Source organism: Lissotriton vulgaris, chromosome 11 (genome assembly GCF_964263255.1).
Source record: "Lissotriton vulgaris chromosome 11, aLisVul1.2, whole genome shotgun sequence".
In the NCBI taxonomy this organism is placed as follows: Eukaryota; Metazoa; Chordata; class Amphibia; order Caudata; family Salamandridae; genus Lissotriton; species Lissotriton vulgaris.
The window spans coordinates 796,480,595-796,552,683 of NC_141699.1; positions in this window are offsets into that span (position 1 = coordinate 796,480,595).

Below are 72,089 nucleotides of genomic sequence, written 5' to 3' on the forward strand. Positions count from 1 at the left end.
CTCCCATACAATTTTTTTAAATTCAAATTTTTATTGGGAAAACGACAAAAAAGCATATTCAAAGGATAAAGACAAAAGAATACCAACATAGATTACATCTTGTCATTCCCCTCATTTTTAACAGATTTTTCTCCACCACCCCCCACCCTTCCCACCCCCCCAGGAGCTGTAGGATTTATCATTACAAAGATGCACAAAAACAGACCCAATAAATAACCAATAATAAAACACAGAAGAAGCACATTACAAATCCAAAAGGAGAGCAATTTCCGTTTTATCTCGGAAATTAACAATCTTCACCCATCCTTAACTCTCTGAATTCAACCAATTTGTAAGAGGCTCCCAAATCCGTTCCCCCTCCCTCCGAGCCCTCAGGCCTCTCCTTTTAAAAATCAGCATTTCCCATTTGCCTGTATTTATAAATTTACTAAACCACTCACAAAATCTCGGAGGAGCAGGATCCAACCATACCGTCGCTATGCACAGTCTAAGTATAGCCATCGCAATAAATAATAACTTTCTTTCTTGTACATTCTTATCCATATCCCCAATTCCCAACATTACCACCTGTGGAGAAAGTTTAATCATGTAACCTAACATCTGTCCAAGCCGTTGCTCGACCGCATTCAACAATGAGGACAGACTAGGGCATAAAGCAAACATATGAACACTATCTACAGCAAATTCCCCGCATCTAGGGCAATTAACTCCACGCACCCCACCCCATTGTTCCCATTGTTGTATACGGTGTGGCGTAACATACAAATTAAACCACCTGTGAGAAAATTATTAAAAATTGGAAGATTACATATATACACCCCTGTTATTGGTAATACTTTGCTACCAGAGGTTTTTAGGGATGGCTATTTTAGAGAATGGTATGCAAGGAGTTTTGGCAATAGGGGACATTGTTACGGAAACAGGGGTCATGCCCTTTGAATGTATAAGACAGAAATTCAGTATAGGCAACCAACATTTCTTTAAATTCTTGCAGATACGCGATTTTCTAAGCCGTAAAAGGGTTAGTTGGGCCCATATCCCATTGGTGGATATGATTCAGAGCGGTGAATCCACTATCTCCATGCTGTATAAAACGGTGAATGAAACCAGAAGCGATGATTTGGATAAACATTTGGGTCGCTGGTTGACCGATGTACAGGCAGGTCAAAAAATATGTGAAGAGGCATTAGGCTTCAGTAAAACAGCAGCCATATCAGCAAACCTCCAGGTTCAATGCTTCAAGACGTGGTTTAATTTGTATGTTACGCCACATCGACCGCTACTTCACTTGAAGGTGGGTGAGGATGTACAACATGTACATTGTCTGGTGTGGTTGCTGTTGTTGTGAATGGCTATGCGCAGATGTAACAGACAGGCACACGTACAGTCACCTGTGTGTGGTTAATGTGACATTGACGTTCCATATGGGGACGTATGCTGGCTTCTATTTGTTCACAACTGCAGCCCATTGTCTTGTATGCCAGTAGTGTCTTGTGTATGTTTTGTGTAGTGTTCTGTCTGTGATGCCACAATGACACCAGTGACTGTGGTTCTGTTGTGTCTCCCTAGCTGCTTCTGAATAATCCTGCCCTACATACAGTACATCATTTGGACACATCATGGACATTGTCAGCACTGAAAATGTTGTACTAAAAAAGATACTGCACAAAATCTGGTGCGTCATGTATTTTATTAGTAAAGAACAAGTTACTTACCTTCGGTAACGCTTTTTCTGGTAGATACAATATCTGCCTGTGGATTCCTCACCTTGTGAATATCCCCCTTGCGCCAGCAACGTTCGGAAAATTCTTCGTAGCACTCCGGCGTGGACGACGTCATAGGAGCACGGCATCGCGCGCGACTCCGTCTGACGTCACCGACTCATATAAGGCCCACGTCGGCGTGATGACGTCAGTTCCGCCCTTTTTTCCGTGCCTTCGAGGCACCCGGACGGACCAACGAGTACATATATATATATATATACACAATGTACACAGTACATGCAAATCAAAAGCAATGAAAGTGCAAAACTATACAAATTCAGATATACAAAACCATAATTACATTTGCACATAAACCCAGGTATAGCAGAGTGGACAACGGGGAGGCGGGTGGGTCAGTGAGGAATCCACAGGCAGATATTGTATCTACCAGAAAAAGCGTTACCGAAGGTAAGTAACTTGTTCTTCTGATAGATACATCTGCCGTGTGGATTCCTCACCTTGTGAATAGAGTCCCACAGCAGTCCCCACTCCCGGAGGAGGGTGACCACTCTGCTATACCAGGAAATCCTGGAGTACAGAGTGCGCGAAGTGGCCGTCCCTCCTCACCTCAGCATCCAAGCAGTAGTGCTTCGCAAAAGTGTGGAGGGAGGCCCAAGTCGCGGCCCTGCAAATGTCTTCAACAGGAACACCTCTAGACAAAGCAGATGTTGCAGACTTTGCTCTAGTTGAATGAGCTCTAATACCCTCAGGAGGGTCCTTACCCGCCAAAGAGTAGAAAATCTTGATGCACAGGATAATCCATCTGGAAAGTGTGCGCTTGTGCACCGCTCTGCCCTTCTTGCAGCCAGCAAAACCCACGAAGAGCTGATCGTCTATACAATAGTCTTTAGTCCTATCAAGATAGAAACTAACCACTCTCTTCGGGTCCAGGCGATGAAGCCTCTCCTCCTCCTTGGAAGGGTGTGGGGGAGGATAAAAGGTAGGAAGGGTAATGGATTGACCTAGGTGGAAGGGAGTAACCACCTTAGGCAGAAAAGCAGCCCTGGTCCTGAGAACCATTCTTTCAGCATGGATGGACAAAAACGGGGGCTTGGAACTAAGAGCCTGAAGCTCACTTACCCTCCTTGCCGAGGTAATTGCAACCAAGAAGACCGTCTTAAAAGAAAGAAGCCTCATTGGACACTTGTGTAAGGGTTCAAACCGCGAACCCATCAGATAGGTTAACACAAGATTCAAGTCCCAATGAGGCACAATGAAGGGAGAAGGAGGGAACCTATTAGTGAGTCCCTTCAAAAACCTCAATACCACAGGAGATTTAAAAAGAGAGGGCTGATCCGGCAAACAGAGAAATGCCGATAAGGCCGAAAGGTAACCTTTAACAGTGGCAACAGCAAAACCTTGCTGTGCCAGAGAAAGAGCAAACAACAAGATATCAGACAAATGAGCCTTTAACGGGTCAACATCCCTCTCCCTACACCAAGATACAAACTTAGACCACCTATACGAATAGATGGACTTGGTGGAGTCGCGCCTGGCAGAAAGAATGACATCCACCACATCGTGAGGGAGAGATAAAGAATTCAGATTGCCCCGTTCAATCTCCAGGCATGAAGGTGTAATGTCTGGAGGTGGGGGTGTAGAACCTGCCCCTCCATCTGAGAGAGGAGGTCTGCCCTGAGAGGGAGACGGAGCGGCGGGTGAGAGGAGAGGTGGAGAAGATCTGTGTACCACACCCTTCTTGGCCAATCCGGGTCGACCAATATGACTTGGGCCCGGTCTTGGCGTATCTTCCTCAGAACCCGAGGAATCAAGGGTATGGGAGGAAACGCGTAAAGGAGCTGACCTCCCCAGCTCAACTGAAACGCGTCCCCCAATGCTCCTTGCATCGGATACTGGAGACTGCAGAATGACGGGCAGTGAGCATTCTCGCAAGTGGCGAACAGATCTACCCGAGGAGTCCCCCACATCTGAAAGATGTTGCGAATAACCTCCGGGTGAAGCCTCCACTCGTGGTCAGCAGAGAACTGCCGACTGAGAATGTCCGCACGTACGTTCAGGACTCCTTCCAGATGATTTGCCATCAGACAAATCTGGTGGTCCTGAACCCAGGACCAGAGACGCAGAGCCTCTTTGCAAAGACACTGCGACCCCACTCCTCCCTGCTTGTTGATGTACCACATCGCGGTCGTGTTGTCCGTCAGGACCTGGACCGACCGACCGCGAAGGGAAGGGAGGAAGGCCTTGAGCGCCAGACGTATGGCCCGCAATTCTAGAAGGTTGATGTGAAGCAACCTTTTCTCCGGAGACCAAAGACCCTTGACCTCCAGATCCCCCAGATGAGCACCCCACCCTAGAGTGGATGCATCCGTTATCACCGAGGCCACCGATGGAGGTAGTTGAAAAGGCTTTCCTTGTGACAGATTGCCTTCCACGCCCCACCAAGACAGATCCGCTGCAGTTTCTCTGGAGATCTTCACTGACTCCCCGAGATCTCCGTTGTGCTGATACCACTGCCTGCGGAGGCACCACTGGAGTGCCCTCATGTGCCAGCGTGCATGGTTGACCAGGAGAATGCAAGAAGCCATCAGACCGAGCAGGCGAAGGACCTTCAGGACCGGAACAACCGCTCCATTGTGAAATAAAGGAATCATTTCCTGAATGTCGCGAATCCTTTGAGGCGGAGGGAATGCACGACATACAGTAGTGTCCAGTACCGCACCTATGAACAGGTTGCGCTGGGAGGGCATAAGGTGAGATTTGGGCACGTTTATCGAAAAACCCAACCTGAACAACAGCTGCGATGTCTCTTGCAGGTGATGAAGCACCTTCTCGGGCGACTCCGCTTTGATCAGCCAGTCGTCCAGATACGGGAATACAGGAATCCCCGACCTCCTGAGATGTGCCGCCACCACTGCCATCACCTTGGTGAAAACTCGAGGCGCAGTAGTAAGTCCAAACGGAAGGACCGCAAACTGGTAGTGTTGCGAACCCACCGTAAAACGGAGATACTTCCTGTGCGACTTCAGGATCAGGATGTGAAAATACGCATCCTGCAAGTCGATCAACACCATCCAGTCTTCTTCCAACAGCGCTTGAAGAACCTGCGCAAGAGTGAGCATTTTGAATTTCTCCTGCTTGAGATAGAGATTCAAAATCCTGAGGTCCAGGATTGGACGTAACCTGCCATCTTTCTTGGGAATCAGGAAATACCGGGAGTAGCACCCCTGACCCCTCTCCTGCTCTGGGACCACCTCTATCGCACCTTTCTTGAACAAAGCCAGGACTTCTTCCTGCAGACGAACTAGGTGGTCCTCCGAACAAAAACCCTGGCAAGGAGGGTAATTGGGAGGGAACTCCTGGAAAGGGAGAGCATACCCATTTTCTACGAGATTGAGAACCCAAAGATCTGATGTAACCGATTCCCAAACCCGTAGAAAATGAGTAAGCTGACCCCCCACCGGAGCCACATGATCCAGAATGGTGGATCTAGGGCTGCTTTGCTGCAGAGGGAGGGGGTTGATTATTAGAGGAAATGGAGGAGAAGGAGGCCTGGCGTCCACGACCACGGCCCCTTTGCTTTCCTCTGTAGGTTTTATACAGAGGATTCTGTCGCTGCTGCTGCTGCTGCTGACCTTGGCTGTAGGAGCGAAAATTGGATCTGCCAAATCCCCTAAACTTCCTAGCTGCAGAGCCCCATGTCTGAAGGCCCAAAGACCTCGCCGTAGCCCGGCTGTCCTTGAACCTCTCCAGAGCTACGTCAGCCTTCTTACCAAAGAGGCCTGTCCCATCAAATGGCAAGTCCAACAAGGTTGACTGAACATCAGATGAAAAATCGGAGGACTTAAGCCATGCAGCCCTCCTTGTTGCAACAGTAGAGCCCATTATCCTGGCAACAGAGTCCACCGTGTCCATACCACTCTGTATAACCATACGAGCTGCAGCCTGAGTATCAGAGATCACCTCGTTAAAGTTTTTCCTATCGTCCTCTGGAAGCTTAGATGAAAGATGTTTCACGGAGTCCATCAACGCATGAACATACCTTCCCAATAGGCAAGTAGCATTGGTGGATTTCAAGGCCATGCTACCCGAGGAGAAAATCTTCTTAGCAGACTGGTCCAATTTCTTAGAGTCCTTGTCTGCAGGCACTTGAGGGAAAGAGCCCGCAGCCCTGCTGGAAAAGGCGGCCTGCACCACCAGACTTTCCGGTGCAGGATGCGAGGAAAGAAATTCAGGGTCCTCAGGGGCCACCCTGTAACGCCTTGCCACCGACCTGGAAACCGCATGCGCAGTCAGAGGTCTCTTCCATACCTCCTTTATTGGCTCAGTCAATGCATCCGTAAAAGGGAGTGTAGGCTCCACAATTGAAGAAGGCGAATGCAAAACTTCTGTAAGAATGTTGGGCTTGTACTCAACTGTGGGCAAGGTCAAGCCTAGCAGATCTGCAGCCTTCCTGATAACAACATGATAGGGTGCTATGTCCTTAGATGGAGTATCCGAAACGGATGGCAAACCCCACTCAGGCGAAAGCTCCAGGCCACTTGCACTTTGGAGGTCCTCAAAACAATCCCCCTGATCTTGCAACTCTCCTTCCTCAACATCGGAGTCCATATACTCCTTCTCCTCCAAGAGGCGTTGTGCCCTGCGCCTCGACCATTCCATGCGGACCGACGTCGACGGATCCGGCAACGACTCCGCCGGCGCCGGAACCGACGTCGAGCGAGGAACTTGAGGACGGGAAGCACCACGATCCGAATCACCACGAGGCCGACCCGGAGTCGGCGAAGCCGCATGCGAAGTCGACGACCTCGGCGGCGCCGAACCGAGCCAAGAACAAGGCGTCGGCATAAACGGCATAAAAGGGGCCGGGGCATAAGCCTGGGGCACACCTAAATTAAAAGACAAGGGACCCATGGGACCAATAGGCGCACCAGTGGGGTACATTGCCCTCGAGTAAACTCCAAACATGGCGTTTAAAAACTGCGAGGGATCCTGACCTGGACCTGGAAAGGGAGGGTACGAACCCAACGGCCGCTCCAAAGGAGGCTGATCCGGCAAAGGCGCACCCTGGCCCTCTTGTTCTTCAGGTTCCACAACCGGAGTCGGTGTTCGAGGAACCTCTTCTTCATGCACCGATGAATGGTGCGACTCCAGATCCTGTTCCGGCTCCTGAACTGGAGAACCAACGTGAGATCGAGCCGGAGAAGGAGACACGAAGTCCTTGTGATGTTTACGTGACTTCTTCCTTGAATCCGAAGACTCCTTGCCAGAGTGATGTCTGGAGTGATGTTTACTCCTCTTATGCTTCTTCCTCGAGGAGCTCAAAGCATGGCCCGAGGCCGACTTGGATCCGGACCTCGACCTCCCTCTCGACCTCTCTCTGGACTTTGATCTCTCTCTCGACCTTGACCTCGCCTTGGCCCTCGAAGCCGACCTCGACTTCGACCGCGACAGCTGTCTCGACTTCGAGCGCCTGGATACCGACCTCGAAGACCTTCCGGCTTCTCTTTCCTTCACCTTTGCAAGCAGAAGCTTCGCCTCCCGCTCTCGCAAGGCTTTGGGGTTCATCTTGTCACAGGAACGACAGTTCTTAACATCGTGACCCGAACCAAGGCACCACAGACAGTCGGAATGCGGATCGGTGATCGACATCATCCGGGAACAGGAACCACATTGTTTGAAACCCGTCTTCCTCGACGACATCTTCGGCGAAGAAGTGAAATCCAACAGAGAAACTGTAACAGCTAAACAGAGATAAGATACAAAAGTATCGCAGAAGATCCCAGAAACCGTTAGCGTCGACGACGCGGAAAAAAGGGAACTGACGTCATCACGCCGACGTGGGCCTTATATGGAGTCGGTGACGTCAGACGGAGTCGCGCGCGATGCCGTGCTCCTATGACGTCGTCCACGCCGGCGTGCTACGAAGAATTTTTTGAACGTTGCTGGCGCAAGGGGGATATTCACAAGGTGAGGAATCCACACGGCAGATGTATCTATCAGAAGTGGACATGTGATTTGTGCGTGAATATTTACATGAAGGTGGGGAATGAGCAGTGAGTTGACAGTCATGGTCGATGAGATGCAAGAGTAGACACCATATGGATGTGGTGACCCAGTCCAACAGACAAGTGCCATTGCCAAGGAAATATGGGGAAAGACAGTCCAAACAGTCAATGTAGTGGGGAAGAGGGTTACCATCAGGGCTGGCTCCGTGACTGGCGTGTGGTAGGTGCTTTGCCTCTGGAGACTCCCAGGCTCTTCTTTGGATACCCCCTTGATCTTTTTGGCGGTGGGGGGTCTCTGACTGGCCAGCGGCGTCAGGGGACTCGTCCCTCTCTGTTGTCGCAGGGGAGGATGGTGCACTGTCATCCTGCGGCACAACAGGAGAAGGCTGTGGTATTGTTTGGGACACAGGCCTGTCCCTCTGCAACGCCACTTGCAGGCCCATGAGGTCCACCATCTGTCCAAGGCAGTTGTCGATGGACCTTATCAGCAGGATGAGCTCCCTTAATAGTTCATCGGACCGGCCACTTTGTCCCTGGACCTCTTGGTATGCCTCCACAACTCTGGTGAAGTGATCCAGGGATGGTGTCTACTCCTCCCGAGGTCTGGTGGTGACCCTGGCCCTCCCATCTGCCCTGCTGACACTGTCCTCACCACTCTGGTTCCACGCACACTCTTCCTGCCCTCCACAGTTGCTGGTGTGGCCTGGTCATCCCCTGAAACAGGGGGGGGGGTGCTGCGGGTGGTACAGGTGGTACTGGTGGTACTGGTGCTGGTAGTGGTGGTAGTGGTGGTGGTGGTGGTGGTGGAGGCAGAGGCCGTGACTGCAGGAGGCTGGTGAGCTGTTGTTGGTGCAGCAGACGTGGTGGTGGGGAGGAAGGGGTCCTGGGACCTCTGGGTCTGTGGCACACCAGATGGGCCGTGCCGGAGCTCATCGTCCAAACTGTCCTGTGAGTCAATATCTGAGGGTATATGTACCGGGGTGGAGACTGGCTCTGCTGGTCGATGTTCTGGTCCTCAGCAGTGAGTTCTTCATCACCTGTGTATTAGATGGGGAATGGTAAGTGTTGTGCACTGTGCAAGTATTGTATCATCTTTGTTTCATTGACTGTCTGTACACTACACAATTATGAAGTCTCCATTAGTATTATTGATGGCAACACTGTGTGTAATTTCATAGTGCAGAGGAACATCATTTACTCATACATGTCAGGTGTCGATGCATTGTAGAAAATTGTTGCTTTGTGTAGGGATGCATGACTCACACAGACACATCAGGAAGAGTTAAGATGGTTACCTACCTGTAAGTGTGTTTGTTGAACAGTGCAATGGCTGACACATGCTCCTGGGTGGGGGAGGCCTCCATGCTAGTGGAGTGTGGGACAGGGGGCATGCTGGGAGTAGTGTTACAGGCCTCCCACCACCCAAACAGTGCTCCAATACAAGATGGATACCTACCTGTAAGTCTGTTTGTTGAACAGTGCAATGGCGGACACATGCTCCTGGGTGGGGGAGGCCTCCATGCTGCTGGAGTGTGGGACAGGGGGCATGCTGGGAGCAGTTATACAGGCCTCCCACCCCCTAACAGTGCTCCAATACAAGATGGATACCTACCTGTAAGTCTGTTTGTTGAACAGTGCAATGGCTGACACATGCTCCTGGGTGGGGGACGCCTCCATGCTGCTGGAGTGTGGGACAGTGGGCATGCTGGGAGTAGTGATACAGGCCTCCCACCCCCAAACAGTGCTCCAGTACAAGATGGCTACCTACCTGTAAGTCGGTTTGTTGAACAGTGCAATGGCTGACACATGCTCCTGGCTGGGGGAGGCCTCCATGCTGCTTGAGTGTGGGACAGGGGGCATGCTGGGAGTAGTGATACATGCCTCCCACCCCCAAACAGTGCTCCAATACAAGATGGCTACCTACCTGTAAGTCTGTTTGTTGAACAGTGAAATGGCTGACACATGCTCCTGGGTGGGGGAGGCCTCCATGCTAGTGGAGTGTGGGACAGGGGGCATGCTGGGAGTAGTGTTACAGGCCTCCCACCCCCAAACAGTGCTCCAATCCAAGATGGATTCCTACCTGTAAGTCTGTTTGTTGAACAGTGAAATGGCTGACACATGCTCCTGGGTGGGGGACGCCTCCATGCTGCTGGAGTGTGGGACAGTGGGCATGCTGGGAGTAGTGATACAGGCCTCCCACCCTCAAACAGTGCTCCAATACAAGCTGGCTACCTACCTGTAAGTCTGTTTGTTGAACAGTGCAATGGCTGACACATGCTCCTGGCTGGGGGAGGCCTCCATGCTGCTTGAGTGTGGGACGGGGGGCATGCTGGGAGTAGTGATACATGCCTCCCACCCCAAACAGTGCTCCAATACAAGATGGCTACCTACCTGTAAGTCTGTTTGTTGAGCAGTGCAATGGCTGACACATGCTCCTGGGTGGGGGAGGCCTCCATGCTGCTGGAGTGTGGGACAGGGGGCATGCTGGGAGTAGTGATACAGGCCTCCCACCCCCAAACAGTGCTCCAATACAAGATGGGTACCTACCTGTAAGTCTGTTTGTTGAACAGTGCAATGGCTGACACATGCTTCTGAGTGGTGTTGAGGGGGTTATACATCTTGGTAGGCTGTGGTAGAGGGGGTATGGTGTGAGTTGTTGTACAGACCTCCCTCCCCCATACAGGCCTCCTATGCAAGATGGCTACCTACCTGTTGGGTGTGGGTGGACAGTGTAATGGGGTTTGGGTTGTGCAAGGGAGTAGTTCTCAGTGTGTTGGTTGCCATTTGTTTGTACTTACCAGCCTCTGTTCCCCTGGCTACTCATGTAAGACTCTCAGGATGCAGTATGGCATGCACCTTCTCCTCCCATGGTGTGAATGTTTTCGGTGGGATGGGTGGGCCACTGCCAGTCACGTTCGCCAGGTGCCAGTTCTTGCTCCTCTTTTCTTTGACCACCCTCTTGAGATCATGCCACCGCTTCTTGATCTCTTTCTTGGATATTGGGGTGGTCCCTACAGCATTGACCCTTTGGACTATCCTTTCCAACATTTGTGTCCTCGTGGCTAATGGTGTCTGTTGGACCAGGCTACCAAACAGTTGTGGCTCTACTCTCACAACCTCATTGGCCAGGACTGTCAACTCACTCTCTGTGAATTTGGGCATTTTCTGTTATGTCATGGTGTGTGGTGGTTGAAGTGTTTGTGGGTGCAGGTGTGTGGGTGGGGGTTTTGGTGTTGGTGTGTGAGGTGTGCTGGGGGATTGTTGGTGCTGGTGTGATGGTGGTAGTGATAGTGGAGGCAGATGTGTGTGTGTGCTGTGTTTTTTTGCTTCTCCTGTCAAATGTGGTGTATGGCCTTCTCTTCTGGAGTGTTGCAAAGGATTGTGGTCAGTGAAGGTGGTGGTTTTATACTCAGCTGTGTGGGTGTGTCCAAGTAGAATTTGGCTGTCAGGTGTGTTGTGGGACTGGTCCTGTGCTTTTATATTTTAATTTGCAATATTTATTTTTATTTTTATGTGTTTTTTTGGGGGGGAGGAATTGCTACTTTGATTGTGCAATGTTTGGCATCACTGCGGTGTTTTGGAATCGTCCGCCATGTTTTTCATGTTCAGTCCGCTGCGGTGGCTATGCTGCCGCTCTTCCGCTATCTCTCCCATTCACTCCTGTGTGCGACCGCGGCAGTTGGGAACAGCGGTTCTGACCACGGGACACTCAGGGATATCCTAATTTCCCGTGCGGTGTCTCCGCTTTCCTTGCGGGTGGTCGGTATTTTAGACCTCACCGCCCGCGCCGGGCCGTTTTGGTAGGGCCGCTACTGCCGCGATCAGTCTTTTGTGGTGGTTCCTTTTAATTTGGCTGCCGGTTTATCAGCGGGCCTGGCGGGTGGTTGTTTTCCACCTCCATGGCAGTCGGGGTGATTTTTCGCCCACTATCCTAATGAGGCCCTAAGTGTTGTTTCCAAGTTAATTATTTGCATTTATAACATTTTCACTGTATATTTATTATTTACCCGTTTCTTTGTTGTTTGGAGGACTGTGCTGTGTGTTTGGTTGCTTTACTTCTCTTTATTTTGTTGATGGTTCTGTTGGGAAAAGAAAATTTGATTTATTGTATATGTTTAGTTTTGTATTAGTGGATTTTTTCCCATAAGGAAGTTTTCTTGCTAGTTTTTCTTTTAAAAGTTCTCTCTGTTATTTTAGTTGATATACTTACTTTTGTTTTATAGTTGATATAGTTGTAAACGTTTGGCTTTTTTGCGGTAATTTTGATATATCAGCAAGACATGGTAAGATGGAAAGAAAGTTATTGTTGTTTAAATGTTTATTTTTAGTTTTGAGTGCTACGTTAAGTAGCTATTATAAGGTGGTGGTACTTACTTTTCTTTTGTATAGTCTTTTTTTGAATGTAGCAGGTTTGTCTTCTGGTGAAAATCTGGCAAAGTTTCCCCTTCTTCACGTTTTGTGGCGCAAAGTGTTATCTAGTTGTTTATTTGCTTTCTTTTTATAGTGTTTCTATAATGTGTTGGTTGTTTTCAATGGTTGGACTTATTATTTGGTCTTTTTTATTGGTTGCTTGAGAGGTTTTGAATTTTTTTGGCAGTAATGTAGTTTATATGGAAGATGCCAATTATCTTTTTTTTTTGTTTGTGGAGCCTTTTTTATCTCTTTTTTATAATTCTTTTATAGTGTGCGATGTAAAATGTTTTATATGTTAATATGATGTGAATGTATTGCATTTTAGAAATGTAACTTTATTTAAATGTTTTGATGTTTATTTACTCAGTGATTATAGTGTTTACTTTTATATAATTATGTTGAGTTATATTAACATTTACCATGTTTTTCCGTATACATTTTTTTTCGATATTTTTGTGGTCTATATATATATTTTCAATATTTTAGCTTATGTCTTTATATGTGTTGAAAGTCGATATTTAATGTTTTGGATATTTTTTTATTTCAATAATGTTGTTATCGATATTTTTTACTTGCGATATTGTGAAGTCGACATTTGTGTAGTTACTTGTTTAAGTATTAGTAGTCGATATTTTTTTATTTGATATTTTTACTTCTATATTTTGGTGAGTCGATATTCGGTCTGTCGATATTGTTTCAGTGATCCATTATGCCCCTTAGTTTGGATTTTGAAAGATAGAGCAGTGATATCTGTTCTCACTTTCAAAATTCAAACCAGATTGCTTTTCCACATGCAAGTTAGCATCTCCTCATTTGGAAAAGCAATGCCGGCTCCCGAAAGACTCCTGAGGTTCTGTAAATTACGAATTTGTTCGTGCTCAGCCTCCATTTTGAGATTGCCGCCATTTTGAGTTGCCCTCACTCAGGCAGCTTGGCAAACGCGATTTTTTTTTTCCGTTTCTGCTTTACGTGTCAGGTGGCTTCCTCGCCTATGTTTACTAACAAGTGTCAGGGTCTGGCCGACTTGGGGATGGAAGATCTTAACGTTCCTTGGAGCAATTCTAGCTGTCATATTCTCTTGTTGTTTGTGCGGTCAGTGTGGTCCTGCATTTTGTGGCCTGTTGGCTACCTTGTGCGTTCCACGATCTGCCACTCAGAAGACAGAGAATATTAGAATGATGGTGCAGCAACAACTTGAAGATCTCATGAATATCAGTGTTGACTCTGACTCAGATTAGCATGAGTTGGTTTGTTTTTGCCTGAGTAATGGCAAAAGGAGGGTCTGAGGTTCTGTAAATTACGAATTCGTTCGTGCTCAGCCTCCATTTTGAGATCGCCGCAATTTTGTGTTGCCCTCACTCAGGCAGCTCGGCGAACGCGATTTTTTTTGTCGTTTCTGCTTTACGTGTCAGGTGGCTTCCTCGCCTATGTTTACTAACGAGTGTCAGGGTCTGGCCGAGTACACTAATTCCTGTCTGAGCTGATTAATCCCCGTCCGGACTACATGTCATTTCACACCATTGTTTCCCTTAAGTTATCTTATCTGCTGTCCTTCGCTACACATCTCATGCATTCTCCTGTTTCTCGACTGTCCTTCTGCGACACACAGCTGTGTTTTCTCTGCTAGTAAACCGAATTGTGTGGATTCACTTGTGGTTTACTTAAAGGGTCGAATGACAAACAGAACCGGGAACTTGAGTTGCTTTGCCTTTAAAACATTGTCTGTAACATTTGCTTATAGCTCATGCTCGTGTGTGATTGCATTTTTGCATTGTGTTATATGACATATAAACCTGTGCGCCACAGAGTTAAGTGGCAGTCTCTTTTGAACCTCGTTGTACTGACGACTTCTAAGACCACTGTACTAGCTGCAGCTAATAAATACCATCTTCTACGCCAGACGAAGAGTCCGTGTCTCTGTTTTGACAAGGCAGGTGAATCCCGGGGATTTAGGCGTACCCTGCGCCACCGGGCCTTAAGGCTGTGGTTCTCCATCTGGCGGCCAACATAGGGCGACTTCAGCTGCAGCAGTTGAGCCCGAGGGTCGTGAGGAGCCCGCAAGAAAACTCCGGAGGAAGCGCACCACGTAATCGACCCCTGTATGTCGGAAGAGGACCAAAGGTCTTTGACGGCGCGGCTACTCCTCTCCGACGGCTGCTGACGACTGCTGCCCTGACTGTCGCCCTGCCTTGGACCCTTCTGAAGTTTTGGTAGAGCGAGACGATAGACAGACCTTCGCTGGCGCAGAACGATTCTTAGTTAAGTATTTGGTGGGTCGCTCCCACAGACCTTTGTTTTGTTTTTATTCTTAGTCTCTGCTCAGATATTGCAATAGCTGAAGCCAAGGGTTAAGTACGATTGTATTGTTTCACTGATCTATACCCCTTGTTGTTTGTGATCAGTCTAGAGAAGTGACGATGCCTGGGCTGAGTAATTCAAAAGATTTTATTGTTTGGGTGGTACAAGGGATTCCCAGTTGGAGGAGTCATGTCCGATTCCTCCGGTTGGAACTCCGACTTATGAGCTCTATTCGAAACATGGTATTGGTCCCATTACCTTTAACGAGACATGGGTCCGATATACAAAAAATAGTGGAGTTTTGAGTTGGCCCCAGAATGGTAGCTTCGATCCCGCTATATTGGATAATTTGGAAACAATTCTGTTCAGAAGAATAGCCCGGCCGGCTATGTTTGACTCCTTTCTCCTCTGGCGTAAAGAAGCCAAACAGAAAGAAATTAAACAAGCGAAAAAGGATAAGAAAGCACAAGACATGTCAGTCCTTCAGGCTGCCCAGCAGTTTAAAGATAACGAAGTAGATGATGCGAAGGAAATATCAGAGAGACAACATCATATGGCAATAGATAGATGCTATCCGATGTTGCCTACTTCTTCTTCAGATAAGAGTATGAATTAGAAGAAGATTCCCTAATGACTTGTTTATTGAATTCACCTCCGCCCTATGTTCAGAATGCGACTGCACCTCCGTTACCCCCTCCCGTTCCTCAACAAGTGGTTGCTCAATTACCGATTGTCCAGCAACCAGCTCAGTCCCTTAATGCTTCCTCCTCTACTTCTGCTCTGTCCTCGCAGCTTGTACTTCAGCCCGCCTTCTCCCGCTCCTATTCTTCAACATGCTACGTCTCAGTCTCCATTGCCTTCTACATCTGTAATACCCCCTATTCTTTCGAGGGATTCTCCTATTTCACAGAGGAGGATAGCAGATGCTGTTACAAATTTCTTTGCTCCTTTTGTTAGGTCTCTGAAAATGTCTCCAGCTTTTTCTAGACGACAATCTCGCTGTCAGCTTCCTTTTGCGGACGAGAAAGCAGCTCTGGGTTCTCTCACTCGCAAATGGATTGAGCATGGACCAGAATATAGTACCGATGATATTCTGAGTTGTTTTCATCAATGGGTGGAGCCCACGCAGAGATATGTTTTCAACATCATGTGTCAAACTCTTATCAGAGGTTGGGAAGATATGGAGTTAGATACAGTCCCTTCGGACCTCCTGAAATTACAGGGTGATCTCGACAAAGATTTTATTGTAGGACACCGAGTTGAGGAGGCGGTAACTAGACTCATTGCGTTTTGAACAATGTTTCTATCCCTGTCCTTTTCCGAGGTTGATTCCGTCAATAAAAAGGGTAGCAATTATCCGATGCGTGAAGTCCCTCCTGTATGGAGAGACGCGGTGATTGGTCCACCTGCTGTACCTGCTCATTTTGAACGTATATGGGTTCACGAACCCTGGAAGAGGTCTGAAGTATTGGCGCTTAAGCAAACTCTTCCCGACCCCCGTAAAAATCCTGCAGGATATTACAAAGAATTGTCCCAAACTGTTGATGCTTGTATTATGAATTTGGCCGACATTGATATGTTATTTGGGAATGTTGTTCCGCAAGGTATATGGGCACGGATCCGTAGGGAAGATCATTTGGCCGAATTAGGTGGTGATTGGGCTGCTATTAGAGCTGCGGATGCGAATCAGGTGGGTGGTGCAAAACCCGAGGATTTGATTACGGCTCTTCCAGGTAGAATAATCGATTAATGAAGACAATGATGCCGGCGGTACGAGTAAATTGGGATAAGTTGACCGCGTGTAAGCAAAAGAAAGATGGACTATTTCACTCATTTCGAAGAAACGTTTATAGACCATAGCGGTCAGGATTTGAGTGTAGAGGGTGGTCAGCGATTGTTTGTGGACAAGTTTGTATATAATTTGCTCCCCGAATTGTTGAATAAATTGAAGAGTTCTGAAAGTGCATGGGCTGTCTCTTCTCCTGCCAAAATATTGGCTACTGCACAGTATTATGAGAATAGGGATAAGGAGGAGAAAGAGAAGCAAGAGAAGAAAAATAAAGATTTGAAAACTAAAGTTCTTTTACAGCAGGCGTATCTGCCTCCTTCGAATCCGCATCAGCAAAACACTCAGTTTCAGCAGCCCCCACAGTTTCAGAGACTTTTGCAAAAACCTGAGTATTTTGCGCCGAGACCTTCATTAGGTCCTAATCAATGTGCATATTGTAGGGAGGAAGGACATTTCAAAAATAGTTGTCCAGTCTTATTACAGTGTAATTATGGGACGTCTGCTTCTCGAGGTCGTGGTAATTTTCAGACGGGATCTAGGGGAAGAGGACGAGGTGCGCCCTCTCAAGAGCAGCGTTCTCGTGTCCCATCTACATCGAATTACTTTGACCAGCAGGCAGTTCCGTTTACGCAGTATTACAATGATGATTATTACGTTGAAGAAGGGGCTGACAATTTTAAGACCGAATAGGACAGCCAAGGACGAAGTGAGGGAGTTGTGTCGATTCCAGTAGATCAAGATGGGCCGTATGTCACTGTTAATGCAATGGGTGTCTCAGAACCGTTTCTTTTGGATACTGGTGCAATGAGAAGTTCGATTATTCATTCTAAACTCCCTGGGGCCCCTTTGTCTGGCTTAATAAATACTTCTGTGGGATTTTCTGGTGCTCCAGTTTGTAATCCGGTTTCTTGCCCCCTGCCTGTTTCGATTGGTCCCTATGATTTGGAAGCTCCACTGATACTGACAACTGGTTGTAATGAGAATTTATTGGGTTTAAATTTGATAAAAAGGTTGCATGCGACATTGTATTGTTCCCCTTCTGGTGTGCATCTCACGTTGGGAAAAAGATTAATGTCCCCTATGTATTTATCTCTGGACAAGTTTCCACCTGAGTTATGTTCTCTCCCAGAAAGTCTTTGGGCCACGGGTCCGAATGAAGTGGGTCGTCTTGCGATCCCACCGTACGTCGTCACAGTTAAAGATAATGTTTGAATGCCACGCATTCCTCAATATCGTATTTCTAGTGATGGAGAGAGAGCATTATTGGCCATTGTTGATGACTTCATTCAGAAAGGTGTGGTCGAAGAGACTAGAGGCAATGTCTGTAATAGCCCTGTTCTTCCGATCCTTAAAAGGACGGATCCTTCACAGCCTCCTGTCTATAGATTTGTTATTGATTTAAGGGAAGTCAACAAAATAGTGGTACCACAGTTTCCTGTTGTTCCGGACATTACAGCCTTATTGACGATGATTCCTGCTTTGGCAGCTTGGTTCTCAGTGATCGATCTTAAGAATGCTTTCTTTAGCATCCCCATTGCTGAGGAGAGTAGGGATATTTTTGGTTTCTCTTTAGGTGGCCAAAGTTTTCGCTTTAAGAGAACTCCTCAAGGCTATTGTGAAAGTCCCTCTATCTACAGTAAAGCTCTTAAATGTCAACTTGATACTTTTCCTTTGCCTCCAGGTGCTACGCTTGTTCAGTATGTGGATGATTTGCTGGTGGCTGCTGATACGGAAGATGTGTGTAGGAGTGTGACTGTTGCGTTGTTGCATCATCTGGCTGTTCTGAATCATAAAGTATCGCCCTCAGAGTTACTGTATGTCCGACAAGAAGTGACCTATTTAGATCATCTCTTGTCGAAGGAGGGAAGGCGATTGACCCCAGAACGTATTCATGCTATTTCACAGATGTCTGTACCCACCACACAGAGAGAAGTACGTGCCTTTTTGGGTATCACTTCCTACTGTAGACAATGGATTCCCAATTTTTCTCTCTTGGCGAAACCATTGGTGGCATTAACGCTAAAAGATACGCCCTATCCGCTCCCTTGGACGGATGAATGTCAGAAAAGTTTTGTTGATTTACGTACTGCCCTGTGTTCCGCTCCAGTGTTGGGTACCCAGATTATAGTAAGGCTTTTACATTGTACTTTCATGAGAGAGAAGGTTGCGCGTTGTCAGTCTTGACACAGCAATTCGGAGATAAGCAAAGGCCATGTGCCTATTTCTCCGCTACATTAGACCCAGTAGCTAAAGCTTTGCCCAGTTGTCTTAGAGCTACAGCAGCTGCCGCAATTTCTATTAGACAGTCTGCCGGATTAGTATTAGATAACACACTCATTGTTATGGTTCCACATGCAGTGGATACCTTGTTAAATAGAACCAAGACGCAGCATCTCACAAGTGCTCGTTTGTCTGGTTACGAGCTGACACTTCTGGCCAGTCATATACATATCAAAAGATGTAACACGCTAAATCCAGCTACATTGTTGCCACTCCCAGATGAGAAAGACGATCAGGAAAAGCATGATTGTTTTCTTCGAACAGAAGAAGAAACAAAGGGGAGGATTGATTTAAAGGACACTCCGCTCAAGGACCCGGACGGGATCCTATGGGTGGACGGTTCTTGTTTTAAACTTCCAAATGGAGAAACCACCTCTGCCTATGCTGTTACCAACTTATGCACTATTGTTGAGACGGCACATATTGGACATAATTCAGCCCAAGCAGCTGAATTAATAGCTTTGACTAGAGCATGTGTACTGTCGAAGGGAAAGAGAGTGAATATGCATACAGATAGTCAGTATGCGTTTGGTGTTGCGCATAGTTTTGGAAAGTTGCGGAGGGAGAGAGGATTTTTTACCTCTCACGGGACAAAGATTCAGCATGGTCAGTTAGTAACTGATCTTCTTGAGTCACTTACTTTACCAGCACAGATAGCGATCATAAAGTGCAGAGCACATAAGAAAATTACAGATGATGTGGGTCGTGAAAATGCGTTTGCAGACGAGATTGTGAAAACTACAGCTAGAAACACCACTAGTCGAATGTATGTGGCAGGCCCTGCCAATTGGGTGAGGGAAATTGGAATGTGTGAAGATACGATTGAGAGTGTGAAAACGATTCAGGGAGAAGCTACTGAGAAAGAATTGAGTATGTGGAAAGAAAGGACAGGAATGTTAGATCCAACGGGTTGTTGGACAGAGTTGTCAGAACATCAGCGATGGTTGTTACCGGACGCTTATGTGTTGCGGGTCGTGACTATGGCTCATGGCCCAGCTCACATTAGTGCAAAAGGCATATGCAAGCTCTTGGCTCCGGTATGGCAGAATGAAGGAATTCTGAAATGTGCAGAAAATGTGGTTAAACATTGCATTGTTTGCTTAATGCATAACCCAGGAAAAGGAACCCCAACTCCAGCAGGCCATTTTGCTCTCCCGTCATATCCCTTTGAGGTGTTGCAGATCAATTACATTCATATAGATCGCTGCAACAACCTCAAGTATGTTCTGGTGGTGGTATGTGCCTTATCCCGCTGGATAGAGGCCTACCCCTTGAAAGGTAACACTGCTTTGTCAACTGCTAAAGTACTAATTAAGGAATTTTTCCCTAGGTTTGGTTTGCCGCGCATTGTCTGGAGTGACAATGGAAGTGAATTCGTAGGCCAGATAATGCAGAAAGGAAATTCTGGTCTCGGAATCAAACAAAAATTCCATGCGGCAAACCATTCACAGTCAGCGGGTTTGGTTGAGTGTTACAATGGTACGCTCAAGCTTAAGCTGGCAAAGATTCAAGCCAGACATGTCTTGCTTGGCCTGATGCTTTGCCCCTAGCTCTTTTGTCAACCAGAACTACTGTACACTCTCGTATGGGACTTAGCCCATATGAGGTGGTATTTGGACGCCCAGCTAATGTTCGGGGTGTCCCCCGTCCCAAAAGATACTCAGACATACCATATCCTCTGTTAATTGACTATCTGCACGATTTGACTACTAAATTAAGTGTTATTCGTCAACAGGTACAGAGTGTTCTGCCGGAGGCCTCCACAGACCCAGGTCACACCATCGTGCCCGGCGACTGGGTCTGTGTGAAGAATTTTCAACGGACCAAGAATTTGGAGCCTCGGTGGTCCCCGCCTACGCAGGTGTTGCTCGCTACTCGCACGGCTGTCAAGGTGGTGGGAAAGCGCAACTGGGTGCATGGAGTGCACTGCAAAATGGTGCCACTTCCATTACCCTTTGATCAGTGGACTCGCAGTGGTGTAAGAGAATCAGACACTGCAGCCGTTCCTTGTTTTGTCCCGTTCAGTGATGCTCAGATTTATGGGACTCAGTCTGAAAAAGCGGATGACGATATTCTTCAAGCTGCTGTGCCTGTGCATCGTCGAATAGACACCACCAACCCAGAAATACTGTTTAAAGATCAGACCGTGCCGAGCAAAACACGCTACAATTTAAGACAAAGACCCAATGAACTGAACTCTTGAACACTTTTTATTATTTAAAGACATTCTTTTTGTCCTTTTTGCCTTTTTTGTGTAACATTAGTATTAGATGTGCCATCTGTCTCCGTCGCAGGGTCATGGTAGGAGACTCAGACTGTAACCTGATTCTGTTCTTTTGGTAAGTGGCTAGTGCCTCAGTTATACAGAAGTCATTAGCTGAGTGATCGGAGAAGAGTGCCGTGAGCGAATTTTTTTTTAGATAAAGATGGATGGTACAATAATTGTAGGTAGGGAAAATAGGAAGCAAGAAATTAGATCAAAATATTGTAAATTATTACGTAGTTGATTTGGCGTAGCCTTGTGTGTTATGTTTTTGTGTATTTTATTAGCCTGCACAGGATGGATTGTTCATATCTTTCAATCATGAAATGTTGCTAATACTACGACTTCTTTGCATTCTCAACTTTCTGTCTTTTCACACAAAATGCATACTTTACCCCCACATGAACAGATAAGGAGAGCCGAGTATATGAATAATAGGTTTATTCAGTTATTGCACCAACATCAGTTGGCCATTAATATGACTGACTGTTGGGTGTGCGGACTCATGCCACATAATACACAAAAGGGAATGCCATATCTGGTTCTTCCTTTTTCATACGAAGGTTCAGCTTGGGCCTATTTGACAATGTTTTCGGCCGCATACCACAACAGACTTAGAAGCCCTGTGAGAACTCCTGGGAATGGATTAGATTTTAGTCATAGCTCCTTGATAAAAAGCATAGTGGTAATGGCCAAGATTGTAGAGAAGAGTAAGATTCCATTGGATGAAAAGAAAGCTTATGATGGATGGAATGTTACCCACTATGTCTCCATTCTCAGCGATAAAAATAGAAAAGGCGAGTCTTCCCCAGTGTGGACTGTACCCCATAAAGGAAATCTTTGTCTCCAGATTAACAGCAAGAAAATTGATGACATCCAGAAATGTACATATACATATGTTCTTTCATCTCTTGATTTCCCTCCGCTAGTTCCGTCTCAAGGAACATATTTTGTTTGTAACGATCGAGCCTACACTTGGTTACCTTCTAACTTTTCTGGAACCTGCTACATAGCTTTTCTCCTTCCCCCTACATATACCGCTTTGTCAGACCGTCATAGAGTTAGACATAGCAGAGGCGTATTTGATGCCAAAGACACGGCAGAGCAAGAGGGAGGAGATTTCCTTAAGGGATTCCTTCCCTTTTGGGGTCCAATGGTTAACAGCAGACACATTAGGCAATTGGTTCGAGTGGTTGAGACCACTATTAATGTTACCGCAGGTGCGATAGGTAACATTACAGCAGAGCTTCAAGCGGACCGTCTTATGACGCTTCAGAACCGAATTGCGCTAGACGTGATTCTAGCAGATCGAGGAGGTGTCAGTAGATTGATCGGATCTAGTTGCTGCATTTATATTCCAGATGACGCTCCAGCAGTATACCAAGCTATTTCCAAATTGCACACAGTCTCTGAGTCAATACATCAGGATGAAGGAGATTGGTCTTTTATGGGATGGTTTTGGAGAATACTGTCAACTTGGGGATGGAAGATCTTAACGTTCCTTGGAGCAATTCTAGCTGTCATATTCTCTTGTTGTTTGTGCGTTCAGTGTGGTCCTGCATTTTGTGGCCTGTTGGCTACCTTGTGCGTTCCACGATCTGCCACTCAGAAGACAGAGAATATTAGAATGATGGTGCAGCAACAACTTGAAGATCTCATGAATATCAGTGTTGACTTTGACTCAGATTAGCATGAGTTGGTTTGTTTTTGCCTGAGTAATCGCAAAAGGAGGGTCTGAGGTTCTGTAAATTACGAATTTGTTCGTGCTCAGCCTCCATTTTGAGATGGCCGCAATTTTGTGTTGCCCTCACTCAGGCAGCTCAGCGAACGCGATTTTTTTTGTCGTTTCTGCTTTACGTGTCAGGTGGCTTCCTCGCCTATGTTTACTAACGAGTGTCAGGGTCTGGCCAGGTACACTAATTCCTGTCTGAGTTGACTAATCCCCGTCCGGACTACATGTCATTTCACACCATTGTTTCCCTTAAGTTATCTTATCTGCTGTCCTTCGCTACACATCTCATGCATTCTCCTGTTTCTCGACTGTCCTTCTGCGACACACAGCTGTGTTTTCTCTGCTAGTAAACCGAATTGTGTGGATTTACTTGTGATTTACTTAAAGGGTCGAATGACAAACAGAACTGGGAACTTGAGTTGCTTTGGCTTTAAAACATTGTCTGTAACATTTGCTTATAGCTCATTCTCGTGTGTGATTGCATTTTTGCATTGTGTTATATGATATATAAACCTGTGCGCCACAGAGTTAAGTGGCAGTCTCTTTTGAACCTCGTTGTACTGACGACTTCTAAGACCACTGTAACTAGCTGCAGCTAATAAATACCATCTTCTACGCCAGACAAAGAGTCAGTGTCTCTGTTTTGACAAGGCAGGTGAATCCCGGGGATTTAGGCGTACCCTGCGCCACCGGGTCTTAAGGCTGCGGTTCTCCACTCCCCCCACGGTCCCTAACATTTTTTATAAGCCCCGGGGGATGGGGTCCCTGGGGATATGAAAAATTACAGATAGGGGCTATTTTTGACAGTAAAATTAGAAGTCGAGCACTCAGCGCTGCGCTCAGTGCGGTCCCCCTGGTGTGCACTTGCTGGATGCACGACTCATAATCTGTAGGGTGTACGACTCCAGCACCTTTGGTGCACAACTTTTAAGCATTTGGGAGCCGGCATTGCTTTTCCACATGGGGAGCTACTAACATGCAACAACAAATATACTTTCTCAAAATGAATTACTTTAGTTTAAATACTTTGCAAATAGGTAATAGAGTTTTAAGTACAGTAGTTACAGTTGTTGCAATGGGCAACACAATTTCAAACACAATCCAACATTGAGCTGAATGGGAATTTCTAGTTAAATGTAATTAGTTACTTTATGGATTACTTTTCTAACCACAGGACTGGATCCTAGATTCAGTCCTGGGACATCTCCTGTAAACAGTTGAGTAAAAGCGTTTTGGTTACAGTAGTAATTTTTAAGGAATATTATTGTATTTTAAAAGGTGACACTTGGAAACTTTTTCACATAGAATCACCAATGTTATCCTATGGGAGGAAATTCACTTAGCAAGTAAGTAGTGTTATTGTTACTTTTTCTTACTCCATGTTGGATCCTTGATCCAGCACCAGTGCATCTCCTGTAAACAGTTGAAAGAATGCGTTTAAGTCATACAGGCAGATTTTAAGGAATATTTGTAGTTTGTGAAAATAGACACATAGGGGATCATTAGGATGGCGGACGGACTTGGTCCGCCCGCCATCCTATCAGTGATTGGGACCGCCCACCATAAGGGCGGGGGTCCCGTGGGGGGCATTAGGATGCGCCCGCCACTGTGAAGGGCGCATCCTGAATTTTTAGCATTATGGCGGGCGGTTCTCTCAGCACCGCCCACCACAATGCTAAAAATGCACGTATGCATTTGCATACACAAAGCGGCAGGCACCGCGCGGTGCCTGCCGCTTTGTTTATGCAAATGCAGGGGGTTACCACAGGTACCCCCGTGTGCACCCCCCAACTCTCCTTCACTCTGGGGGCCCACAGGGGGCCCCCAAGTGAAGACCGCATGCCTATCACCGCCACGGAAAGGCATCTACAGAAGCCCATGTTAATATGGATGGCGGTGTCTGATAGACACCGCCACCATATTAAATCTTTTCCGCCCCGGTCGCCTTGCGACCAGGGTGGAAAAGCAGAACACGGTCTTTCCGTCCGCCGCGATCCCCCTGCCATCCTAATATGGGGGGGTGGGTAATTTGTGTGAGGATGAAACTTTTCTGGTGAAAACCAGTCAATGGATTCCCATGCAAGGAAATACAAGTTACTTGTAAGTATGGTTAGAATTACTTTTCAGGGTCAGTGCTGGGCTAAAAGATGCAGCACTGAGTTCTCTCCTGATAACAGGTGAGAAAATCGGAATTCGTTGTTCGGATGATTTTAGGTGAATATTTAAAAGTTCCAAAACTCCACACTTTGAAGAATTTCCAAGTGAAACTAGTCAATGTTAGTCTATGGAAGGAAAATCAAGTTACTGGTAAGTATGGTTAGAATACTTTTCAGGATCAGTACTGGGCTCAAAGATGCAGCACTGAGGTCTCTCCTGATAACAGGTGAGTAAATCAGAATTCGTTGTTCGGCTGGTTTTAGGTGAATATTTTAAAGTTCCAAAACTCCACACTTAGAAGAATTTCCAAGTGAAACCAGTCAAAATTACCCTATGGAAGGAAATTCACTTAGCTGGTAAGTAGTGTTACTGTTACTTTTTCTTACTCAATGGTGGATCCTGGATCCAGCACTGGTGCATCTCCTGTAAACAGTTGAAAGAATGCGTTTAAGTGATACAGGCGATTTTTTAGGAATATTTGTAGTTTGTGAAAATAAAATGCAGAAAAACGAGGACCCCCTGAATAGAAAATTATTCAATTCCTAGGACAGGGAAAACAAATTACGTGGGTCAAATCCTCGGCAATTAGTCAAAAAAAGGGGGGGAAACAAGTAGATAAGGGAAGACACATAGGAATCAATGATTTATAAAAACATATTTTTAATGAATTCTTCATAGGAAATTGTTCTTTTATCTGAATATGCAATATACATATAAATACATAAATGAAATAAAACCGTTGTTTGAAGGACAACCACAAAAAATTAATTTATAAAAATATCTATTAATACAGTGGCACTAATGTAATCGACGCACATTTCGGCGTATTGAGACGCCTTCCTCAGGATCCACACAAATTTCTGAAACATATAAATAAACAGAAAACAAAATATCAATATATATACACAATACATCATATTGGATTTCATAGTAAAAATTGCATCTTAATCATCATTAAACACATTCCATTTAACCATGCTGCCCCTAAAAACATATCACATTCCCAACTGATTAGATAATCAGTTTACAAGAGACATAATAAAATATCTGAGTATTCATCTGTATTTCTGAGCTACATATTTATAGCAATTTAGAATTCTAAATTCAGGGCCAATGGTGCCACTTCTGTATCACCTCTTATTTATCATGAATTGGTAAAACGAAAAGAGGTACTATCAAGGTTTTTTACTGATGTTGATGATCTTTGGTGAACAGAACTTAAACAACCTAGGACTTAGTCATCGATAGAAAAAATGAAAGCTGATGAAAAACTAGGCTTCCTGTACATGTAATGTACGTAAACTATAGTGGACCAAAAGAGAAGGAATTCTATTTGTGGCCTTCAGTGCCCCTTCTAATAAACAACTTTGAGTATCTTTATAATAAATAAAGAAAATCTTACTTAAAAACGAGCAATCCAGGGTGTTTCGTGGTAATAATCTTCTCAATGGGGGATTCAAATGTAAGATAGAACAGTAAAAGAAATAAACTGTACCTAAAACAAAAATCAAATGAAACGCAATAAATAAGGCAGAAACATAATTCTTCCTTATTAGTAAGTCGATAGTAAGGATGTCTCTATATTATCAGACCCTAATAATTCCAACGTATTGGTCACAATAGATGCATTCAGGTTGAAAATAACTCTCAGAATAGCCGATTCTACCCTGGAAAACACCAAATTTTCCGGGCAACTGTTTCAAATAACGGGTGTGTTCAATTACTAGGTACATACATATGCCAACATATATGATCATCTGTGTAGCTACGTACCAGTTCAAATGAAACCTGGCCACATCTGTATATGCAATGAAAGACATCCAGGGTACGCCAGTGGTTTGCCTTAAATAAAAAGCAAATGAACATCTCTCAGAATACATCAAATGTTTATGAGTCGAGAGAGTTTAAACTATTTAAGCAACTGACACAGCTCACCTCGGAAAATAAACTTTTTTTCTTTGTTCCAAGGTTAAGAAACGAACCGTAATTAGCCGACTATTTGCTTGGTGTAGATAAAATCAGTAAAGAATCAAGGTATCTGGGTCTATAAAAGAAATTAAACATAGAAGAATCCAATTCTGTTCGATATTTTTAATATTGTTTCCAAACTCTCGAGGTATGATTTTACTCTTAGAATTACTAAAATCACAAGGAATGCGCATCAGAAGCTCACCGTAGTTCAGATGATATCTATATTAGACGGACCAAAGGGGAAAAGGATGGCCACCAGCGTTCACCGTCTGTCTAGAATTATAGTTTGCCGTATTGTAGGACTCGCCGTAAATAAAATCACCCAACTCTCAGGATATATGGGTCTACGAACGACACATGCAAAAGAACGTTTCAGGATCTAAGTACATTCAATGTCCCAGAGTTAATGACAGACTCTTGTATAAACATCTTATCTCTAAATACAACTTGTCGCAAGTAATTAGCTCACCTAGGTTTCAACAAAAGACTGCAACAAGCAAGTGAAACGGGCAAAAGATGGCTGCCGGCGTCTCTCGTCGGTTAGAGGAGGTATCACCAATCTGATGCCAGACGGGAGTTTAAATACGTCATTCAGATACAGTCATGTGACAAACAACCAGCGACTTAAACGCATAGGGCGAAAACCGTGGTAATGATCACCCAAAATATATTAGCAAATATGATGTACAAGTTTCCGTTTGATTGCCAAATAGTGCCTGAGTCTAAGTAAAAGTTCTCAGAGTAATAACTGCATTATTTAGCATGCGATAGACGTGGTAAACATCGCGGATATAATATCTCGCAAAAAACGGATGAAACAAATATCGGCATACGTGCAATGAATTCAAAAGGGCGTGTCTCAAAATTAATATTTTAAGAATAGTCAGTGAGAGACAGAGGGAATAACAACCCCTGTATAACAAGGGCTCACAATAAGGATGACACATAAAAAATCTTAGAAAAAGGACTCTCTCATTGACGTCCTAAATAATGTTAGAATAGATCAAAAGACCATGATATAATCTAATTTATATCTTCAAATGTCGAGTGGAACGTACTACACTCAAACTCAATATATAAGGTCATAAAATTCTTAACCAAATATTAAACAAACCTACTCTATATAGATAGCGCTATTGCATGATAAAGAATTCCCTAAGTAAGTACTTATCATTAATTACAGTTTGACTTTCCAGACCTAACCCATAATCATTTTCAGAATATTGCATTCTCCCAGGGGATTTCACTATTTAATCCGTTTTTAAAATGATCAAATACAAAAATCGAGTACACTTCCTCTTTTTACGAATCGCACAACCTCCTTTACTGTCCGCTGTCCTAATCTTTTCTAAGATACGCCATTTAATATCTTCTGGCTTATGGTTCTTTTCTTCAAAATGTTTAACTAGTGGTGCTAAGGTCTTGCCTGTTCTAATGGCTGACCTATGTTCTGTCAAACGAACCTGAATAGATCTTGAGGTTTCGCCAAGATAACCGAGATTGCAGGGGCAGAGAATGAAGTATACACTGTTCGCCGTTTTGCAATTCCACATGTCACACGCTAAAGCTATTGTGAGAAAAAAGCTCACCTCCTAAAATGTTCTCACATGATTTACAGGAGGAACACTTAATTGTACCCCGTACTGGGAGATTGTTAAACAAAGATCTCTGACTAGATCCTAGTGGATTAATCGTTTTGTCAAATCTTGAATGAACATTCAAATCCTTGATGTTCCTATTTCTCTTGTGTGCAAACAGAGGTTTCGCCAGTTTATTTTCTTGGGTTGGATTACAGTTAAGGATATGCCAGTTGGCATTGATAATCTGTTTGACTTTGTTGTTGAGAGTAGAATGCCTGGTAACGCAAACCAATTGGTCATTCTCATTACATATTTTAGATCCTAACAAAGAATCGAGATCATAGAATCGCGCTCTTTTATAAGAATCCCTTACTAGTCTGTGGGGATAGCCTCTATCCATGAATTTCTTCCTCATTACTGCATCCTGTTTGTCAAAATCAGTGAGACTGGTACAATTCCTTCTCACTCTGAGGAATTGTGAGAAGGGAATACTCCGACGTCGGCTCCTAGGGTGGAAGCTGTAAAAGTGGAGCAACGTATTCCATGCCGTGGGCTTTACGAATAAGTCAACTTCCAATTTATTATTTAGAGTTTTTATGACCAGATCAAGAAACTCCACTTTGTCTGTATTATATTGTGCAGTGAATTTCAGGTTAATATCAGTCATATTGAGCCATTCCAAAAATTCATGTAGGGCATCTTCCCCATTGGTCCAGATAAAGAAGATGTCTTCTATGTATCTGGACGAATGGGAAACTGACTCGTAAAATGGGGCAATCTCGTTATAAATAAATTTGCTCTCAAAGGTAGACATGTATATATTAGCTATGGACGGTGCAACTGACGCGCCCATACGGACTCCCTTTATCTGGCAATAAAGTGTGTCTCCAAATTCAAAAATGTTTTCTGTTAATACGATATATAGGCAATCAATCAGGAATTTTTTAGGGCAGGCTATATTATGTTTATCAATGAACCAATCTGTGGCCAGTATTGCTTCTTTTAAAGGGATATTACTATAGAGGGACTCAATGTCCAAAGTCACTAGTATATCCCTATTTGAATTAAAACTTAGATTCTCAACTTTATTGATGATGTCACCTGTATCCTTAATGTACGATGTGATCTTAGGTATATGTGGTCTGAAATAAAAATCAATACATTTGGATAAAGGTTCAGTGACGGTTCCTATTGTTGACTCAATCGGCCTACATGGAGGAATATTCATGTTTTTATGTATCTTGGGTAAACCATAGATACATGCAGTTTTACCTTTATTTGAATTCAGAAAATCAAATTCTTTTTGAGTAATCTCCCCAGTAGATAAAGCCTCCTTTGTTAGGTGTTGAATTTTCTTAAAGATTACATTGGAGGGATTAGAGTTTATTCTTAGATATGTAGAACTGTCATCCAACATGGAGATCATATTACGTTGATAATTATCTGAGTCAATTACAACAATGCCTCCGCCTTTGTCGCATCCCTTTATTACACGGTTTTTGTTATCAGATAATGTTTTTAGGGCTTGTGATTCATTTTTACTGAGATTATAACAAGGTTTAGGTATACAACGAAGTGTCCTCTCAAGTTTCTGGAGAACTCCTAATTCAAATGCTGCCACCACAGGACCCACTTGGTCCAGCGACGGACTAAAAGTTGAGGGTAATGCCAATTGTTTCTGTGGATTCATCTGGGCCTTATGGTCCTCACTAGTCTGGAAAACCTTTTTTAAACGAATCTTGCGGAAGAAAGAGATAATATCTTGGTGCAATTCGAACACATTTGCATGGACCTGAGGTACATATGACAGACCTTTAGAAAGTAAAGTCTCACTATGGACATCCAGCTCAAAGGAAGATAAATTGAAGATAGGGATCACGTCCCTTGTCTCCAGTATTGCTGATTGCGTGTCTCTCTGATGAATTGGGGCTCCTGCTGTTGATGTTGATGATGGTTCGGTTGGAAGTTTCCCCTGTTTTGGCTCTGAAACCTCACTCTTGGACGACCCTTGCGAGGCCCCCGATTGGATAAAAAAGGTTGCTGAGGGCGGTTTCCAGAGTAAGAATTAAAAGTCCCTTCAGATTCATAATAATTACTGGGGCCTTCCCCTTCGGAGTCAGATGTATCTGAAAAACTGTTAACTCTTTGGGGAGCAGTCCTAGTTTCATCTACATAGTGGTTTTCTTTATAAAAATCTTGCCCTAGATAAGGATAGGTGTTTTCTAAGGTGTAAAAACGTTTGTCTTTAGTCAGCTTATCATTTTTACGTTTATTCAGATAATTACTGAAGGATTCCAATTCTTTATTAGATTCTTCTATTTTCTTGATAGCCTCTTCTACTCCATTAATTTGTTTAATCTTTTCCTCGAATTCATCAATTTCAGACTTAATTGCAGCCGCTAACTCTTTTGCAGTCTACAATTAAAATCATCAAGTCACGGGAGCACCTACTTGCTATCATACTCCATCTTTCAAGAAAGGGTCTATGTTGTACGAATAGGCCTGGTATGTTAAGTACCCGTAGCCCTGTTGGAATAATTCCAGTTCTTAAATAGGCTAGCATGAATTCACCATGTGCTTCCATGCGTTTGAGTTTTTTCTTAAGTTCTAGGAGTTTCCTACTTTCATCAATACTCTGATTGTTAGGACCCCCACTATTAAATGATGCAGTGGTACCTACCAAAAGAGCAAACTCCCTTATCCGAAAACCCAAAAGTCTTTAATTGGGCCATGAATACCTAGAGCAAGAATACGAATCTATTAATGGGCTCAAACAGGTCAAAATAAAAATACAATATGAATACTCAGATTTACAAAATACAAGTAGTTACATATAACCAACAGTGTCAATAGCACAGCCCTGCACAGACAAGCTGTGGGTAACAAAATGCAGAAAACAAGGACCCCCTGAATTGAAAATTATTCAATTCCTAGGACAGGGAAAACAAATTACGTGTGTCAAATCTAAGGCAATTAGTCAAAAAAAGGGGGGAACAAGTAGATAAGGGAAGACACATAGGAATCAATGATTTATAAAAACATTATATTTTTAATGAATTCTTCATAGGAAATTGTTCTTTTATCTGAATATGCAACATACATATAAATACATAAATGAAATAAAACCGTTGTTTAAAGGACAACCACAAAAAATTAATTTATAAAAATATCTGGCGTTTTGGCGTATTGAGACACCTTCCTCAGGAGCCACAGAAATTTCTGAAACATATAAATAAACAAAAAACAAAATATCAATATCTATACACAATACATCATATTAGATTGCATAGTAAAAATTGCATCTTAATCATCATTAAACACATTCCATTTAACCATGCTTCCCCTAAAAACATATCACATTCCCAACTGATTAGATAATCAGTTTACAAGAGACATAATAAAATATCTGAGTAGTCATCTGTATTTCTGTGCTACATAATTATAGCAATTTAGAATTCTAAATTCAGGGCCAATGGAGCCACTTCGGTATCATCTCTTATTTATCATGAATTGGTAAAACGAAAAGAGGTACTATCAAGGTTTTTTACTGATGTTGATGATCTTTGCTGGACAGAACTTAAACAACCTAGGACTTAGTCATCGATAGAAAAAATTAAAGCTGATGAAAACCTAGCCTTCCTGCACATGTAATGTACGTAAACTATAGTGGACCAAAAGAGAAGGAATTCTATTTGTGGCCTTCAGTGCCCCTTCTATTAAACAACTTTAAGTATCTTTATAATAAATTAAAAAAATCTTACTTAAAAACGAGCAATACAGGGGGTTTCATGGTAATGATCCTCTCAATGGGGGATTCAAATATAAGATAGATCAGTAAAAGAAATAAACGGTACCTAAAACAAAAATCAAATAAATCACAATAAATAAGGCAGAAACATAATTCTTCCTTATTCGTAAGTCGATAGTAAGGATGTCTCTTTATTATCAGACCCTAATCATTCCAACGTATTGGTCACAATAGATGCATTCAAGTTGAAAATAACTCTCAGAACATCCGATTCTACCCTGGAAAACACCAATTTTTCTGGTCAACTGTTTCAAAGAACGGGTGTGTTCAATTACTAGGTACATACATATGCCAACATATATGATCATCTGTGTACCTACGTACCAGCGCTGTAGACGGTATAAAGTTCAAATGAAACCTGGCCACATCTATATATGCGATGAAAGACATCCAGGGTACACCAGTGGTTTGCCTTAAATAAAAAGCAAATGAACATCTCTCAGAATACTTCAAATGTTTATATGAGTCGAGAGAGTTTCAACTATTGAAGCAACTGACACATCTCACCTCGGAAAATAAACTTTTTTTCTTTGTTCCAAGGTTAAAAAACGGGGAGTAATTAGCCGACTATTTGCGTGGTTTAGATAAAATGAGTAAAGAATCAAGGTATCTGGGTCTATAAAAGAAATTAAACATAGAAGAACCCATTTCCGTTCGATATTTCTCATAGAATCACCAATGTTATCCTATGGGAGGAAATTCACTTAGCAAGTAAGTAGTGTTATCGTTACTTTTTCTTACTCAGTGGTGGATCCTGGATCCAGCACGGGTGCATCTCCTGTAAACAGTTGAAAGAATGCGTTTAAGTCATACAGGCAAATTTTAAGGAATATTTGTAGTTTGTGAAAATAGACACATAGGGTGTCGTTAGGATGGCGGACGGACTTGGTCCGCCCGCCATCCTATCAGTGATTGGGACCGCCCGCCATAAGGGCAGGGGTCCCGTGGGGGGCATTAGGATGCGCCCGCCACTGTGGCGGGCGCATCCTGCATTTTTAGCATTGTGGCGGGCGGTTCTCTCAGCACCGCCCGCCACAATGCTAAAAATGCACGTATGCATTTGCATACACAAAGCGGCAGGCACCGCGTGGTGCCTGCTGCTTTGTTCATGCAAATGCAGGGGGGTACCACAGGTACCCCCCGTGTGCACCCCCCACCTCTCCTTCACTCTGGGGGCCCACAGAGGGCCCCCAAAGTGAAGACCACATGCCTATCCGTGGCAGCATCGCAGCCACGGAAAGGCATCTACAGAAGCCCATGTTAATATGGATGGCGGTGTCTGATAGACACCGCCACCATATTAAATCTTTTCCGCCCCGGTCACCTTGCGACCAGGGTGGAAAAGCGGAGGATGGTCTTTCCGTCCGCCGCGGTCCCCCCCGCCATCCTAATATGGAGGGGGTCATTTGTGTGAGGTTGGGAGGCGGATTGCCCCCACCAGGCCAGCGGTGGCTACTGCCAGCCTGGCGGGGGCAATCCGCCCGCCATCCTAATGACCCCCTTAGAAACCTTTCTGGTGAAAACCAGACAATGGATTCCTATGGAAGGAAATACAAGTTACTTGTAAGTATGGTTAGAATTACTTTTCAGGGTCAGGGCTGGGCTAAATGATGCAGAACTGAGTTCTCTCCTGATAACAGGTGGGAAAATCGGAATTTGTTGTTCGGATGATTTTAGGTGAATATTTAAAAGTTCCAAAACTCCACACTTTGAAGAATTTCCAAGTGAAACTAGTCAATGTTAGCCTATGGAAGGAAAATCAAGTTGCTGGTAAGTATGGTTAGAATTACTTGTCAGGATCAGTACTGGGCTCAAAGATGCAGCACTGAGGTCTCTCCTGATAACAGGTGAGTAAATCGGAATTCGTTGTTTGGCTGGTTTTAGGTGAATATTTTGAAGTTCCAAAACTCCACACTTAGAAGAATTTCCAAGTGAAACCATTCAAAGTTACCCTATGGAAGTTAATTCTCTAAGCAGGTAAGTAGTGTTACTGTTACTTTTTCTTACTCAGTGGTGGATTCTGGATCCAGCACTGGTGCATCTCCTGTAAACAGTTGAAAGAATGTGTTTAAGTCATGCAGGCGTTTTTTTAGGAATATTTGTAGTGTGTGAAAATGGACACTTAGAAACTTTTCTGGTGAAAACCAGACAATGGATTCCTATAGAAGGCAATACAAGTTACTGGTAAGTATGGTTAGAATTACTTTTCAAGGTCATTGCTGGGCTAAAAGATGCAGCACTGGGTTCTCTCCTGATAACAGGTGAGTAAATCGGAATTCGTAGTACATCCAGTAAGATCTGCGTAGCAGAGAGATGTAAAAAGGGGCATGGCCTGTACCACCTCTATGCAACGCAGCGCAGTGGCGCTTCCTGGAAGCACCTGGTGGGTACTTGGCCCCCATGGTCCCTCAAGTTTGAAATGGAATTTTTTCCCCAACTTAAAACGCGCCACAGGGCTTGTTTGCACACATAATGTCTGGCCCCTCCCCTCCCTTCACCACTGTGTAAATGTGCCCTGTCACCGTTATAAGTTGAGAGATTAAGTCCCCTTCAATCCTAAGGGTCCCTAGAGTCAAACTAGCCCACTAGGAACCTCCAGTAAGCGCCACAAGGCTGCGTTGCAGAGAGGTGTAAAAAGGGGCGTGGCCTGGAGCACCTCTCTGCAATGCAGCCCTGTGGCGCTTCCTGGAGGTACCTGGTGGGCTAGTTGGCCGCCAGGGACCCCCAGTATTGAAGGGGAATTAATTCCCCAATTTTAAACATGCCACAGGGCGCGTTTGCAGATTGTGTTTGTGAGGGGGCGGGGCCTAGGGACGATCGCGTCTTTTAAAAAAAATAATGATAATTTGAAAGGGGGGCTGTGTGGCCCCCTTTCCTTTTACTTTTTTTGGGCCCTGGGGACCCCATCCCCCAGGGCCTGACCCCCACATATACATTTTTCCAATTTTTTTATGTGAAGGGGCTGCATGGCCACCCTCTTGTGACCAATTCCAGGCACCGGGGACCCCCTCCCCCCGGGCATGGCCAATTAATTTTATATTTTTATGAAGGGGGCTGCATAGCCCCCCTCCTCAGGACACTTCAAGGCCCCGGGGGACCCATCCCCCGGGGCCGGCCTTTTAAAAAAAATTGTTAATTGGGAGAGGGGCCGTGCGGCCCCCCCTCCCGGGCCACTGGTAGCCCCGGGGACCCCATTCCCCGGGGCTGCCCTCACCGTTGGGGACTGTTGGGTCACCAATCCCTGCACGGTCCCGCCGGCTCCCCGCCTCCTGTGGGAGCCGGCATTGCTTTTCCATATGGGGAGCAGCTAACATGCTGCTCCCCATATGGAAAAGGAATCTGCTTTGCTTCATTGAAGCGAGAGCAGGTTTCTCCGCTCTCGCTTCAACGAAGCAAAGCAGTTTGCAATGGCAGGGTGGGAGCCACGAGGCTCCCGCCCTGCCATTGCAAACAGCAGTGTCCCGGGGGTTGGGCACTTCGGGACACTGCAGGAGCTGGCCCTGGCGGTCCCCAGGGCCTGTACAAGGAGGCAAGACGGCGTCCGGCTAACTTCACCGCTGTGATGCTCCGCTAAGTATCCCCCGACTATATGACAAGAAAGCCGAAAAAGAACACTTTTTGACATGCTGCAGCTTGGGGGAAAATGGTGAACAGAAACCCGATTAGGGAATGCAGCAGAAGAAACGCCTAATCCTTTCTCTCACCTGTTTACTCTGGCTGGACTACACGCACTCTCTGTACGTCAAGGACATCTGCTGGGCTCAGACCTCTCGGATTCACTCTGGCCTGCGTAAGTCCCTGGCGGACCGACAAAGCGGCAGATTGATTTACAGGAGCTCTGCGAAGGGCTAGGGAACCGCTAAGCTCCAGAGGAGACGCTGCCAGCTTACACAGCCACGATCCGGCATTCACGAGATTTCTGCTCAGATCGGCTTTGGCGTCCAGGAAACTCAAGTAAGGATGTCTAGCAAGGGGGCACGTATAGTGAAGAATAAAAATTCCACTGTTACCGCGCAGACCAGCACAACCTCTGCAGCTTCTCGACAGAGGAAACACAACATTCTGTTACCTAAAAGCAAAGCTGGGAGTGAGAGAGTGGAAAAGAAGGAATACACTGTCAAGGGCCCCAGTGAGACTGACATTGCTAATAGCGCTACATCAAAAAAAGACCCCGCATGTGTAAATAAGGAGATAGAATTTTGCAAGCCTTTAATCACCACCAGCTTTGGTGCTTTGAGCTGGTGTGGGGGGGACGCATCCGCACAGACTATTGGACCACTGGGGGTAATAATAACCATGCCAGGACTGATGGGCGGTGAGCCATTAAATCAGTCTCCTCCAGCTGCATCTAGCGCTTTGCAGCTATCAGATTCTCCCTTCCCCGCAATTCAGGATAAACAAACAGCCTGCTTGCTACTGCCTGCCCAGCTAGAACTCTCTCTGGGGGCAGAGTGGATAGAGCCTACACAATTGTCTCAAGCCATGTGTGGAGCACGACAAGCGGATATGCTGAAAACGCCTGACAATCTAGATTTATATTACTCTCTTACCGACTAATCTGTGATGTCTGACGTGAGCATCTCTTTGTCGAGCGAGGAGGAGGAAGGCAAGGGCTACAGTAGCTCCAATTCGGACCTACTGAAACAGCAATATCTTTCCAAAAGACCACAAAAAAAGAAAAGCAGGTACAACCATAAAAATAAATGTGATCTTTCAGACAAAGAAGACACTCCAGATATGAAGTGGGATTACAATGGTACTCCTCCACTAACAATATGCTCTAACTCCACAGACGCCTCTTGGGGCAACCAAACTATCATCAGCACCGGCATCGATCTAAGGGGGCCACTGGGCGACCAAAGAAGTGAGCCTGCTCTCGCAGATATTCTGCAGTCTATTAAAATTTTTCAGGCCGAACTGAAAACTGATAGTCGCATTTTTTTATTAATCCGAAATGAATTTTATATGCACTCATATTATCACCAAAGTTTACTGTACTATGCATTAATGAATTGTGATACTGTATTTTTAATGTTTGATTGTGCTTTTATGATTTTAACAATCGAATAAAGCTTGTTTTGACTTTGACCTTGATAGTCGCAACTCTCGCCTGGCGGCCAAGAAACTCCAAGGGGCCATCAGGAAAGTGGGCAAAACATGTGCCGAGATTGTCAATCGAATGGCTTCAGTAGAAGAAAGAACGTAACAACTTGAGAAGGATGTTACCTCCCTCAAAACTAAATCTGAAGAGCATGAGGGGGCAGTTAAGAATATCATGTGGAAACTAGAGGAGCAGGTAAATCATCAGAGACGCAACAACCTCCGCTTCCAAGGCATTCCAGAAGGCGTTGAAAAGGATGATCCCAGGAAGTTCATGATTACACTCCTCAAAAGCTCATTCCCTGAACTGCAATCCTGTGACTGGGACAAGGAAGTCCATAGAGCTCATAGATTTCCTCTTACTCCGGGGAAACGTAACTCTGTGCCCCAACAACACCCCCGAGTCATGCTTTTGTTCTTTGGAAACTTTCTGCTCTGGCAAGCTCTTTATGATCTGGCCAGACCCTCAAGCAAGCGGACACTTGATGGAATAACTTTTTTTACCAGGCCAGATTTTGCACATGCTACAGTTGAAGGTGGAGATTGAGACAGCTCTTTGGTCCCTTTCAGAAGCTCAGGGCAAAAGTGTTTTTTCAAAATCCTGCCAGGCTAAAAATTGTTCACCAAGGGACTACTCGCAGCTTTATTTCCGAAGTACAGGCTAAAATATATTTAGAGGACATTACTGGACACAAGTAACACAAGTAGTATATGCAATTTTTCAATGGAAATGCCTTATGTCTCTCTTTTGTTTTCTTCGATGAATTGATCAGCTTTCGGTCATGTGTTTGGGGTTAGGGATTTCTTTTTCCTTTTTCCTTTCTTCTCTCTCCTTCTCTTTTCCATGTTTTCTTTTTTGGTATAAGTAGTAGTAGTTTACTTAACGGGGGGAGTTTCAGCGGGCACATGGGGTCCTGCCTGGCGGGTGTCACACCCCAGGCCTGGTAGGGGCCAAGTAACCTCCAAAATTGGTGGTGGGTGGCGGGGAGGGAGAGGGTAGACTGGAGGGGCAGGGTGTAAGGTCAGACATGTTGTTAAGATGTTGAAGAGAAAGGGTGATCTCCAAAGGGCCAACTGCTACGTTGACAACAACAGGACAGGGTGTTTCCAAGGGGGCGCCGAAAACGTAGAGCTAGCACTCAAAGCACTTAGATTTGCAAGATGGGGGTGCTAAAAGGGTTATCATTAAATATATGTGGATTAAACGACACCAAAAAGAGGCAAACTGTTGCAATAGGACTACAAACTACCGGTGCAAACATAGTTTGCCTACAGGAAACCCATATAGAAGGCTCACAAACATATATTTAAAGAACACTGGGGTATAAATTGATTTATGCTACATCATAGGGGGCACAGATACAAGGGGTTGCTATTTTAGCGAAAGGATTAGTGAATATATCTAACCGCTCTAAAGCTGAAAAATGTGGCCGTTGGGCGATTGCAGAGTGCCAGGATGGACAGGGGCAAACGTACATTGGTCAGAAACCTAAAGTTTTCAAAGCAATGAAACAAATGTGTCATACGCATGGGCTTGTAGACGGATGGCAGATCTCTAATCCTAACGATCCTGGGTACACTTTTTACTCTAGCCCGCATCGCACACATGCAAGAATAGATTATATTCAGATGTCCAACTCACTAAGATCCAAATCTCAAATTGAGAAATTGCCCCAAATTCTTTCAGATCATAACCCTCTAATCCGTACGCTAGAAACAAAACCAGGGAATAACACACCTAGATCATGGGCATTTGAGAAATCCCTGCTTTTAGAAGACAAGTATTGTGCTCACACGAGAGAATGGATCCCTAACTTCTTAAAAGATAATGTTGGGATCGCTTCATTAGAAGTTGTGTGGGACGCTCTAAAAGCAGGGATTTGGGGAGAAACAATGCAATACTCCCTGAAGGCTAAAAACAGGCTAGAGAGTCTCTCAGGGAGCTGTAGGAAAATTTGCGGCTAACCAAATAAGAAATGATAAGGGTGATCCGAGATACCCAAGGGCTAGAAGAAATTCCCAGAATCCAGAGTCAGGTGGCAATTGCCAAGGCTGCAATCACGGATATCTTCACTGCAAAAGCTTTAAAGAAAGCAGCAGCCCATAGAGAGATGGTTTATGAGATCAACAAGCAAGTTGGCCATCAGTTGGCTATAGGTATGAGGCAACAGTCTTCAATAAATCTGATACGAGAAATACAGGACCCAGTGGAAGGTCAGACATCTGACCCAGATCTGATCGGCAAGGAATTCTGGCAATTTTATAGTACTTTATATGCTGGGGGGGGGGCCTGAGAGAATCAATAGTTCTCTAGATAAGGGAGGCTTTGATAGGTTCAACGAGGAAGATCAGGCTGCCTTGGAGGAAATCCCTAACTTAGAAGAAATTCTAACTAGAGTTAAAAATCTGCCAAGAGGGAAAGCAGCGGGATTGGATAATATACCTTCAGAACTTTATGCAGCATTTCTAGATCAGCTTAAAGACATTTTTTTTATTTAATTGTACATATCTTTAAAGGGGGGCAGCCCCAAACTCTTGGTCGAGGGCAAAGATAGTTATCTTCCCTAAACAAAATAAGCCTCCAGATCAGTTAGGTTCATACCGCCCTATCACCCTTATCAATGCAGATTCTAAAATATACTCAAAAGTAAAGGCAAATCGCATCGCCCCAATCATTCACAAAGTCATTTCTAAGTACCAGCATGGCTTTGTTCCAGGGAGATCAACCACTAATCGCATCCAAAGAGTGATCAGCTTATTTGACAGCGCGTAAGTTGCAGGAGACCCTATGGCATTGGTTCTTCTCGACGCCGAGAGGGCCTTTGATAGGGTCTCCCAGAAATTTTTGTGGGCCACCATGTCTAGGGTTGGAATTAAACAGGGGTTTATCCAGGCAGTGCAAAAACTATACATCAACACCAGGGCTATGGTAATGGTCAATGGTAACCTCTCTAAGGAACTGATAATTTCCCGAGGAACTCAACAGGGGTGCCCATGCTCACCATTATTTTTTTCGTGATTTACATCGACCCCTTTATTTGCAGACAAGAGGGAAATAGAGGAATAGCACCCATCTTATTACAAGGGTATCTCACCATGACCTTGGCATATGCCGATGACATAGCAGTTGTGACTGCTGATCCAAATATAGCTATTTCGGTCATCGAAAGTTAGGCTAATAAATTTGGGCTAGTATCCGGGTATGCGCTCAATCAGGGGAAAAGACAGGTGGTCCTGAACAGCAAAAGCAAGATGACTGACCCCTGAGTGACAGACAAGGCCACATATTTGGGTATCTGCATTACCTCCAAACTTGAAAACTTGGTGGACTTAAATATGAAACCTATGCTGGGTTCAATACAAAAAGATCTCCGACGTCTGGATAATTTACATCTCTCCCTAATTGGCAGGGCGAATGCATTGAAAATGTTTTTTTCCCCAAAATTGTTTATCTTTTTAGAGCAATATGCTTAGAATTCTTAGACCATTGATTCAAAGCTATGGAACAAACCTTCTCAAGCTTCATTTGGGCATACTCACAACCCTGGCAAGCTTGTAAATTTCTGACTCTCTCAAAAGAAAGAGGAGGCTAGCCCTCCCAAATCTAAAGGCATACTATTGGGACTCTGTGTTGCTCTATAGTCACAAGCTATTACAGAACAATGGGGCAGAGACGATACCTGGTGAAGGCATCCCATCTATCTTTCAGTTAATTTTGGGTAGTAAAAGTAGTGGATATCTTTGGCGGTATCTGTACAATAGCTACCATAAAAAAGTTAAATTCAAAACACTGATCGGGGGTTTAAGGTATGGAAAGCTGTGGAAAATGTTGGGTGTAGGGCGAATATCTTTCTATACCCCCATGGGGATAACCCTGTCTTGCCAGAAATGTTCAAAGATATCCACAATAACAAATGGAATGCGGTAGGAATAACTCATGTTGGGTGCCTTTTCTCCCCTGTTGGGTTACACTCCTTTGAGGAGCTTAGAGAAAAATTTCAACTGGACTGGCGGGACTTTTTAAAATATCTGCAAATCAGAGACTTTGTTTATCACGACGAACGGGGGGAAGGGCTCCACTTGAAATAATAACTTGAGTGGAAACATTAAAGCACACCAAAAAAAGCACCATTGGGGGGGATTTATGCTCTCTTAAACGCACGATTTACGGAGGATTAGATAAAGACGGCACAGAAGTGGTAGGGGATAATGGGTATAACTATAGACAGATTTAACTATGCCTTTTACATGTCTCAAACAATCCTTATGTCTACCAAGCTTCGAACTCAGTTCTATAAAACATGCTTCTTTTCGTATTATACCCTGGATAGAATTGCTAAATGGGGGCATGGCAAGGGTACACGCCGTCCTAGATGTTTGTTACCGAATGCCGACTGTATACATATTTTCTTTACCTGTGATTGGCTAGCTTATCTAAAATTAAGCATTGAGAAATTTTCGTCTGATGTTCTAAAAAGCGATGTTGCTCTATCTAGTGAAGTTGTCTTACTTAGGGTTACTGATCCCAGTAATCCCAGAACGGGTCATGAACTTGTTTTTATTGCAATGACAGTGCTAAGAATATGTATAGCATCGGCTTGGATAGATCCCATTGCACTGTCGTTTCAACAGTGGTTAGCCAGGCTACTAGCTATCTCTAATTTAGAGACTGCCATATATAAAAGAAAAGGCAGGAAACGGAGTAAAATGGGGTTAAGAATTTAGTCTCCTTTAATAGAATGGTGTCAATCTCAAGCAATACCTAGTGGTATATTGTGAAGAATACTCAACCAAATGGCAGAATGGTATGATGTAAAATGTCCGGCTGGGGATGGAATTATGGAAGTTTGCAACTATGAGTATGTAACTATGAGTATATATAACTTTGTAACCATATTTATATTTTTGCTTGTCTGACCTGGGGTGTGTGTGTTTGGAGGGGGGGGGGGGGTGATCTAATTCTTGGAAAAACCAAACAGAGTTTTTGTTTTTTTTAAAGAAAATCTTTCAATAATATAAAAAATATTCTGTTTTTGTGTACTATAGATCACTAGGGATTGGTAACGCGTATACATAGTGATGAGCACTAATGAGTATAAAGGGTTGTAGTTTTATTGTTTACAGTTGAGCTACCCCTGTAGCTCATTAATAAGAGATTCTCCTTTTGTGGCGGTTGAGCATAACTTTTCTAGATGTTACTTTTAAGTTACAATCTGAAAAATAAAACAGCAAACTCGATAGAGCTTAAACAACGTCAACTCTAACATTAATAATGGCATCTTTGGTGTTATGCTGCCTCCTAGTGCTTTTACTGCTAATCCATCAAAGGGAGTTTTCTGTGTTTCTTTTTACAATATTTGAATGTAGAACATTCGTTGTTTTCTTACTTTACTTGAAAAGTGCAGAGGGACGGGGTTCGTTTAAGAGCTTGTATGTATCGTCACACATTTTATTGACCAACAGTGATCCCCTAGGCTCCGAAAATACCAGATGATGCTGTGGATTTCAAACACACAACATACGTTTTAAACTGGTTTCTTTCTTGCGTCCTCAGATTTTAGTTCTCGCAACCTAGCTCTGGAGCACGCATGTGCTCCTCGCTCTGCGAGGCATATAGTAATATGTGTAGATTTCAGAAGGGGGCTTGAAACCTCGCCCATCATTCCTATTGGCTGGCGTCAGCGTTTATGCTAAACGCTGGCTTCCCATTGAAAACAAGGATTCTTTGTTGGCACCCTGTCTCCTTCTAGGACGGCCCATCTGCACTCAATCGTTTAGTTGGGGCGTTACACGACCACCTTTAATTAGTGGGTGAGCACTATTTTTTAATTCGTGCAGTGGTGACAGCTTGATCTGCATGTGAGAAGCTTGTTTACCAGGCTGTCTATAACTAATGCATGGCCTGTGGGAGGCGGCGTGTACTCCTGCTGCGCAGGCTGTATCTGTTTTATGTGTCATAAAGCTTGTACTGCCCCTGTATTCCAGGGGCGTAACAAAGGCCCCCGCAGCCCACGCAGTGCGGGGGGGCCTCGAGCTCCAGGGGGCCCCCTTGCCATCCACAGTACCAACGCCCGAGAGTTCCAGAGTGACCTCCACTGACTGCACAGCTCCTAACTTGGATGCTGCCTCTTCTCGTCCGACAGGCTTAAGAGGGCTGGCTCAGCTCCCAGCTAGCTACAATGTTTTACACGATACCGCGCATTCTTTGAACCATGAGCCTGCCCCATGATCTAATTTGCCCAATCAGCATAGGCGCCGTGAGCGGGCGGCAGCATAGTTTCAGTTGTTGTGCAGCCAGCACACTGGGCCTGCCGCTGCAGCTCTCAGCACTCTGCCAAATCGGCGTTAATATTCGGCTGTGGTGGTGCATCAGCATGAGTGCCTCGGCTCAGGTGCCGCCTGCAGCGAGCCCAGTGCAGCTAGTTGGGAGGGAGGGCGAGGGGGTGTTAAAGCAGACCCAGGAAACTTGAATGTGGAAAAGGCCGCTTTATTAGGAACAGGTGCACATCAGAAATTAATAACTTCGGCAAAGCCTTCCAAAACAAAACCTCACTAAATAAATAAATAAACCTGACCCCGCCCCCACCCCCTCCCCTAAAATGTCATGACCCCTCCCCCACTAATACAGTACAACATTTCGAACATTACAACAACATTATAAAACATTACATCATCATTATAAACATTACGTCATCATATCAACCCTAATAACTTACAAATACCAGGCCCTCCATTAACCAATCACCTGCCTGCCCCTTCACTTCTGTCAAACCCCCCAAAATGTATAATCAGCCAAACAATGACCAACTTATCCTCTCCCTGTCGCTAACACAAACCTGACCATTAATCAACCAAAATCTGACACAAACTGCCCCTAAACAACTAGACCCCGCACTGCACCTGCTCCAAGCGACATATTACAACTGCAAAGAACCCCTTGCACCCCTGCTCCAAACAAAACGCTTAAAAAAACTGAAAACAAATGGAAGGGCTACACTATTGGAAAAAAGAAAGAGGGCGGGAGGGACAAAAATTCTAGCTAACCTCCCAGCCACCAGGTCACCAAACCTAAAATGGTGTCTGGGAGGCGGGGACAAGGTGCCTCATAAGTTGGGCTGCAAAAACCTACTAAAATGCAGCCCAACAAGAACCTTCTAGAAGGCTCTGGAGAGAAAACCCCTACCCCCTCCACAGCCCTCCCAAATCACCCGGGTGGGACCTCCCTGCGGTCGGCAGCCCCCCCCAAGTCCCCCTTGGGAGGGAGGGTGAGGGGGGGTTAAAGCAGACCCAGGAAACTTGAATGTGGAAAAGGCCGCTTTATTAGGAACAGGTGCACATCACAAATGAATAACCTCGGCAAAGCCTTCCAAAACGAAACCTCACTAAATAAATAAATAAACCTGACCCCGCCCCGCCCCCTCCCCTAAAATCTCATGACCCCTCCCCCACCCATACAGTACAACATTTCAAACATTACAACAACATTATAAAACATTACATCATCATTATAAACATTACGTCATCATATCAACCCCAATAACTTACAAATACCAGGCCCTCCATTAACCAATCACCTGCCTGCCCCTTCACCTCTGTCAAACCCCCCAAAATGTATAATCAGCCAACCAATGACCAACTTATCCTCTCCCTGTCGCTAACACAAACCTGACCATTAATCAACCAAAATCTGACACAAACTGCCCTGAAACAACTAGACCCCGCCACCCAGGAAGGTGGGGGGGAACAACACTACCCCCCCACCTTTCTGCCCCCCAATAGGAAAAAAGGTGGAACTCAAATATCACTCACCGCTGCATGGTCAAAGACCTAGCCAAACTTCTCTTAACTCCAACAAATACAGGTCCATTCCTATTCTGGATAAATGGACTCCATCGTACCTAAAAAATTCAACTGACTCAAAACGAATCTCTCTATGGGACACTCTTTCAAAACCCAGCTGACTGCAAAATCTGGAAACCTCGCATTCACCTTCTTCCTGGCCCTGTCAATCGCTCTAGGATTCACCGCTCCTCGCCAAATCCTACGGGGGACCAATTCGGTCCAAAAAACATGGCAACCGGCCCAACGTTCCTTAATGAAGGCTAAATCCTTCTTAATTGCCCGCAACAAAACCACTCCCTTAGTTGCACAAAGATCATTCTCGCCTAAGTGAATTACTAAAATATCCGGGCAACAACCCCCCACTATTCCTCTGTTAAGACGTGGAACTAATTCACTCCAAAGCATCCCCCCTTTTCCTTTCCAAACAATTTTGAACATTTTATCATTAAAACCCAACAGTTCTCCAAAATAACTTTGAGCCACCTGAACCCGGGCCCATTTGATCAACGAATGCCCCACTATCTAAACCGTCACCGCTTGAGATCGGGGCCCAGCCACTGAACCTGAAAAAGAAAAAACAATGAATACTCAAGGAAAAGAGGATGACGCATGCGCCTCCCCCGCGTCTCCCCGCACATAACGCTGAAATCACTTAGAGGACCAGCGCCCCAACCTCATGATGTTCCCTTGAGACCAGCCCCTATTATACGCTTCTGTCGCAGCACCAATCCGAAACGAGTACGTTCTGAATTGGTCCCCGTACAAACCAATCTGCTGCAGAGCTTTACGCAAAACCATGCGCAATTGATATGCTGTAACAGGTGCTTTGTTAATGTGCTGAAAAACATGATCACAATCAGATCCCCTGATAAAGTGCGCCAACGGCGAGCCAACAGCAATGGACATGTAATCCTTGGGGAACGCGCTTCTAACCACACCCCTTTACCCAATTTCCTTTGATCAGTCTTAGAACTAGAGAGCCACACGTGAACACCCTCCTCTGAGCAAAGAATATCTCGCCAGCAAATCCCAACCTTAGCTTTAGAACCCAACAACTCTGAAACTCGAAAAGCACCAAAGAACATAAAAGCCATCAACATGGCAAACAAACAAGCCTCAAAATTATCTCTACAAACTGAAGGCAGAACAGCTAATAGTCGAGCCAGTGTCTGCCAAGATAAAGGAGCCCTAGACATTCTTGGACCTCCCCGCTCCCTGGCCCAGCCCTCAAGCATTCTTTTGCCAATCTCACCAGCCGAAGGAGAATAACCCCAAAAAAGTTTACCCATGAAGGATATCCCTGCCAACTTTCCTGCACTGGTAATTCTAGATAAACCTTTGTCCATGAGGTCCAGGATGAACTGAATCACATCCTCAGAACAGCGCCAAACTTCTTCCCGCCTGCACGCCCCTGATTCCAAGAACTCCTTCCATGCCAAAGATTAAGCTGAACGCGTGGAAACAGACAAAGAACCTACCACCAGTTGTAATACCCGACGTTGCCTCCGTGCCACAGATGAATCGGCATTGGGGTCAGTGATCTGTCCGCCTCCCTGGCCAGTCCACGGAATCTCCCCCACTGTGAACGAGACAAAGCATCCGCTATGTCATTGTCCACACCAGGAATGTGCAAGGCTCGAAAGGCAATGTCATGCTTCGAGCAACCCAACACAAAGACTCTCATTAGCTTCAGTACCTGCTCATCTCTGGACGGCTGCCAATTTACAATCTAAACCACAGCCATGTTGTCAACACGGAAAAGGACTTTTTTGTGTGCCAAATCCTCCCCCCAAAGAGCTAATGCCACCAGCAAAGGAAAGAGCTCAAGAAATGTTATACTCCTTCCACCGTTCAACCAATCTTCCGGCCACCGCTCCGCATACCATCTCCCATTCCAGTACAGGCCAAAACCCTCACTGCCCACAGCATCCGAGAACATCTGCACATCCCACTGAAAGTCCACATCTCTGACCAATGGCACACCATTAAAGGAAGTGAGAAAAACTTCCCACATCCTCAAATCTTCTTTGATCCTGCTGACAGACGTACACGATGGTGCGGCAAATGCTGCCCAGCCAGAGCCCTGCCCAACCAACGACAAAAAGTCCTCCCCGCTCTCACCACCCTGCACGCAAAATTAAGGTGCCCCAGCAACACCTGAATTTCTTTCACCTGAACTTTCTGCTTCAACAACATACCAACCACTCAACAGTTCCAGCATCTTTGTTTTCTTATCCTCCGGCAAGCGAGCCTGCATTGCCACAGAATCGATTTCAATGCCTAAAAATGATAATACTGTGGCAGGACCCATCGTTTTCTCAGGAGCAAAAGGCACACCCAAATCCTCCATGAGCCCATGGAAGGTGTCCAGAGCTGTCTGGCACTCCACGGAGCCCGGGGAACCAACAAAAAAGAAATCATCTAAATAGTGCGTTACCAGTGAATGACCAGAATGGTGTGTGAAATGCCACTGCAAAAAGGTGCTGAAACATTCAAAAAGAGCACATGACATGGAGCACCCCATTGGCAATGCTTTGTCCACGTACCATTTCCCTTCAAAATGGATACCCAGAAGACACCAATCATCTGGATGGACTGAAAGCAGCCGAAATGCAGACTTAATGTCACACTTAGCCATCTGAGCAGCTGCGCCCGCGGTCACCACAAGTGACATGGCCACGTCAACTGAGGAATATGATACAGAAGCAGCCTCCTCATCAATGAAATCATTCACAGAAGACCCCTCCGGCCACGATAAATGCTGTATAAGTCTGAACTGTCCCTGCTCTTTTTTAGGGACCACACCAATGGGTGAAATTATCAAATCCTGGATTGGCCAGTCATGAAAAGGGCCTGCCATCCGTCCTTCACGCACCTCTTTACTCAATTTCTCTTGCACCACTGCCCTATGTTCGAAAGCTGACTTCAAGTTGTCCGCCCAACGTCTCTGCCTTGGTCCCAAGTAACCCAAATGAAAACCAAATTGAAAACCCTCCAACAGCTTCTGCTTAACATCTACATTCTCATAATCCTGGAGGGCCTGCTGTAATTGTGGCAGCTTAACTGGCGTATGAGCCCTTTGGCCCAGAGTCCTGCGCACCTCTACCTCCTCGACCCCCTTTAAACTGCTGTGACGATCCTGACGCACCTGTACCTATCTGATTCCCTTGTTGGCCACCTCCCGGTTTGGGCCCCCAACATTTAAACAAAGGGTGTCGCCTACCGCAGCAGGAGCATTCATGCCTATATTTGCAGTATTCTCTAGTGCACAACCCCTTATTGAAGTCCCAGCAAGCACCATTTCCTGACGGTGTACTTGAACTACTCCTCACCCCTCCCCGTGTGGGCTTGGCCTGAAAGGGCTGATAAATTAACAGGAGATAGCTGGTCGTAAAAATGGTCTTGCCCCCTGAGGCGGCCCCCAACGTATGCTGCCATAGATCCGTATCCAACTCCCCCCACTTTGCTTCAGGATCCCATGCCATCCTCGCCCTAAACTCTTCATCATACTGAGCCCATGCATACCCCCCTCTAGTAAGCTGCGCCTTCCGAATCACATCCATATATTTGAATATAGAAACGCTGCGCTCTGGAAATTTCTCACAGTAAACACTTGCATATATTAGAAAAGCCCCCGTCCAATTCTCAATAGTCAATGGTACTTTCGGGCGTTTTGCTAGCTCATACTCTTCTTCCTTTGAACCTTCCTTAGACCTGACCTCACGGTGAAGGAGCTTCAATATAACCACATACTCACCCTTCCAAATATGCTCCTTTGTCGCCAACATTAAATGAGCGCCCAAAGGTTTAGTGACTCCCATATAGGGCATTTTTTTAATCTTCAACTCTTTGCTTTGAAGTGGCTCCTTAACCCCTTCTGCAGCATCAGTATTTGTACCACTTTCCAACTTACCTTCCACCGTCCTAATATTATCATCCGTGCCTATACCTGTGTCTTTAACATATCTTCCTTTCAACAATCTCCCTTCCCCAACCCCCCCCAACCCCCTCCACTGCCGTCCTCACAGACACCATTTTAGGTTTGGCCTGTGTAACTGCTTTCTCACCTGGCTCTAAAGGAACTGCCCTTGCAGACTCCGCCCGTGGCGCTGAAAAATCCAACATGGTCCTTCCTCGTGGAGCCCTAATGGATGGGCCGTGCTCTCGTCTCTCCTTTGACTTTTGTGCCACTGTCGAAACCTGAAAAACACTATGTGACACATGAGAGGGCTCCCCCCCTCCACCTCACGCAATTCCCCTTCTTCAGGACTATCCTCGTCATAGTCCAACACCACTGGCTCCAACTCCAGAAGCCCCATTTTCTCATTTACAACCACACCTCGGGTGTTACCCAACCCGTTATTAGTGACATTAAGCTCAGACTCAATAGAATGTCCTCCTGGAGTGGGAGCAGACTGTACCCGCCTGTACCCTCCCCTGTGCTGGCTCTGTAGCTCCATAGCCGACAGTAAGGTAGACCACCTAGACCTGCTATTCGTTGGAGCCAGCGAGGTCGCGCAATACCTTTGTGCGCTGACCGCGAGGGGTTCCCTCTGTGGAACAGAGATGGCCGCGCTAGGCTCTCTCCTCACTTCACCTCGGCGAAACTGGACTGGACCGTGCCCTACCGAGTCTGGACCGCCGCACCGATCCTCAACCTGAAAAGAAAAAGTTTAGACTGGTGTGCTGGGACCCCTCATACCAACACTTGCTCCAGACCCTGGCCGCTGCAAAACAACTGGACCAACTGACCTCGCTTTCAACCTATCAAGAGACAAAACCCTACCTGCACTCCTCAAAGGCGCCCTCCTCACCGGGGAATCACCCACCACGTCTTCATACTCACTCCAAACCACTCTAGTAGGCACCACCACCGAGGAAGGCCCCCTACCTAAAACCCTCTCAGCCACCCCCTGCTCCCCACCCTCCCTCTGCAGCCCACTCTTATCCATACACACACTCCCAAAACGCTCCCAACCAGACGGCCGAACCTCAAAAAGGGGGCCACCCACACCCTCTGACCAATAAGGAACAGTATCTGAAGACCCCCGCACTGAAACACTACCTACCTGCCCAAAGCCCTTACCATACTGTGAAATTGTACAAGGAACCACGTTGCCAACACCAACCTCTGGAACATTTTGCCAAGCCTCAGAAGACCTAGATACCACTGACCCCCCAACTCCTACCTGACCTGCACCCAGCTCAGAAAAACAAGATTTACTGACACCCCTTTCTCCCATAGGAGCCCCTTCCCCCTCCCCCCTTACACTAACCAACCCCCTGACCGGAAAACCACCACCCTGCCCTATACTGCTACCAAACCGAGAAAAGGAACAAGGTACAAATTGTTCAACACTACCCTCCAATCCATGAAATCCAGCCTCATCAGACAAACCTATAACTGACCCACCAGCCCCTGACCGGTCAACCCCCACATAAAAAACAGCCCCAGTACTGACACCCCCCTCCCCCACTTGAGCCCACTCCCCTTCACCCCTAGAGCTACCCAATACAGACAAAACTTCTTTGTGCTCCGAAGGTGGCCCAGAAAACAACAAAGGGCTATGCACAAAACCTGCCCCTTCATATGACCCCTCCTCTGTTGCCATATCGATATTAAAATCAGCTTGACCCACAGAATATTGAGGCACACCACAACATGCTGTGTTCAAAGTATTCGCAGATCGCTGCTCAAAATGCACACGACCGGGAGTTTCAAGTGTAAAAGAAAGAGCCTCCCCGCCCTCTCCCCAACCACCCCTCCCCTCACCCAAGGCGATTGAGCCTCTCCGCGCACCAGGCTGTGGAGCACCGGCTCCTAACCCCTCCCGCCGCTCAACTGCCGTCAAAGAAGTGGAACGCTTCCCGCTCCTCTTGTGACCTCCGCAGCCTGGAAAGGCGCCCAGGAAGCCTCAAAAACGCCAAGCTGCGCACCTCCACGGGCGACTTCAGACGGGGGCCCGATTACCTGCGATACTAACGCGACCTCCGCTCTTGCACACGGAGGGTCGCGTAAAGCCCCCGAAACCTCCTCCCCCTCCGCACGCGCCTTTTCCGACGGGGCCGACTTCCGAGTACGGGAGCGGGCCCGCTCACTTACCCCTTGAGACCGGCGCTTCTTCGGCGAGGAACAAGCTGCCACCGCCGCAGCCACGCCAGCAGAGGCCTGGCGCGAGGGACGCGCCGGGCCGCCTCCGATAACTAAATCCATCCTGCCGGCTTCTGACAGCAAGCGCAGAGCTTCCAAAACCCGATGATCCTCCATAGCACAATAAATGTCAGCAAAATACACTGCCTAATAATAAACTTAATTCCAAATAACTACAACTCTCTGACAAAAATTCTAGCTAACCTCCCAGCCACCAGGTCACCAAACCTAAAATGGTGGCTGGGTGGCGGGGACAAGGTGCCTTATAAGTTGGGCTGCAAAAACCTACTAAAATGAAGCCCAACAAGAACCTTCTAGAAGACTCTGGAGAGAAAACCCCTACCCCCCCACAGCCCTCCCAAATCGCGGGGGGGGGGACCTCCCTGCGGTCGGCAGCTCCCCCCAAACCCCCCTTCTGCTAATGCCATGCGTGTCGGTCGGAGAGGAGTGTCCGATCTGGACTGCAGCCGTGGAGCTGCCAGGGACTGTGCAATCAAACCATCGCAACTGGCCTCACCGGCAATGGGGCTCTGCGCTAACAAAGTAAGTGAGGTGTCACACACTGTTTCTGCTTGTCTTCCAACTGTAATTTTCTTTTAGGAGCCGCGAGTCATTCAACCTGCATAACGTTACATAGAACAGCTCTGTATGCAGTCTGCACAAAGTCGAATTCAGCCGCGCAGGTAAAGCCAGTGCAGCAGAGCAGCATAATATAAAGGGAACTTCGATTATACAATACTCTGCTTTATCAGTGAAGGGTCGACTCGAGCCAGTCTCATTGGGATTTACAATATAAAGGTCACACTTGCATGCCCTCAATGTCTAATTATGCACATCAAATGGGACATGCCTCTGTGAGTGAGTGCACTTAAGGTCATTTAAGAGGTCCGGACCGGCAGGCAGTTTTGGCCGGGTGGCGGCAGTGGCACCTTTATTTGTCTGACTTTAGCCTGTTAATATCCTGATGCGCAGGTTTGTTCCACTGAATGTTGAGCCGTTTAACAGAGCTGACTCGGCCTGAAGGTATTGGAGAGCTCCAGCCGAGTGATCGTGATCTTGTGTTTGCAGGGGCAGTCGGACCCTAACTCCACAGCACCACCATGCTCACAGGTGTACCAAGAGAGATTGTGGCCCCTGTTTATGTCTGCTCACATGCAGGTTACTCAGGGGTGCCATCCCCTCTGCTGTCCCGCTCGGCCTTTACCAACGCTGTTCAGTGGACATGTATTAGAGCAGCCCTGGCCTCAGAAAATCAATCCGAGCAGGCTTGGGTTACAAAGCCTTTGCCCCCACACTCCTGGGGCCAAAGGGGGTACCCCCAGGGTGTCGGTTAGGGGTGCCACTTTCTCTGCTGCCCTTTGCCCGCCCTTTCTCTTTAATGACTAACTCAGTCTCTATTTTAGCAGCGTCCCTGCGTTACTGCCAGCTCAGGCCTTGGAGTGTCAATCGGGGATGGCTGGGCCTCTCTGTTGCTACTTCTTCCATCCTGGGGAGTAGGGGGAGGCAACCTCTAACGAATGAGTACTAGCCCCCTCAGCTTAATTTTAAGTAAGGCTACTTACTGCTGAATGGGCCCCGCCAGCTGAGAGCTTCGATTTCTGCTCCCGATTCCATCTGTCTGTTTCAGAATGACTGAAACATTAATGATAAGTGAGGCAAAGGCGTTCATTAACTTTTGGTCAGGCATTCTCCCAGTAGAGGGTACAGACCAGTCTGCCCATAGCTGCCAAGGTTTCAGATTGCTATATGTGTCATTTTCATAATTTCATTGTAATTATGGTTCAGCCACCGCAGTTGTTTGCACCAGTTTTAAGATCTTAGAGTTCCTCGATCTAATTCATTTCTGACATTTTTATGTTTCCCTTTCTTCATTGCTTGATTATTTTTACTCGCAAGAAAGTGCCACTCATACTCGTCAAAATGTCACTCATAATTGTTTTGACTTTTTGAAAATGTCACACATAGCAATCTGAAACCGGGGCAGCTATGAGTAAGTCTGGAAGCACTTTGCAGGGGGCCCCCTTAGGTTTCGTTACGTCGCTGTCTTCAGGACCTAACGATATAGGTGTTGTGTCGTGTAATGGGGACAGGTATGCCCTAGGGAGATCACTCTGGGACCTGCACTCAGGGGCATCTAACCCTAACTAGGCCTGACACGTGGCCCTAGAATAAACTCAGTCGGAAACTGGGAATAAGTTTGCTTGCTCGGTCTGTGCGTCTCTCTCTGAACGCCCGCGCACGTGCTAGACCTCTTTTTATTATAGGGAGTCACATGACCAACGCGTCCAGCCCTGGGGGCGCCGGGGTCGGACCTTCGGGAACATAACAATAGGGACTTCTGATTTAGGCAGGACTCTCTGTCATCGTGAGAAGTGTATGGCACCCAATATGAAAGAAAGGAATGAAGGGTAACTCACATGGGACCCAGCCGGGTCCCCAGCGAGGGGAGGGAAGAAATTACAGAGCGGCTGAACTGCACAGAGTGCAGGAGCTGGTGTGATAGTTGACCCACGCGACAAGGCGCATGTGGAGGTTGCCCGTCTTAGTGGCCTTATTTATTTTTTCTGTATTCAGGGTTAATCATCCACGTGTTGTGGCAGTCGTTAGACCTGTCCGCAACTTTACAGGCTAAATTAATTAGCCATGCCTGCAGCCGCTACCCGCTGGGGAGACCGCTTTCGACCGTGTCCCACGTTGCCGGGAAAAATCTGTTTAGCCACCATGTTTTTTCAAAGACTCCTTATGGAGAGTAAGACCCAATAACCTCTGATTAGGAGAAGGCTTTCCGAGCACACCACAAAAGTATTGGTATGTTTGATCAGTGTCCCTCTGATTTTATAAAAGTTGAGTTGTAAAAGTCTTCATTTTGCACTGTTTTCCCAGAATTTTCTCAAGGTAAGGCCTCGAAACCCTTGCAAAAACATTTTTGGATTGTTTCCTTCGTTTGCACAATCTACAAAGTTGTAGGCAGGAATTTTAGCTTCACCACTTCATTGGATCACTAGCCTTCGGAGTTATTTGATTGAGTCTTGTAGGCCGAAAGGTTTGAATGAATAGGGACCAAGAGAGAGAGAGACACACACAGAGAAAGTGTGACTGAGACAGAGAGAGAGATATATACACCAGCCAGACACACTCATTTGAATGGGTGATAGGCTTCAAGGGTGGAATGCCAGTGCTTTCTAATCATGACTGTACTTCGTGGCGTGACCATTTCGCATAGCACTGTCCTTTTTTTGGCTAAAGACAACATATTGCAGCGGTTACTTCCAATGCAGTGTCTTGCTCAGGTTGCCACCTCTCTGAGGCCCAGATGGTCTTAAACAAAAGCAGAGGCTTTTTTAGGCTTTTATAGCAGGTCCTTAACCCCCTTTCCCCCACTTGCTTCTCTTCCAGAACATCTGATGACACAGAGTAGTCCTCTTCTGGCCCGTCTACAGTAAGTAGCAGCAACAATATCCAGAGATGCAGATGCAGTCTACCTTTGAGTTAGTAAAAGGTATCACCCTTCTCCGCACCTGTTGCAGAGTGACCCCTTTTAGGGAGGTCATCTCAAGTTTCATTTTTAGGGTACACTGCTATCCAGTGGCCAGTGTATTGTTCTGTGATCCATTAAACGTATCAAAATGTGCTAAATTGACCCTAATTACCACATTTAAGGGTCCTATACAGGCAGAGTATATGTTGCATAAATACACCAATGAGATGTAAATTTAAATGGCACTTGTGGTCAATAGTGGCAGCGAAAAACATGGCTTCAGGCCTACCCTTTATATTCTGACAGCACCAGCTTGTAACTTGATAACAATAACTGTAAAACTCACCCTTTCGACACGTAGGAAAACCTGATTTTAAATGTTAAATAAGTCCCACCTAAGCGCATCTTGCTGTCCACAAGTTAGGGTATGTAATATTTGCGACTGGAACATGTGTGATATTTGAATTGGCATGTTTCCACATTGATTAGGCCCAAAACAACATTGTTACTGGCCAGGCTGTAGTTGGCACATAGAAAATGTAAAAGTATAGATTATATGCTTTCATCTAGGACTTTTGACCTGTCCCAGCTACAGGCTCAATTTAAAGACTTATTTTATATTTATAAAATGCCGTTTAATGGCAAAGTTGCATATTTATTAAATCTCTGGAAACTTTAGCTTTAGAAAGTTACCTTAACCCTGCCAGAAGCTATACTGGAGGCAAACTTGCATTTACTGTGCAACAACTGCCCAGCCTCTGCATGACCTGGTTAGTTGTGAAAAGGGTTTAAATACCTCCCGCAGAACAGAGACAATAGCAGGGCTGGACTGGGAGGTGGAAGCAGCCCTGGCAAATTTTGCCAGCCCAGCCCACGCCCGGCACATTGTGAGCCAGCCCGACCACTACTAGGGGGATTTGGGGGGGTACTCCCCCCTGAAAATTTTGGAAAAATACAGACCAAAATGGTGCACTTTACAGCCCATTTTTCATTCAATATTTAATTGTATCAACTTTCAAAGCAAGTTCAAGTTCCAGAATTTATATAGCGCACTACTCACCCAGAGGGTCTCAAGGCGCTTGGGGAAGGGGTTAATTATTTATCGAATAGCCAGGTTTTAAGTTCTTTTCTGAAGGAGATGTGGTTCTGTGTAAGGCGGAGGTGGGTGGGGAGTGAGTTCAGGTCTTGGCCGCCAAGTAGGAGAAGGATCTACCTCCCATGGTGGATCTTTGGATGCGCGGGATTGCGGCGAGGCCTTGATCGGAGGATCTTAATTGGCGGGTGGGTGTGTAGAAGGATAGTCGAGTGTTGAGGCATTCGGGCCCTAGCTTGTAGAGGGCCTTGTGTGCGTGGGTGAGGAGACGGAATGTTATTCTCTTGTTGACGGGGGAGCCAGTGGAGGTCTTTCAGGTGGCCGGTAATGTGATTTTGGCGAGGGATGTCCAAAACGAGTGTCGCTGATGCGTTTGGGATACGTTGGAGTTTTTTCAGTAATTTGGCTGTAATTCCGGCGTAGAGGGTGTTTCCGTAGTCCAGTCGACTCGTGACTAGTGCGTGGGTGACAGTTTTTCTTGTCTCGGAGGGGATCCAACGGAAGATTTTTTGAGCATACGAAGTACGTTGAAGCAGGAGGATGAGACGGCGTTGACTTGTCTGGTCATTGAGAGTGAGGAATCTAGGATGAAGCCCAGGTTGCGTGCGTGATCTGTGGGTGTGGGTGCTGTGCCCAGAGCCGAAGGCCACCATGAGTCGTCCCAGGCAGAGGGGGATGATCCTAGGATGAGCACCTCCGTTTTGTCTGAGTTAAGTTTTAGGCGGCTGGTTTTCATCCATTCGGCAACTTCTTTCATACCTTCGTGAAGATTGGTTTTTTGCGGAGTTAGGGTCTTTGGTGAGGGAAAGGATCAGCTGGGTATCGTCAGCGTAGGAGATGATGTTAAGGTTGTGTTGACGCGCGATGGATGCGAGTGGACTCATGTAAACGTTGAAGAGGGTGGGACTGAGTGATGAACCTTGTGGTACACCGCAAATGACTTCGGTAGCCTCTGATTTGAATGGGGGAAGTCGTACTCTCTGGGTTCTTCCGGCGAGGAAGGAGACGATCCAGTCCAACGCTTTTCCTTGTATTCCGATATTGTTGAGGCGTTGTATGAGGGTGCTGTGACAGACTGTGTCGAAGGCGGCGGAGAGGTCGAGTAGAATGAGGGCCACTGTTTCTCCGTTGTCCAGTAGTGTTCGGATGTCGTCTGTGGCTGCGATGAGGGCGGTTTCGGTGCTGTGTTTGGCTCGAAAGCCGTTCTGTGAGGGATCGAGGGAGTTGTTGTCTTCGAGGAAGGCGGCGAGTTGGCTATTGACGGCTTTCTCGATGACTTTTGCCGGGAAAGGGAGGAGGGATATTGGGCGGTAGTTTTTGAGTTCAGAGGGGTCTGCTGTGGGTTTCTTCAGGAGGGGGCTGACTTCGGCATGTTTCCAGCTTTCTGGGAAGGTAGCAGAGTTGAAGGAACAGTTGATAATATCACGGAGGTGGGGTGCGATGATGGAGTCTGCTTTGTTGAAGAGGTAGTGGGGACATGGGTCGGTTGGCGAGCCAGAGTGGATGGAATTCATAAGGCGGATGGTGTCTTCGGTGGTGATTGGGTTCCAGGCGTTGAGATTGTTGGAGGGCGGTATAGGTTCTGAGGGGGGTGTGTAGGATTGTTCGTTGGTATTGTTTTCGAAGCTGTTATGTATGTCGGCAATTTTGTTGTAGAAGGAGGATAACGAGTCGCAGAGGTCTTGGGAGGGGGTTATGTCGTTTGAGGCTGCGGCGGGGTTGGTGAATTCTTTGACGATATTGAATAGTTCCTTGCTGTTATGGGCATTGTTGTCGAGTCGATTCTTGAAAGCTGATTTCTTGGTGGGTCGAATCAGCTGGTGGTGTTTGCGGGTGGCTGCCTTGAAGGTAGTCATGTTGTCGGTGGTTGGGTTTTTTCTCCATGTTTTCTCTAGAGTACGGCAAAGTTTCTTGGATTTTTTAAGGTCATCGTTGAACCAGGGGGCCTTTTTGCTGTTTTGTTTAGTGTGATGGTTTTTCAAGGGTGCTAATTCGTCAGCGCTGTGAGTGATCCATTGTTTGAATTTGATGGCAGCTTGGTTAGGGTCAGATGAGAGGGCGGGTGGGTTTTGGTTGAGCGATGTGAGGAGTTGGTCGGTGGTGATTTTGTTCCATTTTCTTCGGGGAATAGGTTGTGGGGGGTTGTGGGTCGAGGTGGTTTTGTAGCTGAAGTGAACACACTGTGGTCCGTCCAATGGAGAGCTGTGGTGCGATCGAAGGAGATGTGTTTGCTGGAAGTGAAGATTGGGTCTAGCGTATGTCCGGCTATGTGGGTGGGGGTGTCAACAAGTTGTTTGAGTCCGAGATTGGCTAGGTTATCCAGTAGGGTGGTGGTGTTGCTGTCGTTATTCTTTTCCATGTGGAAGTTGAGGTCTCCTAGTAGGATGTAGTTCACGGAGGCGAGGGCATGTGGACTGATGAAGTCAGTGATGTCCTCGCTGAATTGTTAACATGTTCCTGGAGGCCTGTAGATGAGGGTGCCTCTGAGTGTGGTTCTGGGGTCAGTGTGGACCTGGAAGTGGAGGTGTTCGGCGGTGGAAAGGTTAGCGTCGGAGCTAGTCGTGATTTTGACTGTGTTTTTATGGACGATGGTGTTGCCTCCTCCGGTTTGGACAGGGCGGTCTTTACGGATGATCTTGTAATTGTCCGGGATGGCTATGGCGATGTCGGGTGTTGATGATGCATTCATCCATGTTTCAGTGAGGAAGGCGATGTCTGGTGATATAACGTCAAGTAGATCCCAGAGTTCGGTGGCGTGTCTGTGGACTGAGCGGGTGTTCAGCAGGATGCACTTCAGGTGGTTAGGGTCGGACCTGTGTTTGGGGTTAGTGGTTGTGGTAAGGATCTTGACGCTGGTGAAATTGCAGGAGTGGCATGCGAAGGGCCCATGAATACGTCCTGGGGCAGCTTCGAAGCATTGGGGAGTACGTCCGGGGTTAAGGGCTAGGAGGGTGGCTGCATCATACTTGATGCGGCCAGAGTGCGGTTTGCGGGGGCCAGGGGGTCTGGCGCTAGGCGCGGTCCAGGTGCGGACGGGCGAAGACGGGCTTACTTTGGCGCACCTTCGGCGCGACCGCAGCGCGTGGACGCTGCACGTGGGACCATTTGTCTTAAATGAAGAGTGGAGGGGGGCGGAGCGTGGGAGGGTCAGCTGGGAGGCGGGAGCGAGGTGGAGGGAGGGTCTGGGACGGCACAACAAACAAAATGGCAGCAACCAAAACAAACGAAGGAGCGCTATGGGTGAAATGTAATTCTAGGCAGCAGTGGAGTCGTGCTATTAGCAAATCAGCAGTCAGACAATAAAATACTTTGCAAAAGCCAACCGCAATGCTATTAAATATCCTGCAGGCGAGCGCGTGATTTTAGTGCAGGCACAAAGCGTCTCAGAGGATTCCAGGCGCTACGTAATAATCACGGGGCACGAAACGACTCAGAGGAGATGAAGCGCTGCTGTAATGGGGCACAGGCGTCTCAGAGGATTTAAAGTGCTACGATACCGGAGTGCACAGAGCGTCTTCAGAGGAGGCAGTGCGATGTGAAGTCAGGCTCAGAGGAGGTGAGGGGAGCGACCGCTTCTGCACGGGACAGGACAGTCACAGCTCACCACGAGGGCGAGGACGGCAGATAGTATCAGTGGGTGGGAGGGTCAGCTGGGAGGCGGGAGCGAGGTGGAGGGAGGGTCTGGGACGGCACAACAAACAAAATGGCAGCAACCAAAACAAACAATGGAGCGCTATGGGTGAAATGTAATTCTAGGCAGCAGTGGAGTCGCGCTACTAGCAAATCAGCAGTCAGACAATAAAATACTTTGCAAAAGCCAACCGCGATGCTATTAAATATCCTGCAGGCGAGCGTGTGATTGTAGTGCAGGCACAAAGCGTCTCAGAGGATTCCAGGCGCTACGTAATAATCACGGGGCACGAAACGACTCAGAGGAGATAAAGCGCTTCTGTAATGGGGCACAGGCGTCTCAGAGGATTCAAAGCGCTACGATACCGGAGTGCACAGAGCGTCTTCAGAGGAGGCAGTGCGATGTGAAGTCAGGCTCAGAGGAGGTGAGGGGAGCGACCGCTTCTGCACGGGACAGGACGGTCACAGGTCACCATGAGGGCGAGGACGGCAGATAGTATCAGTGGGTGGGAGGGTCAGCTGGGAGGCGGGAGCGAGGTGGAGGGAGGGTCTGGGACGGCACAACAAACAAAATGGCAGCAACCACAACAAACAATGGAGCGCTATGGGTGAAATGTAATTCTAGGCAGCAGTGGAGTCATGCTATTACCAAATCAGCAGTCAGACAATAAAATACTTTGCAAAATCCAACCGCAATGCTATTAAATATCCTGCAGGCGAGCACGTGATTGTAGTGCAGGCACAAAGCATGTCAGAGGATTCCAGGCGCTACGTAATAATCACGGGGCACAAAACGACTCAGAGGAGATAAAGCGCTGCTGTAATGGGGCACAGGCGTCTCAGAGGATTCAAAGCGCTACGATACCGGAGTGCACAGAGCGTCTTCAGAGGAGGCAGTGCGATGTGAAGTCAGGCTCAGAGGAGGTGAGGGGAGCGACCACTTCTGCACGGGACAGGACGGTCACAGCTCACCACGAGGGCGAGGACGGCAGATAGTATCAGTGGGTGGGAGGGTCAGCTGGGAGGCGGGAGCGAGGTGGAGGGAGGGTCTGGGACGGCATAACAAACAAAATGGCAGCAACCAAAACAAACAATGGAGCGCTATGGGTGAAATGTAATTCTAGGCAGCAGTGGAGTCGCACTATTAGCAAATCAGCAGTCGGACAATAAAATACTTTGCAAACGCCAACCGTGATGCTATTAAATATCCTGCAGGCGAGCGCGTGATTGTAGTGCAGGCACAAAGCATCTCAGAGGATTCCAGGCGCTACGTAATAATCCTGGGGCACAAAACGACTCAGAGGAGATAAAGCGCTTCTGTAATGGGGCACAGGCGTCTCAGAGGATTCAAAGCGCTACGATACCGGAGTGCACAGAGCGTCTTCAGAGGAGGCAGTGCGATGTGAAGTCAGGCTCAGAGGAGGTGAGGGGAGCGACCGCTTCTGCACGGGACAGGACGGTCAGCACAGTAAATAGTAGATGAGGACCTTAAAGAGCACCAGGTTACGTACCCATAGACATTCTTACAGAGAGCACCAAAAACAGACATGAGTAGTGAATCAGAGAGAACAAAGTAAAAGTGAGAAGAGCCCCCATATGGTGTGTAGCAAGCAAGCATAGTGAGCAACCACTACAAGGGGGAGTTTGGAGGGTTCTTACCCCAAGAAAATTTTGGAGACAGAAAGGCCAAAACACTGCATTTTTCAACACATTTTTCATTACATATTAGATTGTATTAACTTTTAAAGCATAGTAAATGATTACCTTATGGAGCACCAGGATACCCAGTCATTAATCACAGACATTCCTACAGAGAACACTAATAAATGAAATGTCGAGCAGTGCGGTGGTAGATCCTTTAAGCACATATTCAGAGCGGAACTAGTGCACTCAATGCCGGTCAAGGAAGTAATACCAAAATCTGAAAAGATGTCAATCACTTGACTCATGGCATTCCACTAAAGGACTAAACAAGTAATGGGCCACCTTTCCAAGGATAAGAAATGGCAGCATATTTCAACTCCCTAGCTGTGAGATACAGGAGAATAACACTGAGGAGTCCCCAAGTAAATGGAGAGGTAGAACGGTTCATGCAGACTCTAAACAAGGTGATCCGGATTGCAGAATTAGACAATGACCAGACACACTGGACCATATACAACTTCTTATGAGACTATTGTAACATCCTACATGCCAGCATATAGACAGCTCCAGCTGCCATGCATGGAGAGTGCCAGAAATGAGAGGTTTCCCACGCCACTTGTCATGAGTTCCTCCTGTTGAGACCTCAGAAGCCATCAGAGATAGCAGAACAGAAAAAAAGTGAAGCTGCAAGCCAATTCAGGTATGCAAAGACTGCACACTTAACATGAGAGACATTGTGTTTCTGCTGCACACCAATCAAAGTGGAGGGAAGTTCAAACCACATTTTGATCCCCAACCATGGTATGTTCCAGGATCAATGGTACCATAGTAACGGCAATTCAAGGGGATGCCAATATACTTGCAGTATCTCCAAAAATAATCAAAATAATCTCAGTACAAGCTGGACAGCAGTGTTTGCCTGCCACTATGCATAGAGAAATAACACCACAGTAGCTAGACAAGAAGTCTGAGCCCTATGTTTTCATTCCAGCTCTAGAGCTGAGAAAAGAGTAGGGCAGAGGGATTGAGAGAAACAGAGGTGATGAGAGAGGGGTTAGATATGAGGAAAGGAAAAAGACAATTTAGAGAAGGGGACTGGAGGGATCGTAACAAGGAGGGAGTAAATGCTGGAAACAAAGAGGGAGCCAGAGGAGAATGTGGGATAACTGTAGGGGGATGGCACGAGAGAGTGACAAGCAAAGGAACCAGGAGGGTGGAATAAAAGGAGTGAGGAATTAGGGATTAAATAGAAGAATGATGGGAGGGGGAGACCGAAGATAAAACGGAAAAGTATAGAGAAGAGGTGATAAACAAAGGTGGAAGAAAGGTGGAAGAAGGTGAGACCGTCTGGAAGAAAAAGGGAAGAGAAGGTTGGCAAGACAAGACAACAGACAAGGAGCTGGAAACAGAGACCAGGAAAGGAGAGAGACAAGAGCAAAGGCAGCATCATGACTAAATAGTGGTAATTTCGCGATTCGAGTGACAGAAAGAGCAAGTATTGGAGGGACAGAAAGCAAAAGTAAACTCAAGAGACAGTTTTGTTAAATAAACAGATTTTGTTTTTAAAAGTGCAGCCAGTGTTACAAAACTAAAATTTTCCTTCCCTGCTCACCACAAATTGCTGCACAGCTGGGCAATAAGATGGTGGATATGTCTTTTAGTCTGTATTCTCAAACACGTTTATTGCTAATTTCTACGAAATGTTCAACTGCCATTGGTTGATGAGCTTTACAGTACACAAAACCGTGACCTCTGGCACCTTATTTATGCTCGTTTTACAAAAAACAAGGGAACCCTAAAGGTATGTCGCAGGGACCTTGGGCAGTATCATATTATACAAAACATTGTTCCCTACATGTGGACAGGATAAATTGCAAACCAATGTTTTGTATAATATAATATCTTATTTCTGCCCTTCACATACGTGAGGTATACAGTTAGAGGGGGGTGTGATTGAAGAGAGATATGCGCATGCCACGCTTCTTGAAGGCCCAGGCTGAAGTGAAATGGCCCCCCATGCCTCACTCCGTGATAAGAGCCCAGGGCGGGGTTAGTGGGTGTTTGGGAGGCTTGGAACTTCTCAGTCACTTCACAATTTACTACAGGTTGCGTAGAACACTTTCATACAGATAGGCAATGCTTAGCTATCCACAGTGCAGCAGCTGTAGACTGTAATGGGTCTACAAAATTACAGCTTTATTTTACTGCCGAGGTCCGTTTTCCTTACTCGCACTGGGGACCGGGCCACTGTTGCTACGTCACTGCAGAGGGGCAGGCCTGACAGGAAATTCAGAAGCCGGATACCTTCGAGGGCTGGCACAGGTTCGTCACGTGCTGAACAGGTAGTAGGGTCGGGACAGTTAACAGGACCGTTATGCAATAACTACATTTTTTTAATCATGATGATTGTCACGATCACGTTGACAAACATGATGAAAATGTTTGATTTATCACCCACCACGCCGGCCCGGCAGGCCTGCACGCCGGCCAGCGCGGTGTGCAACCTGATTGTGCCCATTCCATGATCAAAGATCCTCCGCCCATGATAAATGATCCTGATGATGCCACACTGCCACCTACCCACCCCGAGTGGACCGTGACGGTCGGACAGGACGAACACATGACAGACCCGAATGAAAGACAAGACCCTCACCTGCGGGCGGCAGTCTGGCAGAGGAGAGCAGAACTAGCCGGGACGTGGGAAAACTTTTAACTGTGCGAGCCTCGCCCTCGCCCTCAATGCGCATGACACAATTGGTCACCAGGCAACCCCACCTTAAAGACCGCTCGCAGATGCTGACGCAGAGACATCTGCAAGCCAATCATGCCAGTTGTTCTTTTTTCCCCTGCAGTAATTCGGGTTGTGACTCCACGAGTCAGTGACCTGACCTTACAGTAAGGTCACTGACCCACGGAGTCACGACCGGAAAATCGACCCCAGCAAAACCAGCCCCCTCTTATAAAACCAGCCCCTACCCCATCCAGCCTACCGGGAGATTGCCCGGAATCACCAGTCCAGCCCTGGACAATAGCCTGTGAGTGAGGAGTTGTTTTCTCCCCCTGACCGGAAGACCAGTTGGGGAAAGCCCAGGAACTTAATTAACTTCAAGAGGGCCTGTCCCTGTCACAGGCAGACATTAAATGACCCTTGGAAAGCCCTGCTTCTGTCCCAAAAGTAAGGAAGGCCCCAACCCTATTGGAGAAAAGTTACCCCCAGAACAAATTATGAGTAAACACAGGACACATTTGCTTATTACCTTGGGCACAATTGCTTTGCACTAGGGGAGAAGAATTTCCCTATCTTGGATGCTGAGATTGAGGGGCCCTTTGGGATTGTTTGCAGTAATGCACACAGGAACTGTGGAAGAAGTGGTTAGGATGGACCCTGGGATCTTCCACTGTATTGGATAGTGAGTGCCCAGGAGTCACTGCCATCCACTAGCTGTTGCCAAGTATAAATGTGGCACTACAAGGCAGCTCCTCAGAACGCTTACTAGATCTACAGTAGGTCAGAATAGGACTGGACCTACTGTGTGTGACATGAGAGGAGCCATGAAGGACTGGTCCTGCTCACACTTCTACCCATGACAAAGAAGTGGACTCCAAGGGTCATATGTGTGACCTCGGGCATGGCTATGCCTAGACATTTTCTGTTGTCCTTTACCTTGATGGCCTTTAAGAAGAATACTTCTATGGGCACCAGAAGAGTGTTTGGAAACTTTGCAAAACTGTTCCTCCAGAGCTTCATGGGGATCTGCCGGGAAAAAGTATCTGGCTAGCAGTTTCACAGGATTGGATTAATTTCTGCTTCTTCCATTCACAGGACTAGATGCATTTCTGCTTCGTCCAATTCAAGGCTTCCCAGCACCTCTAAAGAAAGACTATCCCATTCAGCTTTGAGGCTTAGAAACCCAGAATCCCTTGCAAACCTAAAAAATTGACAAAAAAACACATTTTCTCTACATTTCTATGGTGGAAAGTTCTGGAATCTGCCTGTATCCACAATTTTCCTTCCACCCTGCGTTCCCCAAAGTCTTCTGAGAAAAATGGTACCCCACTTGTGTGGGTCGGCCTAGTGCCTGTGACAGGGAATGGCGCAAAACGCTACGTGGTCACCCCTCAATCTTGCAGTGAAAAATTACCCTTTTTTGGCAGATTGCCTAGTTGTAGTTTTTGTACCCTAACTCTGCTGGCACCTAGGGAAACCTAGCAAACCTATACATTTTTAAAAAGTAGACACCATGGGGAATCCAGTATGGGGTGACTTGACTGCCTCCCACCAGGTTCCAGTACTCAGAATCCCTTGCAAACCTAAAAAATTGACCAATAAAACACATTGTTCCTTTATTTATGTGGTGGAAAGTTCTGGAATCTGCGTGGATCCACAAATTTCCACCCACCCTACGTTCCCCAAAGTCTGTCAAGAAAAATGGTACCCCACTTGTGTGGGTCGGCCTAGTGCCTGCGACAGGAAACGGAGCAAAACGCAACATGGTCACACCTCAATTTCGCAGTGAAAAATGACCCTTTTTGGGCAAAGTGCCTAGCTGTAGTTTTTGAACCCTCGCTCTGCCGGCACCTAAGGAAACCTAGCAAACCCATACATTTTTTAAAACTAGACACCCAGGGGAATCAAGGATGGGGTGATTTGACTTTTGTTACCCAGAATCCCTTGCAAACCTAATAAATTGACAGGAAATACACATTTTCACCACATTTCTGGGGTGGAAAGTTCTAGAATCTGAGTGTATCCACACATTTTCTTCCACTCTGTGTTCCCCAAAGTCTTCCAAGAAAAATGGTACCCCACTTGTGCGGGTCGGCCTAGTGCCTGAGACAGGAAACGGCGCAAAATGCAATGTGGCCACACCTCAATTTCGCAGTGAAAAATGACCCTTTTTTTGTAAAGGGCCTAGCTGTAGTTTTTGAACCCTAGCTCTGCCGGCACCTAGGGAAAACTAGCAAACCTATACATTTTTGATAATTAGACACCCAGGGGAATCCTGGATGGGGTGATTTGACTACCTGTAAGATACCTATCTTAAATGTGGAACACACTTAACCTCTGTGCACTGTTGCTAATGTGGTTCAATCTAAAGAACAACACTCTATATTTTCCAAATTTTTCTTGTATACCAAAAATAATAATCAATATTCTTCAATACGATTAATTCCATTCAAATTTACTCTATAGAATTAACATCAGCAAAAAACAATTCTAACCATTATTGTATTGAATCACAATATATCTGGTGCAATTTTAACATGATCAAAACTGAATTCGAAATATCATTCTAGACGACTCTTCTTTGTGCCCAATGCATTTCAAGCTCAACGAGCTCTTCATCAGGGGCCTGTGGACTGAATGTAATATTCAATTATTCAACTGTTTAGTTAATAGGATTTCAAAGCTTCACAAGGTACATGGCAGAATAGTGCGGGAAAGAAAAGTTATAAAGAAGCAAGAACCCTATTGCCCACCACTGTGCGTTAAACAGAAAAGAAAAAAAAACTGTACTCACTGATCTAAAAACGGAAACTTTAAATAATCCTGAAACCTGAAAACAATCAATCAGGGTCATCAAGACATAAACCACTTTTACCTCTTGTCAACGATCTGAGCCTCAGCGGCCGTCTTACCTTACTGAAAACTGTTCTTAAAGGGAAACCTTCTCACGAATATCGCCCCACTCTCGACAACCCTGGCTGTTCAATCTTCTGCAAACAGATTACAAAACCGACCGTACTACCAGTTGATAAGAACACTCACGGGTCCAATGTTGCCATTAATTCAAACTGCGTGTACTGAAGGTTCACTCAACCCTTACCTCTGTGGTAAACTTGCTCTAGTTCTACGACTCGCCCTCGCGTTGCACAGAAGCTCCACTGAACGACAGCTTGCCTCGTTCGAAATTACCACGGTTACTCTCGTTAGCAACAGTAGTCCGCAACTGACAAAGGACTAAACAATACTCAAAGGTAATCGCAAACGCCATGATGTAATGGAATCACAAAGAATCATACTTCTACGAAGAGCGTGTTCAACGCTACGACTCCAAGGTCAAAAAACAAAAAGCATCCTCCGTTCAACTCCCTGAATACAATACAGGTTCCATGTATCACTTCTCACAAACACAACTAAGAAATAACACTGAAAATGGACTGGGTAGGAACTCTGGTTGGATCACGGACGCCATCTTGGAAAGGGATGTCTAATGTTGACACTATGTCTGTGTGACGGGGAGGACTCGGGTCCGCCAGGCTTACCTGTCTCACCTCTCTTTGACCAGCATACAGGAGCCTGGAGAAACACAGAAGAACCGGACGACACAGATCCGGAAGATGCTGGAGAGTCCTGCTTCTTTAATTGGGCGGAGTTGGACAGAGACAACGTCACAAGACACGCCCCCTCAGCTCAGGTAAAGGCCGCCCAGGAACCCTCACAGGTGTGTTTTACACTCGGAGGTGACGGAGGAGAGAGCGACGGCTGGCGAGGAGAAGAGGAAGACGAGCGGAGTTTGAGAGCGGAGGAGGAGCGGCGGGAGCTGAGGAGAGAAGGAGAAGGAGGAGCGGAACAAAGTCGGGAGACGGAGGAACATCGGAGGCAGGAGGCAGAGACGAGATCGCTGGAGAGAGGACGGCGGGGAACCGAAGTGACGGTCAGAGACAAGGAGAGAGAAAGGAGCACGGAGAGCGGAAAGCTGAAGGGAGCAGAAACCGACAAGCCAGGAGGCCAACAGGAAGGCTCTTCGCCCAGCCACACTTCATCGAGGGAAGTGTGGCTACCAGAGGTACGATCACGGCTTTCGGGCTGGGCGGGCTTTAAGTGGGTTAAACCCTCAAAGTAATTCATCACTCACACTCTATGCACTACCCCTCCCTCACTACCCAGCACCGTAGACCATAGACGGAGAGTTGTGCACGTGTGATCCCTCACTCCCTTCCCTGTGCTATTGGTCTGACCAGTAAGCTAAAACGCTGTTCTCTTTCTTCCCTGCACGGCGGAGACGTCACGACACCGTGGAGGAAAAGGCTAGGACCACCAGTCCCAGAATACACCGGGACGAGCAGAGAACAGCGGCAGAGAAACGCCATCAAAGACTCTCTGAAGAGGCTGAGACAGCACTACCATACTATCGGAAGACCATACACCGAAAACGAACATTTAAGTTAATAAAACCTGCGCTACCCAGATTACCGGTGTCTGTCAATCTATTTGAGGGGACTGTAGACCCACCCACACCTACGCTCAACGTTCAGGTCAGCCCCGAGGCGCCACAGTCTGATGATCAAAAACTGGGTGAAAAATCCTAAAAAATTGTGAAAGTGAAGAAACAGAATCAGAAAGTGGAGAATGAAAATGGAAATGAAAAACTCAATTCAGGTGAATGAAATACTATATACATCATACTAACAATTCTGGTACATATTTACAAGGTACAGGTATCAATCTCTTTAGCAGATACAGAGCGAAAAGTTCATAAAAAACACATCAGATCTATTTTTTCATTAAGACCCATCGGCTCTTGAGTTTCAAGGATTCTGATCCAATATATCTCTCTCTGGAGGAGGGATCTAGTTAGATCAACCCCCTCTTAGGTTTTCACTGTCTCCAGTATGGAAAACCTGAACTGGGATATGTTATGATTATGATTCTTAGAATTTACTCCTGAGGCGGAAGCCGGGAGTTAGCATTGTTTTACTGTGTTTTGACTTGATTTTACCTGCTAAACTCTCCTGACTCACTCGAGCAACACCAGACCGGCCAGCCGATTTAGGGCTGACGCGGAACACTGTTGCCAGGGCGACGCCGCCTTCCTTCCTGCGGACACGCCCACACGCGCTGACCACGCCCCCTCAGACTACAAGAGCGAGCGCTGACCACGAGCGCACGTTCTTAGAATTTACTCCTGAGGCGGAAGCCGGGAGTTAGCATTGTTTTACTGTGTTTTGACTTGATTTTACCTGCTAAACTCTCCTGACTCACTCGAGCAACACCAGACCGGCCAGCCGATTTAGGGCTGACGCGGAACACTTTTGCCAGGGCGACGCCGCCTTCCTTCCTGCGGACACGCCCACACGCGCTGACCACGCCCCCTCAGTCTACAAGAGCGAGCGCTGACCACGAGCGCACGTTCTTAGAATTTACTCCTGAGGCGGAAGCCGGGAGTTAGCATTGTTTTACTGTGTTTTGACTTGATTTTACCTGCTAAACTCTCCTGACTCACTCGAGCAACACCAGACCGGCCAGCCGATTTAGGGCTGATGCGGAACACTGTTGCCAGGGCGACGCCGCCTTCCTTCCTGCGGACACGCCCACACGCGCTGACCACGCCCCCTCAGACTACAAGAGCGAGCGCTGACCACGAGCGCACGTTCTTAGAATTTACTCCTGAGGCGGAAGCCGGGAGTTAGCATTGTTTTACTGTGTTTTGACTTGATTTTACCTGCTAAACTCTCCTGACTCACTCGAGCAACACCAGACCGGCCAGCCGATTTAGGGCTGACGCGGAACACTGTTGCCAGGGCGACGCCGCCTTCCTTCCTGCAGACACGCCCACACGCGCTGACCACGCCCCCTCAGACTACAAGAGCGAGCGCTGACCACGAGCGCACGTTCTTAGAATTTACTCCTGAGGCGGAAGCCGGGAGTTAGCATTGTTTTACTGTGTTTTGACTTGATTTTACCTGCTAAACTCTCCTGACTCACTCGAGCAACACCAGACCGGCCAGCCGATTTAGGGCTGACGCGGAACACTGTTGCCAGGGCGACGCCGCCTTCCTTCCTGCGGACACGCCCACACACGCTGACCACACCCCCTTCCCATGGCACACAATGGTCAATAAATCATGTGCTATGATCGGCAGCGCAGCGGACGAGCGCAGCGGGCGCGCCGATTGCGCGCCGAAGGCGCGCATAAGGCAAGCTCGTCTGCGCTCGTCCGCGCCGAGGACGGGCCAGGGGCCACCCCCCCCTGCGACACCAGTACCACGACCACCTTCGAATTCGGTGAGACTAAAATATTCTACAGCTGATTTACTAGAACTTAAGTATACTGGTGCTATACCCCATGTTCCACCTCACCTAAAATATTCCAATCCCATTCTAGGTCCAATCCGATGTTCAACATGCACCAAAATATCCTCGATACCTGATAAAGCTGTCCCTTTACTGGTTCAAGCAGCGTTAATAAATGCTAGATCTCTCCCCAAACACAAACTAGAAATCGCCGACTTGATCGACGCATACAAACTGGATCTCTTGTTTATCACAGAGACTTGGGGCGATGAAGCCTCTGGACCCGACTTTAGAGCAGCCACCCCCGCCAATTACAATGTAAGCAGATTGGACAGGCCAATAAAGAAGGGTGGTGGTGTTGCGATAATTTATAGGGACCATTTCAAAATCACAACGAAACATTTAACTTGTCCGGAATATGAATCTCTCCTTTTTTCGTTATGCCTCTCCACCAAATCTTCCTTCAAGGGCATATTAATTTATCGCCCACCTGGTTCAAGAGCCAAGTTTCTAGCAAATTTAGGCAATTTAACTGAAGCAGTTGCAGATTCCTCCCACTTTACTCTACTAGGTGATTTTAATTTTCACCTTGAAGCACTTGATAATCACAATACCTCACAGCTACTAACAGACCTTGCAGCTGCTGGCCTGACTCAACTGATAACTTCTCCCACGCACCAAGCAGGCCACACGCTAGACGGTCTGTTTACCAACAGCCCCTTAGTAAAGGTTACTCGAACTATTCCTCTCGTTTGGACAGACCATGCAGCGATTTTCTTCACTGTAGAAATTAATCCCCCAAAACCTACAGTCATAGCCCCCTCCCAATCTTCATACAGAGATTGGAAAAACATCAATCTATCGCACTTAGCGGAGATGATGCAAGAAAATCCTATTCCTGACGAGCATGACCCCATTATAGCGTCTTCCACCTACTTGAGGAATCTAAATATGGCTTGTAATAAGCTAGCCCCAATCAAAACCTCCTACCGAAATAGGAAAACACCATCAGCCCCTTGGTTTAATGCAACCCTTCGGATGCAGAAACAACACTGCAGGAATCTTGAAAGGCACTGGCGACGCAACTATAGTCCTGCTGACAAAATGACCTACAAAAACGCCCTGGCCATCTATAAAGGACTTATAGTTGCTGAAAAAAGCCGCTATTATACCTCTCAAATCGAGCAAGCAAAAAATTCAGCAGGAGAACTTTATAGGGTGGTCAACACTTTGTCCAACCCCCCGGCACCACGCCTAGAAGGCTCTCAGTCATTAGTGGATGCCCTGGCCAACTACTTTGAGGAAAAAGTCAGATCCATTTTCATCACCTTTACGAATTCCGCTCCCCCTCCCTTATCCGAGCCACCTCCAACTAATATCTCGCCCTCCCTATTATCCTTTGACACTGTCGATCAGGATCATATTCATCGCTTGGTATCCAGCATCAAATCCGGCTCCCCTCTTGACCCTTGCCCCCCAGCTATTTTAAACCGCATCCCTGATGCAATCTCCCCTGCTTTGACCACTATCTGCAACGCCATGTTTGCAACTGGCGTATATCCTTCAGTTTGGAAGGAAGCCATTATCAAGCCCCTCCTAAAGAAGCCTACACTGGACCCTCAGCTTCCAGCTAGTTACAGACCCATTGCCTGTCTCCCCTTTCCAGCCAAAATTTTCGAAAAGTCTATCAACATCCAGCTTTCCAAATTCATCAATGATAACAATCTTCTTGATGAGACCCAGTTTGGTTTTAGACAGGGTCATGGGACGGAGACGGCACTACTAAAGGCCGCAGACGAAATCAGAGCAACCATGGACATGGGAGGAGCTGCAGTCCTAATACTTTTGGACCTCTCGGCTGCTTTTGACACGGTCGATCATGTCACTCTGATCGACCGTGTCTCAGCTCTAGGAATAAGAGGCAAAGCTAAAGATCTGATTGCCTCATTCCTAGCTAACCGCCCTCAGACCATCAAGTTGGGCAATTTCACCTCCCACACCTTCTCCCTCCCTTGCGGAGTTCCCCAGGGCTCTTCGCTAAGCCCGACGCTGTTTAATATCTATGCGTCGGACTTTGCGAGGGTGATAAAATCTTATGGAATTGCCCTCACC